At 34.9% G+C, this 64,897-nt stretch overlaps 10 protein-coding genes across 11 annotated transcripts; 4 read left to right on the top strand and 6 right to left on the bottom strand.

Moving 5' to 3' along the window:
• Positions 1-1,022: 1,022 nt before the first annotated feature.
• LOC125224104 (UDP-glycosyltransferase 73D1-like) lies at positions 1,023-2,718 on the top strand. Its single transcript, XM_048127449.1, has one exon. The coding sequence runs from the start codon at positions 1,155-1,157 to the stop codon at positions 2,595-2,597; it is 1,443 nt and encodes a 480-aa protein (XP_047983406.1). The 5' UTR covers positions 1,023-1,154; the 3' UTR covers positions 2,598-2,718.
• A 3,466-nt stretch (positions 2,719-6,184) lies between these two features.
• On the bottom strand, positions 6,185-7,092 carry LOC125185652 (thaumatin-like protein 1). Its single transcript, XM_048082213.1, has 2 exons — positions 7,050-7,092; positions 6,185-6,852 (listed from the first exon to the last, which is right to left on the bottom strand). The coding sequence occupies exons 1-2, from the start codon at positions 7,090-7,092 to the stop codon at positions 6,185-6,187; spliced, it is 711 nt and encodes a 236-aa protein (XP_047938170.1).
• A 13,068-nt stretch (positions 7,093-20,160) lies between these two features.
• Positions 20,161-27,573, top strand: LOC125221866 (phosphatidylinositol 4-phosphate 5-kinase 9). 2 transcript variants are annotated; one of them, XM_048124175.1, is made up of 10 exons: positions 20,161-20,322; positions 20,541-20,595; positions 20,991-22,306; positions 22,728-22,895; positions 23,606-23,771; positions 24,517-24,627; positions 25,309-25,496; positions 25,980-26,137; positions 26,395-26,557; positions 27,062-27,573. In XM_048124175.1, the coding sequence occupies exons 3-10, from the start codon at positions 21,036-21,038 to the stop codon at positions 27,336-27,338; spliced, it is 2,502 nt and encodes an 833-aa protein (XP_047980132.1). In that variant the 5' UTR covers positions 20,161-20,322; positions 20,541-20,595; positions 20,991-21,035; the 3' UTR covers positions 27,339-27,573. The 2 variants fall into 2 exon arrangements, with proteins under 2 accessions (XP_047980132.1, XP_047980133.1); XM_048124176.1 differs by lacking the exon at positions 20,541-20,595.
• A 235-nt stretch (positions 27,574-27,808) lies between these two features.
• LOC125221867 (splicing factor 3A subunit 2-like) lies at positions 27,809-30,875 on the bottom strand. Its single transcript, XM_048124177.1, has 8 exons — positions 30,760-30,875; positions 30,483-30,646; positions 30,239-30,408; positions 29,568-29,644; positions 29,161-29,226; positions 28,950-29,024; positions 28,784-28,858; positions 27,809-28,619 (listed from the first exon to the last, which is right to left on the bottom strand). Exons 2-8 carry the CDS (start codon positions 30,632-30,634, stop codon positions 28,251-28,253), a joined length of 984 nt encoding a protein of 327 aa, XP_047980134.1. The 5' UTR covers positions 30,635-30,646; positions 30,760-30,875; the 3' UTR covers positions 27,809-28,250.
• A 9-nt stretch (positions 30,876-30,884) lies between these two features.
• LOC125221868 (30S ribosomal protein S16-2, chloroplastic/mitochondrial-like) lies at positions 30,885-32,170 on the top strand. Its single transcript, XM_048124178.1, has 3 exons — positions 30,885-31,020; positions 31,229-31,274; positions 31,813-32,170. The coding sequence occupies exons 1-3, from the start codon at positions 30,888-30,890 to the stop codon at positions 32,021-32,023; spliced, it is 390 nt and encodes a 129-aa protein (XP_047980135.1). The 5' UTR covers positions 30,885-30,887; the 3' UTR covers positions 32,024-32,170.
• A 1,185-nt stretch (positions 32,171-33,355) lies between these two features.
• On the top strand, positions 33,356-36,306 carry LOC125222521 (ras-related protein RABC2a-like). Its single transcript, XM_048125182.1, has 6 exons — positions 33,356-33,738; positions 34,504-34,572; positions 34,733-34,798; positions 35,278-35,399; positions 35,757-35,885; positions 35,977-36,306. The coding sequence occupies exons 1-6, from the start codon at positions 33,600-33,602 to the stop codon at positions 36,082-36,084; spliced, it is 633 nt and encodes a 210-aa protein (XP_047981139.1). The 5' UTR covers positions 33,356-33,599; the 3' UTR covers positions 36,085-36,306.
• Positions 36,307-36,757: 451 nt separating this feature from the next.
• Positions 36,758-38,910, bottom strand: LOC125222522 (poly [ADP-ribose] polymerase tankyrase). Its single transcript, XM_048125183.1, has 6 exons — positions 38,723-38,910; positions 37,719-37,810; positions 37,522-37,600; positions 37,342-37,436; positions 37,104-37,199; positions 36,758-37,024 (listed from the first exon to the last, which is right to left on the bottom strand). The coding sequence occupies exons 1-6, from the start codon at positions 38,892-38,894 to the stop codon at positions 36,938-36,940; spliced, it is 621 nt and encodes a 206-aa protein (XP_047981140.1). The 5' UTR covers positions 38,895-38,910; the 3' UTR covers positions 36,758-36,937.
• Positions 38,911-41,181: 2,271 nt separating this feature from the next.
• Positions 41,182-42,150, bottom strand: LOC125224007 (zinc finger protein ZAT5-like). Its single transcript, XM_048127338.1, has one exon. The coding sequence runs from the start codon at positions 41,935-41,937 to the stop codon at positions 41,350-41,352; it is 588 nt and encodes a 195-aa protein (XP_047983295.1). The 5' UTR covers positions 41,938-42,150; the 3' UTR covers positions 41,182-41,349.
• A 5,353-nt stretch (positions 42,151-47,503) lies between these two features.
• On the bottom strand, positions 47,504-48,921 carry LOC125221003 (alpha carbonic anhydrase 7-like). Its single transcript, XM_048123127.1, has 7 exons — positions 48,837-48,921; positions 48,535-48,752; positions 48,362-48,468; positions 48,141-48,255; positions 47,905-48,072; positions 47,770-47,823; positions 47,504-47,698 (listed from the first exon to the last, which is right to left on the bottom strand). The coding sequence occupies exons 1-7, from the start codon at positions 48,919-48,921 to the stop codon at positions 47,618-47,620; spliced, it is 828 nt and encodes a 275-aa protein (XP_047979084.1). The 3' UTR covers positions 47,504-47,617.
• A 3,107-nt stretch (positions 48,922-52,028) lies between these two features.
• Positions 52,029-53,521, bottom strand: LOC125224089 (alpha carbonic anhydrase 7-like). The gene is made up of 7 exons (XM_048127438.1): positions 53,349-53,521; positions 53,055-53,266; positions 52,873-52,979; positions 52,658-52,772; positions 52,409-52,576; positions 52,266-52,319; positions 52,029-52,194 (listed from the first exon to the last, which is right to left on the bottom strand). The coding sequence occupies exons 1-7, from the start codon at positions 53,431-53,433 to the stop codon at positions 52,114-52,116; spliced, it is 822 nt and encodes a 273-aa protein (XP_047983395.1). The 5' UTR covers positions 53,434-53,521; the 3' UTR covers positions 52,029-52,113.
• Between the last annotated feature and the right edge of the window lie 11,376 nt (positions 53,522-64,897).

Genomic DNA, 64,897 nt, shown 5'->3' with positions numbered 1-64,897 from the left:
AAAACATTAACACAAAGATTGAAAATAGTTTTAACTAAAGAACAAATATAACAACCTAATATAGGAAAATTAGTAAAAGTTCAGATTTTATAAAGTATTTAAAGGTATTATTTTGATGATAAGAAAGAAATATGAATTGATAAACTAAAAGAATAAAAAATGAAAAAAGTATGCTCTTGTTGAGGATTGATCCTTAGACCTCTTAGAAAAAAGTCAACACACAAACCATTAGACCACTCCATTTTATATGCCATTTATTGAAAACAAAGTATATTTCTACACTCTACGGAGGGGGCGGATATACTATTTTCGGCTCGATTCAAGGGAAAGTTTAGGCTCTCCGAATGGCCGGGAAGGGGCGACCGCCCCCTCATGCCCCCCCCTAAATCCGCCACTGGGTAGATAGATGTAAGTAACCAACGTGTAGGCAAAGGCAAGCCAAAGAAATATCGAGGCATGATCAAGTTTGTATATATAATTGAACATCTCTATTTTTTCTAGTACGTTTAGAAAAAGAGGATGCCCGAAATAGAGAATATTTGAAGATTGTCTTATCATAGAAAATTATCGAGAATCGGCGAGAAAAAAAACCTTTGTCATATAGTAAGACTAAATCATGGAGTACCACCTTTTTAAAATTACACTCCGATCCTTATTAACTTTTTATATAAAAAACATAATGAATTTAATAAATCGATTTTGAGAGGTTCGCAATTTAAAATCTTATTTACTTAGGGTTTAGTGGTACTATTCAATTAAATCTTTGCATTCACATTTTATTATAAAAATGAAGTCCACACTCTACTAACTTATTTCTCCATTTATCTTCACAAAATTTAACAATTTCTTAAAATCGAGGCGAGTCAAAATAGAACATGCCATATTCAATAAATAATTTATTCTAGAATCAGACGACTTAAAATTATGTCGGTATATAAACGTAAACCCCGGTGCTGGCAAAGCTGGACTTGAGTGCAGCAATACTATGAACAATACTATGTAGTACCGAATTGAGTCAATCAACTCAGCCTAGTCAAGCTCACTTTGATAGACTGGAAGCAACTTCCTAGAAATCCAATACCAATCTTGTTAATCCATTATACCATTATAAATACCATATATACACATACAGTTGCAGTTGCAGTTGGAGATCAATGGCAATTGCTCAGCTTCACTTCGTGCTGGTCCCACTGCTCGCTCAAGGCCACATGATCCCCATGATCGACATGGCCAGGCTTCTCGCGGAGCACGGCGTCACCGCCAGCCTCGTCACCACGCCTCACAACACCCCACGCTTCGCCAAGAGCATCCAGCGCGCCCGCGCCGCCGGCCTCCTCATCAACCTCATCGAGCTCCCCTTCCCCTCCCTCGAGGTCGGCCTCCCCCCTGGCTGCGAGAATCTCGACAGCCTCCCCTCCCGCGACCTCATCCGCCATTTCTACGCCGCCCTCCACATGCTCCAGGCCCCCCTCGAGCACTTCCTGGCCCACCACGACCCCCCTCCCAGCTGCATCATCTCCGACAAGTGCCTCTCCTGGACCTCCGCCACCGCCCAAAAGTTCCGCATCCCGCGCCTCGTCTTCCACGGCATGTGCTGCTTCTCCCTCCTCACCTCCCACAATCTCAAACTCCACAGCCCCCACCTCGCCGTTCAATCCGAATGGGAGCCTTTCCTCATCCCGGGCCTGCCCGTCCGCGTCGAGATAGCCCGCGCCCACCTCCCCGGCTCCTTCGTGGCCCTCCCCGACCTCGACGACATCAGGGAGCAAATGCACCAGGCGGAGTCCGACGCCTACGGCGTCGTCGTCAACACTTTCCCCGAATTGGAGGCCGGCTGCTGCGAGGGGTACCGGAACGCGATGAACAAGAAGGTCTGGTGCATCGGGCCGGTATCCCCGTGCAACCGGGATTCCAAGGACAAATTCGAGAGAGGGAACGAGGCTTCGATCGAGGAGAAAAAGTGCTTGGAGTGGCTGGATTCGAAGAAGGAAAAATCAGTGGTGTACGCGTGCCTGGGGAGCCAGTGCAGGCTGGTGGGGGATCAGCTGAAGGAGATAGGGCTAGGGCTGGAAGCTTCCAAGCATCCGTTTGTTTGGGTGATAAGCAGATACGGGGAGATGGAGAAGTGGGTGGAGGGGTTCGAGGAGAGGACAAAGGGGAGGGGGCTGGTGATAAAGGGGTGGGCGCCGCAGCTCCTCATCTTATCCCACGCCGCGGTCGGGGGATTCCTGACGCACTGCGGGTGGAATTCGACGATCGAGGGGGTGTGCGCAGGGGTGCCGATGCTGACGTGGCCAATGTTCGCGGAGCAGTTCGTGAATGAGAAGCTGATCGTGGATGTGTTGAGGATAGGGGTGCGCGTGGGGGTGCAGATGCCCGTGAGATGGGGCGAGGAAGAGAGGGTGGGAGTTGTTGTGAGGAAGGGGCAGGTGAAGGAGGCGGTGGAAGTGTTGATGGAGGGTCAAGATCGCCGGAGGAGGGCTCGGGATTTAGGAGTTATCGCCATGAGTAAGATGGAAACGGGAGGATCTGCTCAACGTAATATCGCGCTTCTCATTCAGGATATTCTCCACCAATCACGTCTCATTTCAAATTGATGTCTCTTATTGTACAAAACCTTATTTTGGGAACATATATAACTACCCAAATTTGTCATAAAAGAGACTATAAATTTTGTAATTTGTTTGACCTACTGAAATAAGTAAAAGTTTCATCTTACACGATTGCATACAAATAAATACTTTATCCGCGTCCGCTATTAATTGTCACACTTTGATTGGACACGAGTTTTAATAAATGTAATAATAAAATGGTTGGAAAAGTTATATAATGTGAGTCTTACTTTTATATTGTTTTATAATAAAATGTGAGTAAAATGAATTAATGGAATGTGGAGTTCATTACTAAAAGTAATAAAAAGTAAATGTGACAGGTATTAATGTACGGATCAAAAAGGAAACCAATGACAAGTAATGACGAACGGAAGGAGGAACTAAATTGGTCACTATCTTTATGTTCTTTTTCCAAAATAATTTCGGGTACATCTTCCCCATCTTGAGGACATATGTCACACTCCCACAATATCTCAAAAGGAAATTTCAGTATATCAAAACTTCTATCATGTTCAGAGTCAATGAACTTCTAAACTGAGAACACAATCCTGTACTAAAATGCAACCTCTTAAGCTACCCTTGATATGAGGATGGTCGTGATATTCCTAGCCATCTTACATAGAAAGGACTAGTACAATTTTCAGCTTCGCCCCATGAAGAATATCGAAACTATTCTTTGCACCAGGACTTGTTCGAATTGTCGATTGCAATAGACGTTTGATATTGTCCGCTTTGGGCCCACCTCACACGGATTTATTTTTGGGTTAACCCCCAAAAGGCCTCAAACAGATTGGGGTTGGACATGATTTATGTACACCTTCCAACTTCCCTCAGACTCCCGATGTGGGATGTGTTTTGTACTCAACAAACCTCTCCCTCAAACCAGATCATATCGGGAACAGACAGACGCAGTTGACACATCGAGACATTACGGGCCTGACTCGAACTTGAGTCATCCTTGGGCCCACTTGACCTGGCTCTGATACCACTTTATGTCCAGAGAGAAAATCACGCTATGACAAAATTTGCATCCCTCGTTCTCCCATATGACCAAGCCTCATATGCCATAGCTTTGTCATATTCTCAGCTGGAATCTCAGATGATGCAATATCAGCAGAGCCTGTCACGATGGAACTTCTAAGAATATACAAAGTACCACGTTTCAAGGCCGTTAGAACCACCTTTGAAACTTTCATAATATGCATTACTCCATCTTCACCTCTAAAACTGAGTCCCTTACTATCAAAGGTACTCAGTGATATCAGATCATCTGTAGAATATGCCTGACATCGTTCAAGGTGCAGAACACCCCATCATGCGTCCTTATTCTAATAGAGCCAATGCCAACCACCTTGCAGACAGCACTGTTGGCTATGGAAATATTGCCCAATCTATCTGCTCATAAGTGGTGAAATACTCTCCGTGCGGACATAGATGACACGATGCTCCTGAGTCAAGAATCACCATTTCATGATAGTGTAGTTGTTCATCTGTGACTAGCGCCAACCTTTCTTCAGAATTCGTGTCATCAGTTTCTGCAACAGTTGCAGAACCGTTAGCATCCTCTTTCTTGCCTGTTTCTTCTTCTTCTTCTTTGGACAAGCATACATTCAGTGCTCTGGTTCTTTACAATACCTACAGATGTCGCCGGGCTGAGGACCTTTTGAGTTTGACTTCTTCTTTCCAGATTTCTTTTGTCTCGTAGCAGATATTCTCGATGCTTGACTTTCTGTGGCTGAACTAGTCGCATGCTGCCGATCTTCTTTCTCAGTCATAAAAGATTCAACGAAATTTTCATACGACTCAGGCAAAGAAACTAACAGAATTAAAACATCATAATCATCTTCTACTTTAACATCAACATTGCGCAAATCCAGCAAAATTTTGTTTAAATTTTTCCAGATGATCCCGAAGGGGCATACCTTCCTGCATGTAAAATCGAAATAGACGTTGCTTCAGGAGCAACCTATTGGTTAGATACTTCGTCATGTATAAACTCTCCAACTTCGTCGAGAAGGCAGCCGAAGTTTCCCGATCACAACTTTGATGATAACTCGTCAGATAGGCACATCATGATTATCGAGTGGGCCATTTCATCTAGGGTTATCCACCCATCATCATTCTCATCTGCCTTCTTCGTCTTTTCTTTTTCCGTTAGCGGCACCCACAATCCATGCTGCTTCAACAAAGATCACATCTTGATCTGCCATAAACCGAAACTATTTCTCAAGTGAATATGTCGATCTTCACGTTCAGAGCAGACATCTTGATCGATTAACACAAAAACCCTAACAAATGCGGAATTCAAAACCCTGGTCAAAATTAGGCTCTAGATATCAGTTGTTCGGATTGTCGACAACAACAAACATTTGATATTGTCCGCTTTGGTCAAGCACGCACGGATTTATTATTGGGTCACCTCAAAAGACCTTAACAAATTGAGGTTGGACAGGATTTATATACACCATCCAACTTCCCTCAGACTCCCAATGTGGGATGGATTTTGTACTCAACATGGCTCATATTGTGTAGCTTTTCCATGATGTAGAGAGTAATCTCTGACAAATCTAGCACATTCTTATCATCTTCATCAATAACCTCCAAACATACACATATGCCTTCCTTGAAATCTCCTAGTCTGTGTGAAACATTGGTCTGAACAGTTGATATTTATGTGTGATCCTTAACATTCATATCTTTATAGTACAACTCAAATAAGACAAACATTGACTTGCTCAACTCTTTCACTAGGGGCAATCTCAACGGGCCCCAAAACTAACCGATGACGATGACACTATTTTGGGGCGGTTCCGCCACGGATTTATGTTATTTTACTTTATTTGATAACACAAAAATTAACAACAAAAAAGAAGATGAGTATGGTGAAAATAATTGTGACGGAATTTAGGGCTGAAGTTGGGGCTACCGCTAAAGTGTAGGGAAAAAATGTGTTGTGCTGGATTTTGGGGGTGGGTTTTGGGGCACTGTCGTTGGTTTTTTTCAGTGTCTAGAGTTGATTAACATTTGTACATGACATGTTATAGTTAGCCTTGGTAGCTCCAGGAAAATAGAAAAATATTATTATAATAGATAGAAAAATATTACTTTATACAATAATACGTTTTATTACTCCATCCGTCCCACCACAAGAGAATCACTTTTTCCTTTTAGAATGTCCCACCTAAAATGAATCATTCTTCTTTTTAGCAAAATCTCATTTCTCTTACTTTATATTCTTACCTATTTTATTTGCTCATCACTGATCATCTACTTTTCTCTGTCTCATATTTTACACTCTCTTTTCACTTAACTCTTTAAATATCAAATTTTTTAAATTTCGTGCCTAAAATAAACGCATCGCTTATGGCGTGTGGGGGGAGTATAAATTGTTATAACCCATACTTTTAGTTTAATTTAAAATACCTTTTTTTTTCTTCTGATTACCTTTCTCTATTTTATACGTGTGTTATAAAAGAAAACCTTTAACAACTCAATTCAATTCCCTTAATTAGTGGATGATGGCCATAATATCCATCTTGCCATTAAACTTTATTCCAAATTAAACACAATTTTCATGGGCAGAATGTAACAAGATAATTGTTCCCAGTTGGGCATGTAAATGTGCTGGTTCTATCATCATAAGCATAGCTATAAGCCTGTGGGCATCGCGACTTGAATATCTGAGAGAAGCTCGAAGGCGTGCACGTAGCCGGAGTGCTATACGCGCCAGTGCAGCAATACTGCGGCTTATTGAATGCCAGGCATGCGCTCTTACAACCAACCACCGAGCCGTTCTGCCCCCTCACGACCAGCTCCTTGGGGCAGCCGTTGTTATTGATATCGACCGGGCAGCTCGTGGACGGACAGTTTCCACTGACTGGGGTCACCTTAACGGGTAGATTGAATCCGTCGACAAGGCTCACGTCGTAGAAGTCTTTGCCTTGGTCTCCTGCTAATGTGAATTCCACCAACGTAGCGGGAGGCGTGCCACCAGCGCCGTTGCATTCGATTTTGCCTGAGTTGCAATCACCGCTTTGGCATGTAAACCTTCCTGAGTTGGAGCATTGGAATCGGGCCCAGATTCGACCAGACCATGGAGCCGGAATGGTCAGAGCTTTTGAAGCCTGCGATGGTAGCTCGAACCCGGTTAGGACTGGTGAACCGGTTCCTGTTAAAGCTGCCGGCCATATTGTAAATGGACAATTGTTTCTCACAGTGAATACAGCCGAATCAACGACCCCTGCAACATGTTTTTATGATTTTAGCTTTACTGGGAAATTGTACAACAAAATTAAGCGGATTTATCCAAATTTATGCATTAGTAACGTTTATACATGAGAACTCCAATAAAATGTGTAATACTAGTAGATTTTCTTGCTATAAATAAATAAATACTCTATAATTAAGGATAAAGATATTATCCATTACATGAAAAACAACATATCGTCAGAAGAAGGGGAGTCAAGATCTTAATATCCATTATTAAAGATTACTTCAACGGTAGCTAGTTAATTTGTTATTGAATTTGAATTCAGTTGTTATGTAAATTGTGTAATGTGACATATATATATAGTGTCGATAAAGGCGTTCTAAGCACGCCCAATAAAAGCTGCATTCTCCAATCAAAATATGTAAAATCATGTTTAATTTCATATCTAGCATGAAATATGAATGAAATATGAATGTAACTGCTTCCTGCCTTATTTACATATTTGACAAAAATTGGGACAAAAATTATGATTTTTTGGCTAAATTTTGGTTTGTGTCGCAACTTTGGAAATTCATAGTAAAATCAATGCATTTTAAAATTTTCTCATTTTTTATCATGACGAAATATTTCAATTTCTTATTTGCAATATATTGTTGATCTGATGTACACATGTTTAAAATTGATAACATATATGGTTGAGTTATTTGGTACGTGATAAATAAAAATAATGGAGTATAATTCACTTGCAGTTTCTTCCTCGCATAATTTTTGAAATGCCACATTACATATAATTTCCTAAAAAATTTGACCTCGTGCGTATCGCACAAAAATGTTAGGTACATAATTATTATGACCAATTTCAAACACTGGATTTGATTTATCATTATAATTTTTATAGATGACATCTGACATTGATGAGGTATGACTTAACGTTAACGGAGATATTGTGTTACTTAACGTATTCATAGTATATTAGCATGTGTATGAATTGACCTAAGGATAGAGTGGTAATATCTTAACCCCAAGGTCTCAAGTTTGAGTCTACCGTGATACGGACATCAAGTTTGTGTTCATTTTTCTATATTAATAAAAAAGAACAATGTTGTTAAAAACTTAAGAGCAATAAAATGACTTTATAAACGAAATTTTAATGAAACTAAATTACGTAGAATTTGTAGACAAATATAAGTTTTTAAAATTGAAATTATAAGATTATAAGTGATAACCATAAAATAATAAAAAGACATTTAAAATTCTAACAAATATTACAGAAACATCACTATTTGTCGACCGGGATAGAAATATTCACAAGGCAAGAGAAATGTTGATAATGTGTACGGTTACCAATGGCAAAAGATAAAAGATTTTTTTACAAATTCCTAAATGATTGAACTGTCCATTTATTATTATATGCATATTTTTAATGAATGTTTGATTTCCAACATAACTTTTTGCTAGAACTTCAAATTGGATGGTTGTCATTATATGTGGCACAACAAAAACTAGGTTTTCATTACTGTTATAATGGATAAGAGATTTCATCAGTTTTCTTCAAAAATTAAATAGAACTAATCTTTAAATAATATATTTTTGCTTATCATCAATATTGAGATTTATACAATTATTACCTTGATATTAAGATTAATTTTGTTCCTGATCTCGAATTTTGATAATTGTTATCACCATTCAATACTGATTTCATTGACAAAATATTGAAAGTACCATTAATTGAGGTGGTTTAGCAATTAGTGGTGTCAACTTCAACTAGTTTATTGTAGTATCTGCTTAGCAAAAGTTTAGACTAGTTATTAATAATCAATTACTATATTTTTTTCTCGTAGTGTATCGTTACGTCAAATAGTAGTTTAATACTTAAAAATTTAACGTCTCATTAATTTCATATTGATAACCTAAATTTAGATGAATAATGAGTAATTAGACATCAAATGATTGGAGTCTGGAGATCAATGATTCAATGCTACTGAAGCGTAGAGAAGGTAGATACAAAAAGGTTGAAACCACAACCACATTCCTACACTGAGAAAATATAAGTAAGCAAACTCAAATTCATTCATAATTTTATTAACAGTTCCCTATCTTCATGAATTCATCTATAAAAACGTCATCAGCGGAAACCAAACGTTGTGTGGCGTCTAAGTAGTATATGTTGAAATTAAAAATAAAAATGTAATTAGTTGATATTGTTTTCCTTTATTAGTTAGTGTTTAGCATTTTATTTGTTTGTATTTGTGCCTATATATAAGGCCTTCTTTGTATTTTGCAATTAACACTTAGCAAAAATGTAGCCCATTAATAAAATTTCTCCTTTTTCTCTCCACCTCCACACTCGGACGGTTTCTCTCGCCTTTTGTAGTTTTCTCTTTTGCTCCAATGGAGGTTTCTCAATCCAAATCAATTCTACATTTTCAACAGTATACAAATTCAGCTCATACTTCTATATAGAACTTATGCGATCTTTGTCTTTGTCTGAGAATTTGGCTCCAACTGCAAAATGATGAATTAGGTTGAGGCTTGAGAGTGAGGGTTTAGGGTTTAAGATTGGGTTTTAACTTTTCTTCAAAAGTCGCTTCCCCAATTATGTTACAAAACTTCAATATCAATATAACAATAAATCAAAGTTGTGGGCTATTATGCTCAGTATAGGCCCGACATTAATCATTTGAATTCAGTAGCAATTTAGCCCAATCTTACTCTGCTAAGGCCCAATAACAGAAATTATGACGATTAGCTTGATTTTCATTATATTCTTCAAAGGCTGGACTCGAACTCTAAAGATTGGGCTATTATGATAAACTAACACACTCAATTGGCTGTTATTATATGTACAGGAGAGAATGCCAAAAAGATAAATAGAGAGAGACTATATTCAAATACCAGCCTAGTAAATTAATATTGCAAAAATGCGGGCAAAGATTATTTGATCAAAAAAATTGACTTGATGTTGTAGAAGCAGACAATGTAGATAAAAAAAAAAACAATTTTGCTATAGTAATAATATATCTGTGATTGAAACCCTAGCTAGGTTAATTAGTGTAAAAGTACAAGCACTAATTATTAATTCATTTACAACTTTGGAAAAGATAATATATAAAAATACATGTGGTTAAAACAATAGCGAATTAAAGGTATTTTATCGAGGCGGATGTTTACTTCTAATTGATGTCATTTCGCATTTTGCTTTATCATATTAATAATTTTAATTCAGTTTGTTTTATATGGTTGGAACAAGAAAATATCGTTACCCAATTTTAGCCTTTTTAAGGGCTAGTACTTATTATATTTTTCCTAGACTTGTTCAAAAAAAGCTAATAGCATACATCAGCATTTGAAATTTTGGTATCGCTGTAATAAATTTTTTGGGTGACATTGATATCAATTTTGGATCTTCTTACAACAATTCTTTTTCTGAAAATTGTGAAATTTGGTAATATACTATGAAATATTAATGCTAAAGGGAGTTTAACTCATGATTATCTTTTTTTGTAGTTATCATAGGTCATGCCATTACACTATTCATCACGTTATAGACTTATAGCTGTGGATAGTGATCCTAATTGGGGAAAAAATATACAGAAAGGTCGGTAATAAGTCAGCAAACTTATTTTAACCTTTACATATTTTCTCGAAATAATTTTGTTCGCAATTATTTATGCTATGAAAAAGCTGGTTTAATAATTATTGTAAGGAAAATGTATACGTGGAACCATAACTTTAGGCCTCTTGACTTCTGAGTATAAACTCATTGAATTTAGATCTATTATTCATTTATTATCATTTTTAAAAATTTAATCGGATGGTTGAACTCCTTTTTTTTAATTTAAAATTTCAGGTTGGCTGATATCTTAAATCTATAAGTAGGTAAATGAACTAATTCGTCACGTACTATTTCTTGAAACATTTTTCGTCTCGTAATGGAAATATAGAAAGACATATAACGTGAAACTATGATTGGTGATGGGACTTTTGAAATTTTAGTGTTTGGCACTTGCTCTTGTTCAACCATAATTGATATGGGGAAAATTGAAAAAGTCAAAACGCAAAATATTGATTAGCTGATTGGGTAAATATTAGGTGGGGGCAATCTCTGGTTTAACCAAATTAATTATTAATCACATTAAGTTATATACCAGACCCTAGCTAGTAAAGTAAACTGCGGCCTAAATTGACTAAAACACAAATGAGGTATACGTGTTTAATAAATTAAAATCCTACTCAATCATTATTTTTGAAAACTTACAAATAAAACTAGTACTAGGAGTATTTTTTTATCGAGGAAATAAAAAACAAAACATTATATTGTCCGCTAGTTGGATTTTAGATACTTCTTCTATCTGAACTGTGGTTTAAGTTCTATACTTATTTTTTATTTAAAAAAAAAAGATAATCAAATCGGTTACCAAACTAATTTTTTTACTATAATTTTGTTAGTATTTTGTGCAAATTGTCGTGCAAAAGGCGCTATCCAGATAATAAAATATAAGAAAATGATCATTTCATATAAATTTAGAATATATAGTCCTATTATAACAATTTGTTGCGTTCGCCTCTGTATATGAGAACTATTCTCGAAGACTTTAAATTCGGAGATTAAAATATTTGCGGGAAGAATAATTATTAGCTCAAGTCAGTTGCGAAGTTTGTCATATTATTTCCAAGTTTATCCGAATAAACTCATATTATGAGATAAAAATAAAGGAAAAATTGATACTCCTTCCGTCCCATAAAAATATGGACAATGGATATGGCACAAGAATTAAGATAAAATTGTTAAAGTAAGAGAAATGGGGAGAATGCTATGGTAAAGTAAAAGAGAAGATGATAATAGTAGTTAAAATAGTGTTAGTGGATAGTGGGACCTACATTGTTAAATTGATATAACTTTCTAAAAATGGAATGCATATATTTTTATGGAACGGAGGGAGTAGTATATCATAACTTTTGGTTGACTTCTGGTCAAACTAATAAAATCAGACAAACTTTTGTATTTCTCAATTGTCTCGTACAATTACACTTTTGATGAAATATGTTGTGATTTTTATCCTTCGTCGTCATATCTTCACCAATTACATAATACTAATCATCTAGAAATAGATTACGATACTATTGAACAATGTTAAATTATTCAGAAGTTAAACTAAAATTCATGATTTAAATGACAAATTTCATCAGTATTTTAATTATATCGGACAATTGAAGAAAATACAAAAGTTGTGATTTAATTGATTGATTTAATTATAAGTTATGAGATTGACAAAAGAAATCAACCAAAAAGTATGAAATAAATGATAATTTTCTCAGAAAAAAAAGAGGTAGGAGTATATTACTTATTAGTTTATGGTCAACTTGGCTGTGCAACTTTTGTCGGACACAAGTGGAAGGAATTAGACACTCGACTACCCCCATATTACTTTTTAGTTAACTTTGTCCAAATTATCCAAAATCATCTTTATATATATTTTTTCTCATAAGATAATGCATAACAAGATTACATTGTCAAAGGTTAGATTAAGAGTTGCTGAAACTAAAAAAAGAAATGTTAAAATGATGAATATAGAGTGAATGAAAAAAGGTTAAAAGAAGTTGTCAAACGGATACTTTGGTTTTTTATTATGGTAATCTGTTTTGTACTACAAATTTGCAAATGCGCTAGACCCCGAAAACAAGTAAAATAGGGAAATCAGAAGAAAAAATGGCATTGAGATTTGAGAACAACAAATAATTTTATACTGGAGTACTACTATTTTTCAATACTACATTTTAAAGAGTAGTTAACTTTAACAAAAGAAGTTTAGCAACATTTTTTAAGTATTCAGAAATCAAAATCATGATTCGACGTTCAAAACTTTAAAATCATGCAGCACTTAATTAAAATAGCAAAATTGATCAAATAATTCTGAACCAGCTCAAGACTTTATAGTATTGATCCCAACTCTCGGAAATGTTCGTCATTTTCCATAATTCTTACTATTATTTCATTTTGAATAAACAACATCTTGAGTCAAATAAAACTATGGTACACCAGATAGAGGTGCGCGCTGCGTTCAAATTTACTGTATGAATTTCGTCCTACCTACTGTTACCAATAATTTGTAACAACTTACAATAGTAGACGGTAGTAAAAAAGAAAATGAAGATAATAATCTTTAGTTTATTATAGATTAATACTCTTTATGTCTCATTAAAAATGAAATATTTTTTTTTTTTATTTCTTATAAAAAATGAAACGTTTTTTAAAATGAAAATAACATCATCTCTATTTTCTCATCCCTTGCTTTATTTTCTTATTAATAACTCGATCACAAAATAATATTATATAAAATTTAGTGTCAAAAAGTAAATATTTTATTTTTAATGGGACGAAGAGAGCTCGTAGTAACATCTTGGATTGCGTTTGTAGCATCTGGTTTTAGTAAACAACGTCCTTTTAGTTTTAGGTTGGTTTTAAACAAAATTGATCATGTCACAAAGCTAAAATATGCGGCAAATGAAATACTAATAGGTGGCAGGAAAGGGTCATCCCAACTAAATAAAGCATAAACATCAATTAAAAAAGCAGCAATTTTTGAAATAAAAATTAGGAGGCGGTGGTGGTCGGCGGCTGCCGGACAAAACCCCAGCTGGAATTGTGTGCTGCTATTATCTGATTATGACACCAAAGTCGGTATGAAGAGATGCTCTTTTTGTGGATTATTCAAAATTCTCTGAGCCTTTTTTAAAATTCTTTTTTATTTTATTTATTTAGAGAGTTAGAGCATCCACATTTGTGAGAGCACAGATGTGAGCTGGATTCACTTTTATTCATTTTTCTCTGTTCTTTCACAGAAGTACAACATCAATATTCATATTTTTTCGCAAGTCCGGCTCTTACACTATTCATGGATCCCACAATTTTATTATTCAATTTAAATCAATATTAAAATGCATTAAAAATATCCAAAAAACTATTACAATAATCAGATCCACTAGTATGGATCCATTTTTGAATTTAAAGAGAGCGTCTGAGTGAGAGAGGAAGATGAAGGTGAGTTTTAATAAAAAAAAAAATACTATGAAAGAAATATGAGGGAGAGATAATTTGATTGAAAAAATGGACAATATATGAATGTAAGTATTTATAAATGAATTGGGATAAAAAAAAACTAAAAGAAAATGTAAAAACGGCAAAAAAATGGCAAGATTTTTGGGAATCTGAAAAAAAATTTCGGATTATTTCTGACTTTTTTCAAATTTTGTTAAAAAATAAAGTTAACGCCCAATCAAAAAATGCCACGCGTCCCATCCACTGCCAAGGATGGAGCTCTTGGCGAAGAGCCCGACGGCACGAGTGAAGCGGCGAGCACGCTACTCGCCGTGCCGATGGCACGAGCTCCCGCATTCATCAATAGCACCGCTGCGGATGCTTTTAGTAATTTGTACGTGTGGATTCCTATTTTAATTATAATTACAATAGTATTACTTTCTTGCCTGACATGATCTGACATATGCTAAATTCTCGTGAATTGAAATTTTATTCCTTACCTAACTGCCTCTGAGAGTTATTCTCTGACTTTATTCCACATATCTAAAATTGTGTTTACGTCTGTAAACACATTAACTGTTTTTATGAAATAGCGTTGGTGCCAGAATAGTATATATACTACTGGCATATTTGATAGAGGTGATAATTTATCTAGGAATGAAATTTTATGAATAAAAATATCATTCTTAGATGAGTTATCACCCCTACCAAATATGTCATACGACTATACATAATCTAATTATACATAATCTAATGTTTATTCGCCTAAGCATGATTGTTATGAATTGATGCAAATGGAATAATATATTGGAAACTGATGGTGATGAAAAGGAGGAGTTAGTTAAAGATTATGATGAGAAAAAGCAGAAAGTATGAGGTGACAAATGTAAAGGCTGTCTTTGTCTGTGTTAGTACCATTGCCATAACCACGATCACGATAGCATCATCATCCTAAATTTGGACTATCTCCAAACCAAATAATCTACTACTACACACTTCCTGGACCTTTTACTTTGCTTTAATTCTATTAATTTTTATCAACTTTTCATCACATATTTTTACGTGCCATAAGGTCGAACCGGTTTTACTCATTTTTTTGGTTAAATTATATAGAAAGAACTTGAAATTAGGTCTTTTTAAAATGAGCTTTACATCGGTTCCACAACTAAAATATAATATCGTCACTTTTTAGATTATCATTAATCACATTTTAGATTTTTCTTCATTTTTTCATTTTACTTCTGAATCTCTTGAGGACAAAACTAACATAAATTCATTAATATTTTTATAAATTCAAATTCTACATTTAAAGTTTAGATATAGTAGTACTAACTATTTTTTAGAAAATATTACTAGTACATGAATTATATGCTACATATTTTGTGTGAGCTCCTTATGTAAGCATCACTTTCATTTGGCGCACGTTTAATATTATTCATTTTGATTTATATATTTAGTTTGATTCTATTACATTATAAAATATTATTGAAAATTTTAATTTCACAAAATTAATAAAAATCAAAGTTTAATTTTTTAATTTATTAATTTGTTTGAAATTATAGAGAAAATAAGCAAATCGAACTTTGATTTTTAAGAATGTTATGAAATTAAAAATTTTAATAACATTTTTTTTAACATAATAGAACCAAACTAAATATATAAATTAAAACGAATAATACTCCCTCCGTTCCATAGTAATAGAGTCATTTTGCCGTTTTGGTACGTTCCATAGTAATATAGTCATTTTCCTTTTTAGTAAAAGTCAACACATTTTTCCACACCTACTTTACTCTCTCTTACTTTTTTTCTCTCTTCATCATTCTACCTTTTTTATTTTCCACTTTATTCTCCCTTTACTTAACTCACCTAACACAACTTTTCTTAATCTCCATACCGAAAAGAAACGTCTCCATTTCTATGGAACGAAGGGAGTACTAAACATACATTAAACGAAAATAATACTTACATACGTAATGAGCTCACATAAAATAAGTAGCATATCATCCGTTTTTTATGTATTTTTATTTTTCAAAATCTAGCTAGGCCATTTGAAGGCAACTAGTTCTTATCTACTGGTACAGAAAGGTCTTATCTCTTGATCTAATTATTATTGCATTTTCTATTAGATTTATAATAGAAGTATATTGCTAGTATAAATATTCCACCGACTGTGACAATTACAGCACCGAGCCATACAAATACAAAATAATATTGTATTGAAAAGTACGGATATTAGTTAGGTAATGAATTGAACAAACCGATGAAAAACTTTATAAACTTTCTAAATCAACATCTGAAATGTGGGCCACAACGTACCTATTTGAAAATTTGAGAGGCCTTGGATTATCTACAACTTATTACGGTTTTAATTAATAAACTGTGCTTAAATAGTGTATAATAGAATATTATGTATGCATGACAGCATGGTAGAATATTATGTACTAATATACGTGGGATTACAATTTCATTTTAAATTAACATCAAAAGAAAAAATGGCCTTGGAAAAGTTAAATAATTTTAGTATTTTTTTAATAAATTTTAAAGCGTAAGTGGACCTTGACAGGTTCAAAATATTGAAGAAGTTTTAATTTTAGAATAGGGAGCCGACCGTGATCCATAAATCTTAGTTTATTTAATCAATAAACTCTACATTTGTCGTCTAACAGCACCATATTTAGCCTAGTTGAAATGTTGAATTGGCCCCTACCTACGAAAATATTCAAACTTAGTACGTGACCTTATCATTTGTAAAATAAAGTGCAAACTAATCACCAAATTATTGCGTGTTTGAATCAATTTTGAAGATGTAATTTAAATAAAAAAATGTTATTATCGGCAGTTTATTTTGAATATAATTTTATATTTCGGATTATTTCTCACAGCCTTATTAAGTGATGTTTATCTGGAGTATTAATGTTTTTTACCCACAACAAAAAACTAAACCGTTACAATTTTTTAGAAAATTTCTCAATTTCATAGTAGTAGTAATTTATAAAATACCTCCAACTTTCACCATTTCTATAAAATATTCCGTCTTAAGAAATTTGGTGATGAAAAAATTTACACTAATCTCGCTAGAGTGTGAGGTGAATTTTTTTCACAAAGGTAAAATTAAAATTAAAATTAATTTACCCAATTTCATAATATTTGTGAAAATGTCATCGTTGTTCAAAGTATTACAGTCTCCTATAATATTATTCATAAAATATCCTTCTATATAAAAAATGTCTACACTCTGTCCGTGCACACATTGTGGAATCTAGTGAGATAAAAAAGTTTTTCGTGACCAAATTTCAAATAACAGGTCATTTTATGAAAAATATTGAAAATTGGCAGTATTTCATGAACTTATAAAAGATAAGATGTTTTCTAAAACAAGCTAAAATTGAAAATATAATATACTCAAACCCCTTTTTAAACCCATATGCTTTATTGAATTTAATTGTAAATTTACTAGATCTTCGCCCTACCTCACAGGGCCAACAATAATGTTCTGACTTTCCATTTGCAATCGTAATGCCTAGCTTTTCACTTCATGGGCCTTCAATTATTTTATTTTATGCTCCCTTTTGGCAACGCTTCTTCTATAACTATATCATTTATTGACACAACTCACAAGCCTCCCGTCATAATTTTAAGTAGAGGTTCCCATTATGCATGTGAGTTGACCGAGTAGTAGTGTGATAATCTTGGAGAATAAAGATCTTGGATTCGAATCCATTGTAACGCTATCTTTAAATTTATATTCATTTGTTGATAAAATAAAATAAAAAAAAGTAGAGGAACAACATTTATTTATTATATTTAGATAATGCTCTACGCATAAAATAGGTATGCAGCTATTGTATTTATATGATAAGGAACTAAAAAACATACATTTTGTTAATATTTGAATCAACAAATTTATTTTAGTTTAAATCTATGCAAATCAATATTAATTATTGCAATTAACACCAGTTGATCAAATTGAGAATATTGTGAAGGATATTCCTGAATATTGCCTGTAAATATGATTATCTATTGAATTAGTAACACAGTGCATGGTGCATTTAAAAATCACATTACAGTTGTGAGTGATTGTTACTAAGTTACAACGGCACAATGTAAATACTGGTAATTTGAATTTTGAAATATTCGTTTCAAATTTGACATTATAGACTTAAATTTGGAAAAGTAGTAGAAACAATCAAGCCGAGTCCAGATCTCGTGCAGACAGGGGGCTGGGGGTCATTTTTTAGGATTAAATCTAATTTTTTAAAACATGATATTACACAACTAAACTTACTTGAAGGTCATATAATTAAAATATGATAGTACACTAATAAATCTGATATTTTAACCTACTTTACATTCATGATTTAAATCTGATTTGCACAAAATTAAAGAATTAAACTAAAGCATTGTTTTTTTAAAATAATAATATTATTATTTTTTTAGTAAGTTACTTTAACCAAATTTAATCCAACTTGAAATTATCGGGTTTCTAACAGGTTAATCTGATAAGGATAAAAATCCAATAAGACATGATCCAAATACATTAATTTCGTGCGTATTTGTATCGGAATTTCGTGGCGTGTTGAAAGTCACAGTGATAGACAGGGCTATGCATATATCTCGAAGACTTTCTAAATTTTTTTTCATCCAAACTCTAAGTTCCTAGGTATACAATTGAAATTGAAGTCTTTAATTCCAAATTCAATGTTGGTACAATTAAAATTATTTGGATCTAAAACTAAATTACAATTTCAAATTTCTTCGATCCATAATTTGATTTGCATACTATTTGGAATTTCAAATAGTTATAGTATTGAACACTTTCGCACGAGACATACACACAACACACATAACACGCCACGCAATGCAAAACATGTGAGCGCAAACTGCACACAATACACACAAAATAGCTCACGCACAACACATAAAATGTACACACTACACACACATACACATCACACACTATATATATACAAATTTAGGAATGCCACTGCAATCCGAAATCCATGGAATGGTCGGAGAATAGTTCACTAAATACGGAGGATTAGAGTTAAAAATTTATGAACCGATAAAATTTCAACCCGATTAGTCTACAATACGAGTAAGGCTGACTTGAAATCCGATGAACTGACCTGGTGAATTGGACCTGGGTGCACAATTATCTATTATGTTGTCTTGTTTACTAGTAATTTTTATAATATAGTTGAGTCGTATTTTTTTTTGGATTGTTCCAAGGTATTTGAATTATTTTTTTTTGACAAAAACTTTATCTTATCTCATACTTTACTCTATTTTCATTTTTCTTATTTTATTCATTCTCTTACTCATTTTCTCCACAATAACCTTTAACACATTAATCTTCTAAATACCGTCCCCAAGAGAAATACTTTTTGTTAGCATGTTTGAACAAAAATAATAGATCTCATATAATACTAGTAATAAATTAATTTAGCAACCTTTATCTACTTCATGGAGTTCAATTTAAGTACTATTTTTGTCAATGTGTCGGAAATTTCCATTCTAAATCCAACGGCAACTTTTGAAAAAATGAAATGGATTAACGCACGAAAACCATATGAATTTAAATTAAATGACCTAAACAAAATTTAGGTGGCACGTAAGAAATAGTTCTCCCTCCGTTTCATAATAGTTGAGGCTGAAATTTTTCAGTACGGAGTTTTAGAAAGTAATGTTAAGCGTATTAAATAAATAGATAAAAAAGTAAGAGAGAGAAAAAAGTATAAAGTGAATAAAATAGAGAGAATAAAGTAAGAGAAAATAAAGTAAGAAAGAGGAAAAAGTTACCATATAAGAAAATGACTCAACTATGAAGAAACTTCTCAAAATGGTAAAATGACTCAATTATAGTGAAACGGAGGGAAAACTAAACAGTACTCCCTCCGTTCCACAATAATAGAGGCATTTCATTTTCTGCATTTGTTTTGAAAAAATGATATTAAATAGTTAAAATGGAGAGAGAGAGTAAAGTAAGATATAGAATAATGTAGAGAAGAGTCTTATCTACAATATTCTCTCTCTTATTTTACTTTTTCTCCATTTTAATTATTTATAATTTATTTTTTAAAATGAGTGTGCAAAATAAAATGTTTCGGTTATTATGGAAGTAACAGAGGGAGTATATGAAACCAAAAATTGTACAAAATGGAATTTGATAGAGACCTATGGACCATAAAATTGACCATTCAATAAAAAATAAAAAAATTACTAGAAATAATACAATATACACAAGAGATGGTGGTTGATGTGATAAGATATTTAACGTTAGTTTAATATCCACAAAGCAATTTGCAGTTTTAAGTCATTTCAGTTTAACTGAGTTTATTGGGATTCGACTCCTTCGCAATTTTTCTTCTTTTAGCAGGATCGAATCCATCTGAAAAGAGTTCAGCTGCACACAATTGCTGCTCAATTCTCATCATTATTCTCTCTCTTCCGCTGCATTAAAGGTTTTTTTTTTTTTTCAATTCTCATTTTCCCTTCTGCGATTCTTCGTGTGTTGACTAGTTTGTTTTGTTTTGAAGTCAAGATTTTGGGGTTTTCTTTTTAATTTTCGCCTTTTTTTGTAAAACAAGTATTTTCGATCTTATTATCGTACAGTATTATGTTGAAGATTGGTTTAGGGAGGTCAACGTATGTATGAGTTAATTTGGCTCACACTCCGCAGGAAGAAGAGAGAGAAGTTCGAGCGCAGCAGCTGAGAAGCTAAAACCGCAGTACCAGTACGATTTTTTTGGGGTTTCTTTTTGACTGTTCTTACTTTGTTTTTTCCTAGTGTTTTTTTGTGGTTTAACTTTAATCATGAGTAATTTTTAAGTTTCCCCCCTCCTTTCAATCCAGTTATTGCATATTGATTCGAATTGAATTATTTGGTAGTGAGTCAATTGACATTTTGCTTTTGTTATCATTGATATTCTGATATGTTTAGAATGGAGAAATTGGACTAAGAAAATTAAATGTGGGTGGGATCTGTTTTTGTTTCTCTGTGTAGTCTTCCAACCTGCTTTGTTTTCAATTACATTGGCCGAGTGTTTGGGAAGTTGGTGTGCTAAACTCATTTTATTTTATGAAAAAGTGACTCTTTTCGGAAGATATTTTGAAGTGCATTCCTTTTCAGGATCTCACGAGAGCATTTGACGGCTGAAACTCTTGAGCATTATGCATGTCTGGCCCTGGGGCCACTGCGAGTAATGTTGAAAGAGGACTCTCTATATCTAACCGGACAAAGTCACTTGATTCCTCCATATCTAATGAGAAAAGCTGTATAAATGAATCTAATGGAGAGGTTTCTCGTTCTTCGTTAGAAACTTTCAGCTTTAGAACTGGAAAGATCTTATTGGGCAATGGAGAGTCTTATTCTGGATTCCTGCATGGCAATGTGCCGGAGGGGGCAGGGGATTATGTCTGGTCAGATGGTTGTAAATATGAGGGTGAGTGGAGAAGTGGGATGAGGCATGGGCATGGAAAACTTCAATGGCCATCTGGTGCCATCTATGAAGGTGAGTTTTCAGGTGGCTATATGCATGGTAATGGAACGTATACTAGACCTGACAAACTGACCTATAAGGGTCGGTGGCGGTTGAATTTAAAGCATGGTTTGGGGTATCAAGATTTCCCAAACCGAGATGTGTTTGAAGGATCATGGATCCAGGGTTCCCCAGAAGGACCTGGGAAGTACACTTGGTCCAACAGAAATGTGTATTCGGGAAATATGAAAGGGGGCAAAATGTCCGGTAAGGGAACTCTCACTTGGATTAATGGTGATTCATATGAAGGCAACTGGTTGAATGGTATGATGCATGGGTTTGGAGTATACACATGGGTTGATGGTGGTTGCTATGTTGGAACTTGGACACGGGGGCTGAAGGATGGGAAAGGTACATTTTATCCAAATGGCAGGAAGCTTCCAGCTAGTCAGCAGTTGTATCTCAATGCTTTGAGAAAAAAAGGACTGCTACCCGACCATAGAAAGCAGAATCAGGTTTCCCATATTCAACATGAAACGGCAACAGATTTGGGAGATGCTAAGGTTGGTTCGAACCGAGCTTCTGTTGAGAATGCATCTGATAAACTCTCCAAGGGAGGCCTACTACATCTGGAACAATCTCACACCTCAAATGTGTCCCTTGAAAGGCGTTGGAGCCTTGAGGTATCCATTGAGAAAGTTTTAGGGCATGTGAGATCATCGAGTGTCTCTGATAGCATTCTGGGAGGTGAAGAAGATGAAGACTTGACTTCTCCAATACTGGAAAGAGAATACATGCAAGGGGTACTGATCACTGAAATCGTATTAAACAACCGCTTTTCACCAACCTCAAGAAGAGCAAATAGGCGGCAAAAGAAACTTGCAAGAGAAATAAAGAGGCCAGGCGAACAAATTATCAAAGGCCATAGGAGTTATGATTTGATGTTAAGTTTGCAGCTCGGAATTAGGTAAGAATATATATTAACAGGAACAAAATATACAGTATGTCATACCAGATGGCTTTTATAGCAATTTTTATTTCTTAAAGATCATCCAAAGTTGCATCTGCATCTATGCATGGAATCAACAAAGCCATCAAAATAAGATGAAGTGCTCATCTCATTCTTTTGCATTATCATAAAGCCAGTTATTGTTCTATCATATGGAGTTCTGTAACTAATAATTCTTAGAGGTAGTTTTTCAGGCCTATGAAGTTTGGTTGATAGGAGAACTGATTGTTTTTCAGATTTCATTTGTTGAGCACAACTGATTTCTGATAGTGTACCTCAGATACAACTATCATTTATTTCTCCATACTATGTCTGATATTCACTATCTTCTTGACCTGTTTCATAAATCAATACTTAAGAGCTGTCATAATATGGTCAGATATACTGTGGGTAAAATTACCCCCATACAAAGGCGAGAAGTCAGGACTACTGATTTCGGTCCTCGTGCCAGCTTTTGGATGAATTTTCCTAAAGAAGGCTCACAGTTGACACCTTCGCATCAGTCTGAGGATTTCAAGTGGAAAGATTATTGCCCTATGGTTTTCAGGTTTGTCCTGGAGCATCACATCCTTTTCATCTTATCAGCTGTTGGATGCCAATTTTCTTGTTATGGATACTTGTGAGATTAGTGAAGTCTTTTAATTTTTTGTTTCATCGTTTCATGCCTCTGTTTCACATCTTTGTGCCCTCATATGGTTTCTTATCATTTATAGTACTCCCTCCGTCCCTCAAAAGCAGGGATGGAGCCAGGAATTTGTAAAAAAGGAGGATAATTTACCTATGAAGAAAATTTAAGAATTTGAGGAGGGGCATTTAGTAAAAAATTAAAAGAAATAAATTTTATTATAGACAATATATATATGGAGAAAAAAAATTGAGGTGGGGCAAATGCCCCTCTTAACACCTTACTAGATCCGCCCCTGCTCAAAAGTATGAACTGTTTCCTTATTAGTCCGTCCCTGAAAAGTATGAACTTTCTAATTTTTGGAATAGTTAACAACACATTTCCCCTACTCATCATTTTATTTACAACTTATACCATTACACTACACTACTAATGATGTGGAGCCCACTCTCCACTAACACTACTTACACTACTTACACGAACCAAATGTTCATGCTTTTCAGGGATGGAGAAAGCATAAAAATGGATTTATGTGTCGCTTTAACTGAAACAATTACACAGTCTCCTACTGGCTTAATTTCCTCCTTTTACTTTGCTTTTGTTCCCATCAATGTTCTTCTTTTCCTTTACAGAAACCTGAGAGAGTTGTTTGGAATTGATGCTGCTGACTACATGATGTCAATCTGTGGAAATGATGCCCTAAGAGAACTTTCATCTCCGGGGAAGAGTGGCAGTGTCTTTTTCCTGTCTCAAGATGATCGTTTTATGATCAAAACACTGCGGAAGTCTGAAGTTAAGGTTCAATATCTGATCTGAAAACCTCTTACTGTCTTGCTCTGAATTTCTTTATACCTTACTTATATTGCATTGTCTGAATGTTACAAACTGCATTTCCCATTTTCGTTATTACTATTTTGTTTGGTTCCAAAGAGGCTGATTGGTGGGCTGAAAACTAAGCTTCATTAAATTATTTGTTTCTATATTCACATAAGTTGTGCCTGCAAGACTTCAATATATAAAATTAAGAACAAAAATATTTAGGTATTCGGTCTGATTTATTTGCTCGAGGCACACACGTACATAATGGGTTTGTTGAAGTATTCTAATCATTAAATCAGGCTTAATATAATATATGAGTATCATGAAAGATTTGGGGGTTGCACTTGACTGAAGACCACTGCATCTCCAAAGTAGATCCGCCCGTGGGTAGAGAAATGTGTAAGAACTGATTTCACAGGATAGGATGACTTCATTCAACTGAAAGTCTGCTTTTAGACTATAATATTACCCTGATAGATAATTGAAGCAATTAAAATAAGGATGGAAGATATAAATTAAGTTATTCAATAAAGAAAAGTAGAAATGAGAATGCTAGTAATATCTACAAGGAAATTGTGGAGCTAAAAAAATGGAGAAGAATGAAGAAATTTCGAGATTTATAAACCTTCAAATTAGCTTGTACCTTGTGTATGATCATTTTAAAGCATATTGTATTCTTCTGCCAGAGCTATTATGAATTTATGACCAATGATCTCACTTGTAGGTTCTGCTGCGGATGCTTCCAAACTATCATAATCATGTGCGCAGATATGATAATACCCTCATAACAAAGTTTTTTGGTCTTCACAGGATTAAACCTTCTAGTGGTCAAAAGGTAAGGGAGATTATGACAAATTTCTTTGTGCTACTAATATCCCATCATGACATCTTTTTCTTTTCTAATATCAAACTCCTGTATGATTATAATCAGAATAACTCAGATTTTTCCAAGCTTAACAGATGTTTAAATAACCTCACTCAATAATGAAACCTCTAATATTTATATAAAAACAGCAGAAAGACACCTACAATGGAAATGACCTCCCCTACTTATTGATAGTACCGTTGAAATAACTATTTCTGCTTCACTTGAGTTACAGTTAAATATTGTGCTCAGTTATTCCCATAGAAACTACCTATGCTATGATGGATCCAAAATGTTTGTATAGATCACCAATAGATTTTGTCCTTTAATTCTCCAATTCAGGGATAACATGTGTTTATGATATCAATGACATTCTGTTTAAAACAGGAAAAGGTGAGATAATTTGGGCCCCTCTTCTGTTTACGTCTTCAAGGTCTTATCCACAATTCATATGTATTATGTATAACTGTTGGTGGATTGATGGCCCAGTAACTACTGGCCTCTTACACATTGTGGTTGCACTATAAGCACCAGTGATAAAACCTATTCTTCTGCAACACTTTCTTCAGGCAATTATGTCTGTGTTGGTTTTGCTTAATGAACTTGCTTTACTCTCTCATTGTTATGCCAAACCTCCTTACCAATTTGCAGTTTCGCTTTGTTGTGATGGGGAATATGTTCTGCACGGAGTTACGAATCCATCGAAGATTTGATCTTAAAGGTTCTTCATTGGGGCGATCTGCTGACAAAGTTGAAATTGAAGAGAATACTATACTTAAAGATCTGGATTTGAACTACTCCTTCTATTTGGAACCAACTTGGCGAGATGCACTTCTAGAGTAAGTGGGGTTTTATCCTTTTTCTTGGTTTTTCTCTATTTCCATGCTATGGCCATCCCTCACTAATAAAATTCATAGTTTCTAGTCTTCTTTTGTTATCATAGAACTCCATCTTTGATATCTGTAGATATGGATATTCAACTTTTCTTAAAAATGCCATCACCAAGATTTTACCATTTAGGTCCTAGTGATTTGGCTTATCATTGCTTTCCAATAAAATAATTTTCCCAGAAAATTAATACGCACCATCCAATCAAATTTTGATCCCAAATCCAACTTTTATTTTATTGTATTCAGTGTAACAGAGACTAATCCTCAACTGTTTAGAGATTAAAAGACCTAAGTTTTGTTTTGACTTGGCATGCTTGTATTTGGTGTTTTTTTCATGGTCAGTTTTGTTCTTTTTCTATGTGATAATAGAGTGAACTTACCTGGCTTACTTGATAACACAGTAGCTCTGCTATTTGATTCATCTACATGCAGGCAGATCAAAATAGACAGCAAATTCTTGGAATCAGAGGACATAATGGATTACAGCTTGTTACTCGGAGTTCATTATCGAGCACCACAACATCTACGCTCTCTAATGTCTTATAGCCAGCGCATCTCTGTGGATGCATTGGGGATCGTCGCTGAAGATGGTAAGTTCGGCATGTTCAACCACTCATTAGATCTGGAGTGTATTGAACTTGTGTACATCTTCAAATGGACAGTCGCATTAGTATTTGATTTTCCGCTTCTTGCTTTAAGTAAAATTCATGTAGGAAACTACCTTGCATAGGACACAGCATGCCAATATTCTAATATCCATGCCAAAAGCATAATGCGTACTATTCAACTTCGAACTTTCCAAGTTTCTGATGATCTTCTCCCTTTTGATGCTGATTAAAACCTCAAGAGTCCATGGAGGATGAAATATCACCACAAGGCCTTGTTTTGGTCCCACGCAGTTCTGACGACAGTAGTGTGGTTACGGGACCACATATTAGAGGCAGCCGACTGCGTGCATCATCCTCAACTGGGGATGAGGAAGTAGATCTTCTCCTCCCGGGAACAGCAAGGTAATACAATGTAACTGAACGTTTTAGTATTTTAGTCTTCACTAATTGTTTTAAATTTGAAAGCTTATTACTAGATTAGATCTCTTTAGTAGAGGCAATTCATTAAGGTCCATGAGTATAGAGAGGTTAGTTTCACTATCTCAATGAGGTGGGAAGGCTCTATACATGTGAGGTTCCTCTAGGATGAAATGATGAACCATATCACAATTTTCCAGATTTTACTGAACATCATCTTAAACAATAATTGAATTAGAGGGATTGTGTGAGATATCTTCTCTGTTCAAAGCTGTTTGAAAAGGTAGAATGTTATATGGAGTTTTAACCATAGGTAAGTAGGTATTCTAATACCACGGAAGTCTGTCTCTGACTTTGGATGTTAGAACTATAGTCTTAACATTGAAACCACAATAACAACAAGATATGCAAGCCTTATACTTGTACAAACGACTGGACCAACATTTTTCCATGCAGCATATCTCTGTCATACTAAGATTTTTTTAACAGGCTCCAGATCCAACTTGGGGTGAATATGCCAGCAAGAGCCGAGAAACTTCATGGGGATGATGCTAGGGAAGCTTTTCAGGAGGTTTATGACGTGGTCTTATATTTGGGCATTATCGATATCCTGCAAGAGTACAATATAACTAAAAAGATAGAACATGCCTACAAATCCGTGCAATTTGATTCGGTGAAGATCTCTGCTGTTGACCCGAAATTCTACTCAGAACGCTTTCTGGAATTCATCCAAAAGGTGTTTCCATCAAATGGTGTCCCAGGATAGAACACCCAAGCGATCTTCTCATTGTCATTTTGGGCAATGAAGACAGCCAGTTTTTCCAACCATAAAAAAGCTGCCGGTGGAAATCTTTTTTGCTGGCTGAATATTTGTGGATCTTGCTAATAGGTTGAGCAGAGCTGATCGACTCTATTCTGAGTCCATGCATAAACTCTGTAATTTTGTTATTGTATTCTACGAACTACCCTAGTAAATAAACACTTATATTTAATTTGTCAAATTTCAACAATCCCAGCTACTTGACAGTAGATGTATCATATTATTTGATAATATATAGCTGCACTGAGAAACTATGGCTGTTAGTTTAAATTTTCCCGCTTAAAAAAACAAATCACTTGAGAGTTCTATATTTTGCTTAACAAGGCAAGGCCTCTCGTTTGATTGAAGATACTACTAAATATACATATCAAATGTAGACATGCTTTTGAGTTGTTGCAGTATTAAAAGCGAACGAGTAGTAAAAGCAATCTCAATGACGACATGCCAGCCAAATGTGGACAATAAGGTTGCAGCAAAATGAGGAATTCGTCAACAGTGAAGGCCTGAAGAAAACTACTTGAGATGGTAGTAGAATACAATTTCCTTTTTCAACAAGGCCAATCAGCATATAATGAGGCTATAAGGTCTTCTATTGATACAACATGGACCATATCTATCCTCACAGCGCGGTTTTACAAAAATGCTTCAAAGACGCAGAAATCAAACTGCAATCACACTCGCACCAGAAAACGATTCCTTCAATTCAATCTTTATTGCCCCCACTCCACACTAGTATTGCATCCAAGATGACCACTGTCCACCATCGTAGGTTTCTGTTGTATAAATGAAACAGCCTTACACCAGAAGATTTCTGTCATATAACATCTATCACACAGAATGTGTAGCAGATTTGAGGGTTCAACCCATGTTAGGTGGAGGGGGTTGGTACATTCCAGGACCCTGCATTTGCTGCCCAGGGAAACCTTGAGGAGGTGGCATAGGAGGCCTTCCCATTTGTGCACCAGGGGTAAAATTTGCCATATGACCACTGCCAACAGGGGGAGGAGGTGGGGCGGGCAGATTTCCACCAGGAGGCATAGGCCTTGGCCCATTGGTTAGAGGAGGAGGAGGTAAGGATCCAGGCATTGGAGGCCTAGGAGGATTACCACTTGGTGGTGCTGGAGGGGGTCCTTGTGGAGGAGGTGGTGGCAGCAAAGTCCCATTAGCTGCAGGAGGAGGTTGAGGTTTATTTGCCTCTGGTGGTTTCGTCTTAAAGTACAACTGCAACTGCACATTCCACAAAGAAAACATGATTAAGGTATAAGATTCTCAAGTGTAAGATACCAGTGATGTGCAGCCTTCATCAGTTAACCTAGGACCAAGCTAGGTAACTAGGTGTGTAGTATCATTTATACCATGATATGTACACTTTTAAAAGAAGTGGTTCATACCGTGAACATCTTTGAGTCTGGATCCCAGTGGGAGAAGAATTTGGGAGTTGACTTGTCAATCTCTATACTCGGAACCTAAAAGATAAACATCAAGGGATGAGCTTACCAGAATTAGTAATTGACTATATGCATACATACTGCATTTATAGTGGGAATGAATTATTACCTTGAAAGCTATAATTTCATATGGTTCAGCAGCAAACAATAGGTATTGATACCTTTTATCGAACGGCTGAACTTTCTGCAATTTCATCCAGAGTTGCGTGAATATAAATGGAAACGCATTGATAAAAAGAATTTGAGCAACAAGAGAATCAGTACAAGTAACCGGTACTCAATATCAGATGTATAAGGCTAGCTGCAGCGAAAGAAGGTACCTGCTCAAAGGATGACATAAACCGATGTCTTGGCTTTGTATTGTCCTCAATCTCAGGATATTCTATCTGGAATGACCAAATCATAGAAATACTTCAGAAAGTACATTATTAATTTCTGGCTGTCAATGTCACAATGTGACATACTAAGAAGCAGAAATTGATGTCAATTCTAAACTCATGTCTGTTTTTTGGCATCCTATGCCCCATGCTGAGGCTATACAAGAATGATATCGTAGTAATAAGCTGCAATAAGGAGGTGCCTTACAACAAATTTTCAAAATAAACCAGAAGCGCACAAATAAGAAAGAAAACACTTGCTACATATGTGAACACTGATTCTAATAGAATATCAAGCATGGCTATTTTGATTTGCATGATAAAACATACAAAAAGCACATAATGCAAACCTGGAAAAGCAGTGACCTCTGTTTGGTCTCTGGGTCAAATTGCTTGGTCACACGATATCCAGGCCGACCAATTTTAACTGCCACAGCAAGAACAAGTCTTAACTACACAGTAGGATGGTATGAAGGGAAAACTGAATAATTGCTTAACCATATAAATTAATCATAAGTACAGAACTAAATCAGTAAAAGAATGACCCTGGACAGATACAACAACCAAACACAAACAATATCAAACACCTATGCACTATTAAGCTTCAGTGACTTAGCAACAAATTGTCAACGGTTCCAATTATTATGAGAATTCTACAAAATGTAATTTGGACTCCAAAAATATTACAGAGTAGTTAATTTCTCAAATGTTACTTTTATACTGTTAAGAAGTTATATCAGGCACATTGCTTGATGAAAACAATAAATGCATGATCAATTTCAATAAAACAGATACTTCTTTTCATATATTCACAAATTCACGGCGCAAATAAGTAGTACTCCATAAACTAACGCGTTAGAAAATAACTTTCTACAATCGAAGCATTTGAATGATGGGGACAAAAATAATACTCCTACCAAAAAACAATTAGAAAAGCCTAGGCGAAATAAAGCAATACTGGAAACAGCAATTCATCGACAAATTAAAACGTTGATTAAAAGCAAATGGATTGATCATTTACCAACTTTCTTCAGATTGACTTTGCGCTTATGAGGTTGCGGCTGAGCCGGAGCTTCTTTGGCTTCACGAGCTGCTCGCTTAGCCAAGTTGGTCTGGTGACGCTTTCCCTGTGTGTGCGCCAAGTAATTCCCCTCATTGTTGTGCAAGGTCAAGCAGAGCTTACACTCGTAGCTGCAACAAGATCACGTCAAAGAACGCGAATCAAAAGAAGAAAGCACTTAGGCGCTAAATTCTAGGGTTTTTACCTTCCAAGGTGATTGCGCATGAAATAGGGATCTTTGGCCAAATCAATGGTTTCGAGGGCAAGTCGGCGGAGCCGCTCCCTTCGGTCGATGGCCTCATTCTGAGCGGTAGCGGCGCCTCCGCTTCCCGGCTTCGAACCCCACTCCCTGTCCATTTCTGTGTAAATCTGCGCGGAATGGAGGAGATGAGAGAGATAAACGGCATAATAAAAGTCAAATTATTGTTTAAGAATGGGCCCGAGTTTATGGGCCTAACAAAGAAGCCCAAATATCCGCTTACACAACAACAAAAGTTAGATCGGTAGAGATTGCTCCTCTCTGGTTTCGATTAGCTAAATTTGTGTTCCGGAAACCAAACCCTCTTTTGAGCTTTCCCCCTTTGGAATTCACTCTCGCACGCAGTTAAAGATGGCAGTACGATTGAGGCTGTCGAGATTTGGATGTAGGAACAAGCCATTCTACAGATTGATGGCTGCAGATAGCCGATCTCCTAGAGACGGCAAACATTTGGAAGTGTTGGGCTACTACAACCCCCTTCCTGGTAACCCTAGAATTTATTTTAATTACGCAACTGCTTCAATTTTTTGTTGAGTCCCGATATACATTGTTTTTATTCGAAAAATATTATTTGCGATTCTCATCCTCAGATTCTATGCGCTTTACGCTGCGTAATTCCTTGTACAGAGCTGATTGCAGCTTCAGTTCTATCTACAAAAGGCTAATCAGCTTTGATTTGCAATATTATGCAGGTCAGGATGGCGGCAAACGAATGGGAGTTAACTTTGACAGGGTGAAGTAAGTGGCTTTATAGCACTAGTTCATTTCAAACTTGTTCATTTTTTAAGAATCATCTCACGACTTCTCTTTGCTGACATTTTGATTGTTGGATAAAATATAGGAGAGTCTCACACTCAAATTACCCAAAATTGTACTACTAGTATTTTCAATTTTTTGTGTTAACAATCGAATTTTGGCTAGCTAGTGTCCGAAGATGCGATACTCTCCAGTTATGGTTAGCAGCTGTGTGAATTAACTCAACTTCCATTTTTCTTTCTGGATATCCCTCTTGTTCATGTTGGGTGCCTTGTACTATCAACTTCTCGTCAGCGGGCCAATTTACATAAACATGGATTAAGTACACATTTTAGGTTAATTTTGGTCACATAACTTCAAGATAGAAGAGTTATCTACCCTACCAAACTGCCCCTTAGTATTGGTGTTAACATCATAGATTTTCAGATTTATTCAAGCTTCCACGGACAGTAAAAGAGAGTATATGTTTGCTAAAGTGCACGAATGTTCCGATATCCTGATGTCTCCAATCACCATACAGGTACTGGCTTTCCGTTGGCGCACAGCCCTCTGATCCTGTTCAGCGCCTTCTATTTCGAGCAGGCTTATTACCCCCACCTCCCATGCTAGCAATGGGACGGAAAGGAGGCGCACGAGACATGCGCCCAGTTGATCCACTGAGTGGGCGTTTTATGACAGAGGCGATGCAAGTAAAGCAGAAAGTTGATGATGGTGAGAGTGAGAGTTGTTGACATTTCAGGCTTAAGATATAAGTTGGTGCATTGTTGACCTTTTTTGTCATGTATGCCTTCCCTGAACATGGACTAGAGGGATATCCAGAAAAAATGGTTTGTATCAACCTTTCTTATGCTTAGTAGATCATTATCAGCTTTTTCCTAGCTGGTTTGTTGGTTGTGATTATCATGTGTGCTGTTTATTTAATTATTAAGCAGGATAGAGCAATCTTTTCCCTCTGTAGGTGGGTGAGTCTAGTACTAAAGCTCATTCTTTGTATGATGGAATGAAAGGGTGGACTGAATGAGGATGGAAATGGAACGAAGATGTGTATGAATGACATCTTTTTGCATTTTCATTCCATTCTCTCCTTCATTTTATCTTACCGAACAAATGAAATGGAAGTAAGAATCACATCCCATCCCATCATTCCATGCGATCAAACCTAGAAGGGTCTAAGTTTTTGAAAAGGAGGCTTCTTCAAAGGCTATTTTTGGTACATCATATTGGTCGGTGATAATTTCCTCATTTTCCTCCAACATGCTGATTTTCGGTGATTATCGAATGCTTCCAAAATGGTTCTAGTTGAAGATCTAACATGAATTTTATTTGGGTCTATTGACACAGAAAAATGGGGTTGCATATAGTGGCATTGCCTATGGTGATGGTATGTCAGGTGCTCCCTTTGTCTTTGTATTGCAAAGAAAGAGAGAGATGCATGCACCATAATTAATTCCACGTTTCACAGAACACCAATTCCTTGTAGAAGGTCCTTTTGTGTCTTCTTTTGTTACATAATATCACTTGTTTTATATGGGCCCAGTGTGTCTACATGAGGGCCGTCACAAATGCCCAATTGCAATCATAACCATCATTAATATGCGTAAACACTAGTATGAGGTTTATTATCTTACCTTTTCAGTTCTCTTTTCAGAAAGAATGAAGCTGCCTTCATCTGGGGCAGCATTAAATTAAAATACGATATCAATGATTCGAGAGAAAAAAGTGAAAACGATGGTCTACTATCAACCATACTTTTGTTTTGAATATTTCACTTATTTAATCATGATTTACAGCCTTAAACCGGCATAAAGTAGCACTTGGTAGTAGGATCGATCTATGTTAATTGTTTTAAAAAATAATCGAAGCAGGCCCATTAAAACCCTAATTACAATCACAAAAGGCCTACCAAAATATATGCAGATGGAGCCCATCCATCAAAACTTCCATCACCCCCGACTTTATCGTTTAATTACAAGATTGCCATTTTGGTCAGTCACAGCAACCACGTTGCGTTTCGTCTCGCAAAAACGGAATCGAATCTAATTCTAATCTATCAAAAAAAAGAAAGGAATAAACGTTACCTTTCAAATTTGGTAGAGAGATAAAAAAGCTCCTCCTCCTCAGCCTAGCCTTTTGAGTTCTCCATCCCTCTCCAATTGATTGCGCATTGTCACTGTTGAGGTTGTTGAGCACCTACACGATAGGTACAAGGACAGAGAGTTCCTCTTATATTTAACCTGCTCTATCGTCTACATATTTAGAGAGAGAAGGTAACTGTACATTTCTAGAGAGAGAAAGTGACGTGCTCCGATGGGGAGTTCAGGTCAGGGGCAGAGCAACTATGATCTATCGTTTAAGATCCTGCTCATCGGAGATTCCGCCGTCGGCAAGAGCAGCCTGCTCGTCAGTTTCATTTCCAACGTAGTCGACGATCTTTCCCCTACCGTAGGTATTTATCCGCTCTCATTCATCGCGTGAAGTCTAGTCAAGTTGTGAGCTAAGCTGTCAGATTCATGATTTATGCAAATTCATTTCAATTTCGTTGATTTTTTTTGTTGAATTTGATCCTGGATTTGTTTGTTTTTGTGATTACTGCTGGACTGATTCGTCGACGTTGATGCAAGCGGGGATTTCGGTTATTGTTTCTTTACTTGTTGTAGATAGTTAGATATTGGAGCTATTTTGGTAGCGTAGAAACCGGCTCAAGTGCTGTTAGCATTCTAGTTTTAGATTAAATTAGGCATGAATTGTCGATCAGTTGGCTTGTTGTTTGTATCTTGTTTCAGGTGTAGAGTACATTTGGCATGAGTAACCAGCAATTTAGATTTGGTCAAATTATTTCAACTTTACTTCATTGGGTGTTGTCATTTTCATGCAACCTCCGGTGAGATTTATATATATTAACAATGATATTAGGCACTACACATGGTGTAAATGCTGCATTAAAAAATATGCAAACCTTGGTGTTGTCGAGGTAGATGTTTGAAATTCTAAACCACTAACATGAGTGGAGGGATAGCCGAAATCTTATGGCTAGAACACTAGGAATATTAAGCTGTTCAACTATGAGCCCTCCTTATTCATTAATAGTTTTTTAATATACAAGTTAGAATTCACCGACCTTATGGTTTATTTGAATCTTTAAAAATTAAGGGTCTCCAAATTACTCATATGATTATAACTGTTGTGTACTTCTGTTTTATTGAAAATCTAGGTGTGGATTTTAAGATCAAGTTTCTCACTGTTAGTGGGAAGAAACTGAAGCTTACCATTTGGGACACAGGTAATATCTTTGTAGCAATCTTGGCTTTACTCAATCAATTTTTAAAGGAATTATAAGTAATTTTCATGCTTCTGTTATGTTGAGTCCATGATTAAGATGTATGATGACAATGCTTCTGTCATTTTGCTTCTCAACAATGAATTTACTATGTCTTTTGCAGCTGGACAAGAAAGATTTAGGACGCTAACAAGCTCATATTATAGAGGTGCTCATGGAATCATTCTCGGTAAGCGATGAATGAACCAAGAAAGTTTAATGAGTTTTACCTGGTTGAGAATATTGAGATGTTCTGTTATTGAAATGGGAAATGGCCTGATTTTTTTTCACCAAAGTGGTATGCACCTGATTCGGCCAAATTATAAATGTATCTCTTCGGGGTTTTTTTTACATACCACTCTTCATGTCTCTCCTAGTTTAATCCCAACCTATGACACCCGGTACTATATTACAGTCAATCACTCCTATGACCCCTTCTGGAAATTGGCACTTTTAAGTTGGAGCAAATGCAAATTCTGATTGAGAAAATTTCCATTTTCTTCTCATTTGAAAGAGAAAGATAGTTTCCTACAGTATACACCTTCCATACTTTTAATCTGCTACATTAGCTTTGTGTTCTTACAGATCCTCTTGTTCTCAATATTCTTATGTAGAAAATCTTTAGCTTTTGATGTCTCACCAATTCAATCGGTTAACTTCTCATTGTAGTTTATGACGTTACAAGGAGAGATACATTTACAAACTTATCTGATGTATGGGCTAAGGAGCTGGAGCTATACTCCACCAATGAGGATTGCTTGAAGATGCTTGTTGGGAATAAAGTCGATAGGGTTAATCCTCGTCTCGCTTCTTTTTATCCTTTTGCTTTACTTTTATGCTCGTGAAACATTATTCAAGGCACAAATGTTATTTTACCACTCTGATGTAAATAGCTCTCACATTCCATTCACTATTGTACGCTAGTGTAGTTCAATGTTCTTAACGAGCACATACCTAGATGGTGTTGCACAATTGGGCACAGATACAGATCACGCTTCTAGAGGGCTATATATTAGCCTACATAGGATGTCTATGATTTAATTCCAATTGTATTCGTCTGTTGCAAGAAACTCAGCTGGTCTGTGCTGTCTGTTAAAACAACTTTGTCACATTTTCTGTCTAACCAAGTGCTTATTTTTTACGTTAAGGAATCTGAACGAGTTGTAAGCAGGGAAGAAGGGATGAGTCTTGCGAAAGACCTTGGATGTCTGTTCTTGGAATGCAGCGCCAGAACTCGAGAAAATGTTGAGCAATGTTTCTCAGAACTAGCATTGAAGGTTTACATGCATTACCATCCAAAGATAACATGACCTATTTCATTTTATTTAGAGATATAGTTAACTGTCTCGTTTTTCCCATTTTCCTCAGATAATGGAGGTGCCAAGGCTGCTCGAAGAAGGATCAACAGTGAAGAGAAATATCTTGAAACAGAAACAAGAACATCAGACACCCCCCAGTGGTGGTTGCTGCACGTAGAATCACAATGAGATGATGCCAGACAACATTTCACATGCTTTCTAAGCGGCGGGTTCATATGTTCACAATGTGTAAATGATAGTTTGCTTCTTTTCCCTCTACTGCTTCTGGGTATCACTCTGTGTATGTGCTGCTGTTTATTGTAAAACTGTTAACACTTGTAAAGCTGTTGATCACTTTGGTGTTCTGATCTATATTAGTCCGGTTGAGGATACACCTAAATCAACGGTTCCGTCCTGATATTTGGTTTTAATGCATATTACATGATGAGCTGATGTAGCATGGTGAAGATAACATAAGCAGCATAAGGGCTGAAATATACAACTAATATGTTTTAATAGGACGAGCATTCATTTGCAAGCGAAGATTAGTATTTCTAGTTTCCAAAAGCATAGATAGATTAAATATGGGGTTTGCCTCAGACAAGAAGCAAAACAAAAACACAGATTCTGACAGCTTTGTTCTTTTATGTTGACAGTTAGCAAAACAAATTTTATACTTAAAAATGAGCAATGCAGCATCAAACCTACAGTATAATTCTCTCCTACATCTTGGTTACAGTTAAAACACAACACGGATTGACAGGAAAATTCTTCAGACAGGGCAACGCAGGGGAAGAGGGAAGGTGGCTAGCAACAACTGTAATATAATGATGAAAACACTTGAAAGGCTATGAGAGGGGAGAAGAATCGCATCAAACCAAAATCAGATCGTGTCATAGGGGGTAGCAACATTTCATAGGGGGTATACATTTTCATCTATTGAACTCAATGGTGACCCTAGTAATTCAAGTTAGTAAGTTGCACTAGAAAATCCTTTATATGCAATGCAGTAGAGGGTGCCATCATAATTTCTAGGCCTGCTGGCGAAGTAGAGCACCTTGAGCCTCTTCCAGAATGCTCCTAGTTTCAGTTCCAGCATCAGCAAGTTCAGCAGGAGTCTGTCAAAATTACTCATTAATTACTTTGATATCAAAAAAACTAAGATTGCAGAAAATAGATTTTCAACTATATATTGACCTTCCCATATAGATTTGTTGTACTTGGAGAAGCTCCATATGAAAGCAACAACCTTACAACATTGGTGTACTCTCCTCTAGCAGCATGGTGGAGAGGCTAATATTGAGAAGGAAAAAAAGAGGTTAAAAGATCATAAAACAACTTGATCCACATATCATTCTTTTCGAGCTAGAACAAGACTAAAAGATCGTACACTATTACACTGCAAATAAGCATGATAACACTAAGATATACTCACCGTGTCCCCTTCCATATCAATAGTCTCCAACATTCTGTTCACACGGACAGGATCATTAGCAGAGCTTAGAAGTAGTTGGGCAATTTCCAGATAGCCTGCAAAGTGGTTTAAGAAAGCAGAAATAAAGAGACACCCTAAGGAGCATGATGGCAATATGAATACAGTAAGCAATAAACTCACCTCCAGCACAAGCATCATGCAAGGGAATTGCTCCATCCTCGTCCTTTGCTTCCATGTTAGCTCCTCTTTCCAACAAAAACTGTATAGTGCCCCATATTATAATTTGGTAATTGCAAGTTATAGCTTCCAAAAACATCCTTCTCTGTGGGAATAAGGGATTTTCACTCTAACCATATAGTCATAAGTTATTGTTTAACCTGGACACAATTCAAATGGCCAAAGAGGCACGTGAGATGAAGAACAGTATCACCATCTTCCACTGGTTCATCAATGTTACCATCAAAAGCATCTGAAAATGTCAATAAGGTTCGAGAGTCAGAACACAAAATAACCTCAACCAAATTTATCATAGAAAGTATAAAATGTTCTCAGTCAGAGGGCTCGCTAACTCAAGTGATACACACTCAGACTAGCAGCTAGCCATTGGTTTTGATCTTGCTGCTTAGAAACTTGCCACATATTTTAAAAACATAACAAAGAAAATATATCTGTTGACAAGCACATTCTTTCCAGAATTCAGTTAGTAAAACTATGAGATTTGCATACAAACAAATTTAACAGTTGCGAATACACAAGCAGCACCGCACAATATGTGGTTATGTTCCTAATGTGCTTTATGAATTAACAAATGAGCAATCAACACATCTAAAAAGCATTGATAACAGAGCTGATCGATCGAACCCACCACAAAAAGTCTATCCATGGTTACAAACTCAAGTTATGGTATCCTAGAGGGTGATTATTAGATTTCAACATCACAATTCCATATAAAGTTCTTGGTCATATAACATGCAGCAACTGAATTTATAGATGTAGTATCGTAATCATTAAGCACAAAGTAGAACAACATAGAACAGATATTAGACAGCGACAGCTAAAGTGTTTCAGAGATCAAGTGAACTCAAGTGAAACTAATAAGTATAATGAAAATAACATCAGCAACAGTGTTCAGTATGCAGGAAGAATCATTTGTAGCACAACCTTAGGATTAGGTTTAATTAGTCAAAAACCAAAAGGCAGGACCATAAGCATTAAATCTCATCCTCCATATATAATACAAACCACATACATTCCTCTATCTCTAAAATCGGGCATCCTCTTCTGAAAATCTAGATGGAACCTAATGTTTCCAGGCTCTACGCCGGTAGGAGAAATGAACAAAAAACCAAAAAAGGTGCGATTGTAAGAGAGTAGAAGTTACCTAGGGCTTGGCGTAGGGCGTCGAGGTTGCCAGACTCGGCGGAGGAGGCGAGGGGACGGAGGTGAATAGGTATATCGGAAAGATCGATGTCTTCGGCGTAGTCGACACCTTCTTCCTCGAAGAGAGCGGCGCCGTCTTCGTCGTCATCGCGTCGTCCATCAGCTACCGCCATCTTTGAAATGATTCCTCTGCAACAACACAGCGGTTACAAAATAAGTAGGGATTTTTAGGCCCAATACCCAAGGCCCATGATACCTCCATTACCAATTTTCATAAAGTAAGCTTTTTTATGGAAATAAGTTTAACATTTAATAACAGTAGACCTTTAATTGAGTCCAAAACATCAAATTAATTGTTTCCAGCATTCTACTTTGATTTAGATTTCCCTTTTCGTTGGTGAAAGTAAATATTCGAAAAACTAAATAAAAAATGGCGATATATATGCATTGACATTGGAACCTGTTAAATAGTCTGTCTCACAAAATTTGATTTGTACGTAACACTAGCATATCTCATAAATCGTTGGCTATATTAATAAACAGCTGGTTGTTACGCAATAAAAGGTGAGTTGAGGAGGCAGGAGCACCTCTATTAAACAAGTGGAGTACTGTATGACACTTAATTTGGCTCATCATTCTGTGGGTGGCAAGGATCCGAATTAAGCTCAACCCCAACAATTATTTTAAGGGCACTTTATGTATCAAAATGCACAGGAAATTAGTATAGTATATTAATCCAACCTCTCATTGGTGCACTCATTATTCTTTATTAAATTATCGGGATTTGAGTACTATCTACTAACCATAACATTAATTACCTGCGCTGATATATCCATATATTTTTAATCTCGCCACTAATTAAGATTATTCCAGAGTACTTGGGTGTAATTGGATGTAAGTCTTTTGACCACACGGATTTTACTTCATTAATGAAGAAATACTCTCTAGCGCTTTTTTTAGTGATTTTTGCTTATTAAAATACTCCACACATAGTACTTACAAAAGAATACTATCATTTTCTCAAATCCAATTAATCATAGCATAATAATAATTACTAAAGATAAGATTAATCAAATTAAATTTAAAAAAAATTCTAACAATCTATGAAAATAAATACTAAACAATACTTTGTAGATCCATGTATAAGATTAGATGAAGTGGAATTAGAATAGAAGCTCAAATCAATAGGCTAGGGTTCATAAATTTATTAGCCGATACAATTCAATCATGTTACCGTTTGTTTAGGGGCCTTAACTTCATGCAAAACGTCAATAATTTAATTTGAACTTGTGTGTGTGTGTGTCTGTTTGAGAGAGAGAGAGAGAGAGAGAGCAGGAAGCATGTGCATGTTAGCTTTTAGTTGTGGCGAGTGACGAGTGCCTAATAACAGCAGTGTAGTGGGCAAATGATAAAGAAAAGATTAAATTTACAAGGTGGAGTAACATTCAATGTGATCCCCAGAAAACATGGATTTCTTTGTTTGGAAAAATATTGTGGGAATATAACTACCCATCACGTGGATACATTTCAATCCAGTCGCATAGCATATTTCTTAATGCCTTTCATATAACAATGTATGACAGTATGAGACTATGAGTAGTTAACCGAATTTTATGTGACTAATATGTAATTCCTTCTACGAAAATATGTCCCGACGTTCTCCCTCCTTAAACATATTAATTTATGTTACGTTCATTTAATCTTTTCTCCATGAAAAAAAAAACTGAATTTTCATTTAATTGGATATATACATTGCTCTCTCACGAGTCACGGATCAAGGATATATGGGAACACTTCATTACATATATTTACGTAGTATCTGAGGAAATATATCACCAGTCCCACAACAATATACTACAAAATTACTAAAATTTAGATTTTTCTGAAACTTTAATTAAGGCTTACAACGGCTGGGAAAATTTGTAGACATCGTTTAGTCACAACCCTGAAACGTTATTGATATGAGTCATATGACTTATTCGGCGACACTAAGTTTGGATTGTGGTTATCTCTAAAATATACTTTCAATATTTACTCGTACAGAATGTTAGTCAAAATAAAATCATACTAGTAGTATTTAATAAAGAAAACATAAAAAAAAATTATGTAAATATGCAATGAAGGAAAAGGATTAGCTAGATATATATACTGCAGAGTTTATATCACATGGCTGACATCTATATATATAAAATAGTTGTGTAGATTAACAGAATTGACCTAATTCCCTAGTGGTTGTGTGTGGACCTGAGATAGTGCAGCTTATCATAATCACTAAAACCTTGTAATTTAGGTAATGCTGACAACTATTAATTTATGACTTGTAACTTTCACGTTGTGTGAACAAAATGCATACCATACGATTAATTAATAGTAGTAGTATTTGCGAATTTTACTAATACTAAGGTAGGCTAGGTGATTGTAAATGAAGATAATAGTGTTTGAAGAATGCAAAAGAACATGTATACTTAAAAGTGGTAAATATATATAAAAGAATCAACTACATTTATGAGCATATGAATATTGAATAATGGCAACGAATTTCACTACTTTTCATGTGAAATTTGTAGAATGAAAAGTAAAAAATAAAAAAAGAATGGATACAACAAATTAAATAAATCTATATTCTAGTTAATAATGGCAGTGAATCAATGGCGAAGCAGCGAAGACTATGACTTGTTCCTTTGCCGGAAAAGGAAACTTAGATTCCGGTTGATCATCTTCCGGTGCCGGAAGATTGAGATCTAAGGATAAGAGACTCCTCGCCTTCTTGACTCCATGATTGGCCGGAATGGGCCTATGGCGGCGCATGTGGCCGCCCAAGGCCTGGCCGGAGCCAAACTCGGCGCCGCATATGGAGCACTCGTGAACCCTAGTCTTGCTCGGGGACGATGCCGATCTGCAGCTTGAGATTTGAAGTGAGAGATCCGTGGTGTCATCCATCAAGGGCTTCTTGTGGCTGGCGCGGTGGCCGCCAAGAGCTTGGAAGGATGAGAAACACTTGCTACACGTTTTGCATTGGTAGGCCTCCTCGGCCGGTGGTGGTGATGATCTCCCTTTGGCTAATAGGATTAGACAATTAGCCATATCTTCCTCCTCCTCATCATGTGCGGAGTGGGAAGGGGAGACGTCGCTTATAACGCTGAGTGGGGAGGCCGAGCGCGGCCGCTTGCTCCTCTTCCCCTTGATCATAGTACTAACTTCTTGCAGCATCATCATGGCTTTTGGTTGAATGGAAATGATGAAAAAGAGTTGCTATATATAGAATATGAGAAGAAGGAAAGGTGAAAATGTTCACTTATGATGAGGTTCTTCCTTTCTTGCAGTGGCAACTTAAGATGGAATAAATAAGTGTAGTAACGTGAACAAGTGAGATACAGAAACATGAATATTATAGTATATGGGTGTGGTTGTTTGTGATGGTAATGGAGTGAGGGAAGGAGTGAGAATCGGTTGGCTTTGAAGCAAACCCATTACTTTTTGGGAACGATTCCTTTCCTTGTGAAGAATTGGAGTGCAATCCTGGCACCACAGAATTTGCGCTACCTTCACCACTTCTTCTCTTCTTTCCTTTATTTTATTTTATTTTATTTGTTATACACTTTCTAATGTGAATGCAGACATATTCATAGCTCCATTTTTATACTACTATTAAATTTGTCCTTCCAACCAATTTATTAGTGTTTACAATTCCTAGCTGTAAGTGTTGCAGGTTCACATCTTCAACTAATGATTGCATTTAAAGTCAGATAATTAGGATGCGTTTAAATAAGACAAATGAAGATTATAACTTATAAGAAAGGCAGGATTAATTTTAGTGGTTTACAGTTACACTCTAAATACGTTGAATTTTGAATGTAAAATTTGATCCTTTTCCAGTAAGGCAATAAGGCAACAACTATACCTCATGATTCCTCAATTTTAATATCAATGTCAATATGTTATTATGCATTTAAACTGACACTTGTATATGGTAATATGAGAGACATATAATTTAACTATATAGTTACGTTTAATTAAAAATAATATCAGAAGAAAATAGGCATATAATTAATTAGTCTACTTTATTAATTATAGGAACAAAAATTATTTGCGCAGTTGCCATGCACTTACAATATTGGTATAACATTACTTATAGTGCCGATGAAAAATAGTACTACAACAATATAGTTACTTAAATCCCTAATGACGACTTTACCCAATGATTAGAGTTGGTAAAGCATGGAATAATTGCACGTTCACTTTGTGTTTGTGGCACCCAGGAATATCAATTATTTCCCTGCTCTAGAAGACTTAATTTCGTAACAAATATGCGTGTCACACACAACACCCAGACTTAGTTGCTAGATTGCTAGATGCTAGAAATATGTAGCATCCCAAGGCGTAAGTTTGTGTAACCCATTATATACCTAACATTAGAGCATCCGCAACGCTGCCTCGTTGCGGTCTCGGTCTCGACGAGACGAGATGTCTCGACGCCCGACGCGTTCGGAAGAGGCCGGCCTCGAGCTGGCGAGACGACGCGCGCGGCCGCGTGGCGCGCGCTAAGCGATGGCGTGACGCCCACTCGCCGGCCCACTCGCCGGCCCGCGAGTGGGCGTCGGAATCATGACGTCATAAATTTATTTATTTTTAAAAAAAAATTGAAAATTCGAAAAAAAAATTGTAAATTTTAATATTTAATTATGTATTTTTAATTATGTATTTTTTAATCATGCATTTTTAAATTTTTTAGGCCTTTAAATTGTAATTTTTATTTTATTTAATTATATTATTTTATAATTATGTATTTTATAATTTTTTAGGCCTTTAAATTGTGATTTTATTTTATTTAATTAAGTGTGTTTTTATTAATTGAATTTGTTGGAAATAAAAATTAAAAAATGAAATTGAATGAATAGTTAAAAGATGGATAAGAGATGGTTAAGAGATGGAGGGATGCAGGTGTTGTCTCTTAGTTAAGAGATGAGCTGAAAAGTACAGTGGGACCCATGAATAGTTAAGAGATGAGACGGTTAAGAGATGGATAAGAGACAGCGTTGCGGATGGCCTTAGCATCGAGAATGCACTTCTAAACTTAATTTCTTTTAGCCCAATTAGTTTGCTAAATCTACTGTAAAGTGTTACACACGTTACACAATTTTAGGCCTTTAGCCCATTCAACTAAAAAATGTACTCCCTCCGTCCCGGAGTATTAGACTCACTTCTTTTGGGCACATGATTTAAGGAATTGATATTTAAATAGTTAAAGTGGAGAGAGTAAAGTATGAGAGAGGGAAAAAGTAGGGGAGAGAAGAGAGAAAAAAGTAGGTGGAGAATAAAATAAGATAAATGTTTTTTGCTAAAAATGAGTCTAGTATGTTGGGACATCCCAAAAGGGAAAGTTGGTCTAATACCTTGGGACGGAGGGAGTACTAGGTTTTAGTCGTTCACAAAAAATTTTTATCATTTCAATTATTTTTTTACTTATTTTTTATTAATCACATAACTTTTAAACTATGCGAATTAAATCATGCTACAATTCATAATTGTCCAAAGAAACTAATTTCCCAGCAATTACGTGACGCTTATTTGATTCGTGATGGTGTGGATTAAAGCGGAGCTCCAACCCCATTTCCGCGCCACAGTGATCAGTTGTGAACTGCAATCGTAAATCGAATAATTAGTTTGGCTTCCGCGTGCCATCACCAATTTCACCAAAAATTAGTATTGTGGGATAACTGTGACTATAATATGTTAGGGTTTGATTAACATGGTTTAAAAATCTAAAGGTGGCACTAAAGTCAAATAAGTACTCCTAACAGTTATGATTTAAAAATAATTTTATATTTAACAAAATTACTACTCCATAATTTTAAAATTGACTAATATTTGTATATTGAAATGCGAAAGGGTCAACTGTTCCATTTTGATGTGGCCGAAAGTATTTTTAAAATATTTAATGACCATTACTTAAAAACATTATCTATATATATTGAGAACATGTATTATAACTTATTTTACGCGCAGCAAATTTCTCAAATTGGATTCCCTCCATTGTCACTGACCACAATTTTACACCAAAAAGAAAGTATGTGGTGTATTAGTGTGATCATTAGTACAAAAACAATCAATTATAAAGCTATTGATACTATAACATACTCTAATAATCAAAAGCGCATCCCTCCATTATTATTTAAGTTTCGGATATAAAATAGCAAAAATAGGAAGCCGCAAAAACTAATGATTCACCACTCAGAAACATGTTGATATTTTGGGCGGTGGGCTCTAATAATTTGAAGTTATTTATTTGAGAGAGATATTATTCTTGGCGTATATTGCGATTAATTATAACTATACTCTACGAGTGTGCTGAGGGCACGTAACTGTCTTCTCTGCCAGCATATATATTTCCATCTAGTAAGTAAAGCATTTATTTTTATTCTTTCCTTTTCCTAAAATTAAAAATAAATTATAAAGAAATGAAGAATATATAGCGTAAAGCCCCAATTTTTGAAGAATATAAACATATACTAACGGAAGGAAGAACAAACACACATGTTGGTGAAGTATACTAAACTTTCCATCTTACGTTAGTTTGTACACTAGTTATTTTTTTATTTTTTTTCAATTGCCAGTGGCGTAAGAGGCGGCGATTGACATTTGCAGTGTCTTAAATTATCATAATTAAGGAGCTTCCTTCTGAAATAGTTTACAGAAATTCTTTAATTTAATTTATTTTTCAAGTAAAATACACAGTTTGGTGGCGATGGATCTCTTTTCTGTTTGTTATAATTAATGAAGTTAAAGGAAAGTCTATTACTTTCGCATGATTATGATACTTATGTAATGAATTGAGATAAATTGGATAAACTGTCGATATATATTTTAACTCTAAGCACAAAAGAGGTCAAAAACCTGTGGAGGAACATTTTAAAAATAGTGATACTGACGCCTAATATTACAAAAAAATTTATAAAAATATTTCTTCCAACGTTGAACTTGACATATAATTTCACGAATTAAATAGTTGTTGAATTTTTTCCAAAAAAAACATAATATGGTAACATTTCATTTGTTATTAGATTACATAAGATATGATTACCACTAAAAAATGTTAATGATATGATTACAAAATCTCTAAAAGCCAGATATGATTATTATATGGTTATTCATTTCATTTTAATATAATTATTTTTTTATTGCCAGTGGAAACTATTAAAGTTTGTGATAGTCATTTTGGTCAAAGTTTGGTCCTATGGGGTTAATAGTCATTTTAATAATCAAGTTTGGTCAAATTTTAATTTGTCTCACAAAATTTAAATTGAAATATTAAATTATGAAGTTTCAACTTTTCTCAATTGTCTCATCTATATACAAAGTTTCATCTTATAATGATATTCAAAATGACGTGTTTCATAAAATTAAGTAGTTATTTGTTTATTTTCCTTTCTTTTATTTTTTATATTCTTATTTTAATGTAAAATGTCAAACATCATCAAAATATGACATTTTGTGAAACTAAAAGAAAAACGATACATTGTATATAGATGAGATAATTGAGAAAAATTGAAACTTGAAACTTCATGATTTAGTATTCCAATTTTAAACTTCATGGAATGGACCATAGTTTGACCAAATTTCGTGATTTAAATAACCATTAACGCGATTTAGAAATATAATAGCATGCGTATATCTGTAAATAGTTACGTATTAAAATAATACTACAAAATCTTTTGAGTCATTTCAAGCTATTCAAGTAAATTACCAATATTAAAGTAGTTTGGAGATGCAATTTATCTCGGTCTGTTGGATGCATCCCCTAATTTTATAGATTCAGTCGCTATGATTAATCTTGACATGCGGAAGTAATTTGTTTGGAAGATGAGGAATGTTTGATTGAAACTGCTCAACTTAAAAAAATATATAGTCCACTCCGTATTATTATTATTATGCATACCCGGCTAATTATGAATTGGTTGACTAATATATTCAACTCAGAGGTACGGTTCGGAACCGCCGGTTCCAGTTTCGGAAATTGCCGAACCGGAACCGAACTGTGAGGGTGTTTCGCGGGTTCCGGTTTTGAACCGGTGTTTTTCGGAGGTTTTTTTTTTTACAGTTTTTCACGGTTCCGAGCCGTCGGTTTTCGGCAGTTTTTTACAGTTTCGGCTTGGTTTCATGGTTATTCGGCAGTTTTTTACAGTTTCGGCTTGGTTTCATGGTTATTCGGCAGTTTTTTACCGTTCCGATTTAGAACCACCCAAAACCGACAGTTCCGGCACGGTTTCAGTTCGGAAATTTTTGAATCTGAACCGAACCACGGTTCTAAAATCGACGGTTTTGATTCGGAAAAATTCTCATGGTTCCGGTTCGAAACCGTAACCACTGGTACGGTTTCACGATTAACCGCCGGAACCGTTAACCTTGGGCACCTCTAATTCAACTAATGCATACACGGGTACCAGGTGACATGTCACATATGTGCACACTCATCATAACTGTTGTTCGAATTGAGAGATGAAATAAGAGTGGGATTTAGTATGAGATAAGTTAAGATATGTTTTGTGATTTAGTATGAGATAAGTTAAGATATGTTTTGTGAAAGATTAATATGGTGTTGAATTTTATGTTGTTGCTTGGTTGCCTAAAATTGCATGGAAGATAATTTTAATAAGAGGTGTGGTTGATTCGAGTAATAATAACTAAGACTAATATCAATTTAAGTTTAGTTATCATAATAAATAGGACTAGATGATAAGAAAATGTATTCTTTAATTCTTATTAATATAATAATCATTACTTCTATTAGCAGGGAGATTAATAAATAGTTGTATTTGAAATGGAGTATAGATGAAATAAACTCATCAAAATCCCAGCCCATCATCATTACTAGTTACAAATATAAAAAAAGAGAGAATCAATCGGAATCTCCTGGCCCATAAAGGTACAAATCCCGGTTGTTACGAGTCTGCAAGGGTCTAGCATTTTCCTCTGCGTACTGTCAAATTAAACAAAACCCATAAATATATACTCTATAAAATCAAATTAGGAATAATTCAAAAATCTTACATCATGAACAGCTTCTCTCAGCAACCTAACTTGTTTTCTGGAAACGGTCTTCACCTAAGGTCGTTAAAATGATCGATAATGATATTCAATTTCCACATTTTAAATTATGAATTAGGAAAAACAAGAGTAGTAGACCTTTTTATTAAGGGTCCAAATAACTCCTTCTGTACATGGAGGGGTTGTGAGTGACCCCAAATATCTGTAAAATCTTTCGCTACCAATTTGTATATCGTTGGGGTCCATCATTCCCAGAGCACTTTCGTCGTCTTTGTTATCAACAATCGAGGATATATTTGACATTATCTGTGAATTTTGATACGAATAGATATTGAGATTAGAAAAATTAAATTATTAGTAGTAGTTAGTAGTACCTTGGAAAGAATTGGATCAGGCGTTCCGATCTTGTACAAGATTCCAACGACGGCTATCCTATTTTTCAGATTAGGATTTGTGCTTAGGTGCACCAAATGCAGCTCCATGTCGTACCTGTTGTTAACAACCATCAATACTAGATGAGGCACGTACTAATGTGGAATTCTGGTGTACATCGATAAACCCTCACACAGACATTTATATATTTACAAGAAAGTACCTTCGGCCGTTGATAGTGTGCTCTGAGGGAGAGTGCCAATGGGCGTACCGGAGAGGGTAATTGATGCCGTTGATGAATAGTGATCCAGCGCCACCACTCCACTCAATCTGCATCAACATAAATATGCTTATCCTTTCATCTTAAACATATCAATATCTAGTGATTAATCTTACTTGTATATCATGCCCTCTATTCTTCAAAATTGCATTACCAACTTTGTAGTAAACCTTAGTATTTTCCGTCTTTGAAATTATCTTTACTCTTTTATCTGAAATATCTATTGGAGATTGCAAATTGCCATTGTTGCATGCACCCCATTCTTTCTTTAGTTTTCCCCAATTTCTTGGACCCTTTTCACTTTTTGCCCAATAATCAAACTCCCTTTCATCCTCTGAAACCAGAAAAAATAAATTGTCACAATCAAAATAAAAACAATGGTTGAGAATTCTAAGAGGAAGGTGATTTGCATACATACCTACTTCTTGAGCATTGCAAAACAGAACAATGCAAGAAATAACAAGGGGGGCTAGAATGTAGAGAGATGTAATTCTACTCTCCATTTTCTCTCTCTTTTCTTGTATCTTTGTGATAGAAAAAATATTTGCAGATGGGATGATGATTAGGTGAGGTTATGTGGGTATATAACAAGAAAAATAATTGAATTTGGTTGTACGTCGTGCTGAAATGGAAATTATCTGCATGTTTCTTCAAAGTCGGTGTGTATCATAATGTGAAACTCGATTAGGTATATACTCTCTCCGTCCATTATCCACTATTAAATGTCTTTTTTTTCCTTTTTTATCAATCCACCAATAAATATCTCATTTTTTTTCTATAATATTTAGCAAATGAACCTCACATTAGCTAATTCATTCACCCATAAAATCAAAATATAAAATTAGGAGCACATTCTATTAATTTTTTTCCACCCCTTTTTTTTACAAAAATGATTGAGAGACATTTATTCATAGATTGAGAGAGTATTAATAAATCCGCAGTACCAACAAATTACCAATATCTTTTTTAGGTAAAGAATAATAGAATTTGATACTACGTACTCCCTCCGTCCGCGAATAGGAGTCCCGTTTTTCCATTTTAGTCCGTCCACAAATAAGAGTCCCGGTTCACTTTTACCATAAATGGTAATAAGGTCCCACATTCCATTAACTCATTCCACTCATATTTCATTTATAACTAATATATACAAGTGGGACCCCTATTCCACTAACTATTTTCCATCTACTTTTCTTAACATTTCTTAAAACTCGTGCCATTGAGAAATGAGACTCCTAATGGTGGACGGAGGGAGTACCTCGTATGTGTCGTTTCCTTCACTAAAAAAAAAGAAATGGAGTACTATGTTCTGTTTTCAAGAAAGTTATGGGTGGCCGGGCTAGCAATTTTTTTATTCGTACCTACTAGCTACATTGCAGTAATTGGAGAGAAATGTGAATAACGACTCAAATTTTCTATGGAAAAATATGGTGAAGAGTGATTACAAAATTATTTACTATGGAAAAATATGGTGAAGATCGATCACCAATTACTCATTAGGCAAATATTTTGATAGAAACGGAAAATTGGTGCATTAATGGTCAACAGAATATAAGGATCTCAACATATTTATATTGAATTTGTGGCAAAAGTCAAAATCAAAGTACTCCATCATCTCTTAGCTTGCATCATTTCATTTTGCAACATCTCATTGTACTATCACACGTTTTCAAAATTTGCTAGATTCAGTCGAAATGTAATTTGGCTATGTCAATGGTGGTATTAGAGTAATATAAATCGTGCATCATCATTCCCTTACGTTTGTTCCATTCGTCTCTATAGTGATTATTTATTAGCTCATTTGTTTCGATTATATAGTGATTTAATGAAATGGCATGCAATATTTGTCTTTAAATGAGATCATGGAGGGTCACACGCAATGGTAATTAGATGTTATAATTAATGTATGGAACATTAACTGTATATTGAGAGACCAATTTTGGACTGTGGACTGTGGTCTGTGGATATTGGTAATAAATTGATCAATATATAAAGAATGAGTTTTGAGAAAGTAATCTAGGCATTTTACTAGCGGCAATTACATTATACGATGAGAATAACTTAATTATAACTAATAACGAAATAAATTATAATACCATTGAAAGCAACTTAGCCAACATTTTTATAAGCGGCAATTACATTATATAATTTCATCCATTTATATGGCAGATGGTCATAGGGAAGTTTTCCAAATAAAGAACAAAGAATTAATGTACTTCCATGATCAAATTAGCCGACATTTTATAAGCGGCGGTTACATATAGAGAATTATGCATCTAATTCAAATCCATGGGCAGTAGTGATAGGAATTAACCGAATATTAGGGCTTTTGATCAAGAAAAAATGTTTAGTGGACCTTCACACCAAAGTTGCTTTATCCCCGATCAATTAATTTTTGACAAATTAAAATATAAATAGCTCACATCCAATTAAATATATCAACTTAATTTTAGAAGATATTCATTAAACCACTTTTATGAAATATTGCATAATTTTAAAATATGGAATTTTCCAAAAAAAATTTCCTTCTATATAAAAATATATTTATACACTTATATAGTTATAATTTAATTTTTATTTTCATATTAAGTTACTAGTAAACATATAACCGTTTAAATGCACTAAAAAAAGTAGAAAACGAAATTATGGTCATTCTTTTTATAAGTGTACTTTTCAGTTATATATACATTTTTATACATAAATATATAAGAAAAGGAAGATTATAACTTCAAATTTTAATAAAAGTAACAAAGTGTTGTATGATTAATATCTGCATAAGTCTCCAAGCAAATTCAAATGAAAGCAACATTCAGTCTTGATTGGACAAAATTATTTTATACTTTCTTGGTTTCCTAAAAGTTGGAATTTTTAAAAATGGCACATATTTTAATTCAAAATTGATAAAGTAAGAGAATGGAAGAGAAAAACGAATAAAATAAGAGAGATGAAAAGGAAAAGAAGTGAAGAAAATGGAAAGTTTCTATTTATTGAAAACAGCCTAAAAAGTGAAGACTGAAGAGTTTCTATTTTTGGGAAACAGATGAAAGTATTTTTTTTAATCCAATATGTGGAAATGATGTTTGTTAAATTTAGCTTAGTCCCGCCAATCAATTTATAAATAAAATCTTTATCATGCACTAGTACAGTAGTACTTATCTTTTTATCTTATTTCTGATATTAGAAGTTGTCGACTCAAAAATGAAAAATTTGGCTATATATAGGCTAACATATCTAAATTTGGCAACGTTGCCATACCGCACATCTCGACTGCCTCAGGTGTGTGGGAACAAAATGGTGAGAAAATAGATCAAGCTTTGGCTTGTTTAATTACGTAGAATTATTGGAAAAGACCTATTTGTGTTGCTCTGTTTTTGGTTTGGATCCACGGTGCGATAACATCTGAGGTAAACTACCACACATCATGCACGAGTGTTGTTCCTTTATTCCTTCACTACTTAGGAACATTGTTCAAAATTCAAATCCATCTTCAGCTTAGGCTGCTTTGCCTTAGCCTTTGTACAAATTAATCCACTCATCACCGTGTAATCTTTAACGTGATTATGAATTCTATACTTTCTTCATCAAGATATTCATTAATTCTATTAGCGGGGGATTAAGTAAAAGATGAATTTGAACTATATTAAAGAAACTCATCAAAATCATTACCACTATTATGTTTACATGTGTCAAACTCATAATCAGTTGGAATCCCCTGGGCCATAAAGGTACAAATCCCGGTTGTTGTGAGGCTGCAACGGCCTAGCATTTTCCTCCGCGTACTGTCGAATTAAACAACAAAACCATAAATATATACTCTATAAAATCAAATTGGGAATAATTCAAATCTTACATCATGAACAGCTTCTCTCATCAACCTAACTTGATCTCTGGAAACAGTCTTCACCTAAAAGTCGTTAAAATGATCGATCAGATATTCAACTTCCATATAAATTATGAAAAATAATGTGGTTTAATAGAAGTTATATGGAGTACCTTTTTATTAAGGGTCCAAATAACTCCTTCTGTACATGGAGGGACTGTGAGTGACCCCAAATATCTGTAAAATCTTTTGCTACCAAACTGTATCTCGTTGGGGTCCACCATTCCCAAAGCACTCTCTTCATCCTTGTTATCAACGATCGAAGATATATTTGCCATTAACTGTGAATATTAATACAATTAATTAGGCACTGAAATTAAATAATTTCTTACTAACAATTTACTATAGTATCTTGTTAGTACCTTGGAAAGAAATTGATCAGGCGTTCCGATCTTGTACAAGATTCCAACGACAGCTATCCTATTTTTCAGATTAGGATTTGTGCTTAGGTGCACCAAATGCAGCTCCATGTCGTACCTGTTGGTAACAACCATCAATACTAGACAAGACACATACTAATGTGGAATTCTGGTGTGCATCAACGAACCCTCACACAAACATATTCACAAGAAAGTACCTCCGGCCGTTGATAGTGTGCTCTGAGGGAGAGTGCCAATGGGCATACTCGAGAGGGTAATCGGTGCCGTTGATGAATAGTGATCCAGCACCACCACTCCACTCAATCTGCATCAACATAAATATGCTTATCTCTTGATCTTTAACACATCAATATATAGTATAGTAATTGAATAAACTTACTTGTATATCATGCCCTCTATTCTTGACAGTTGCATTACCAACTTTGTAAATCCTATTTTCCGGCTTTGAAATTATTTTTACTCTTTCATTTGACATATCTATTGGAGATTGCAAAGTGCCATTGTTGCATGCACCCCATTCTTTTTTCATCGTTCCCCAATTTTTTGGACCCTTTTCACTTTTTGCCCCATAATCAAACTCCCTTTCATTCTCTGTAACCAGAAAAAAAAGGTCACAATCAAAATAAAAACAATGGTTGAGAATTCTAAGAGGAAGGTGATTTTGCATACATACCTACTTCTTGAGCATTGCAAAACAGAACAATACAAGAAATAACAAGGAGGGCCAGAATGTAGAGAGATGTAATTCTACTCTCCATTTCTTCTCTCTTTTCTTGATCTTTGTTATAGAAAAACTATTTCTAGATGGGATTATATATGAGAATTCCTGTTAATTAAGAAGTTGAATAATGAGTAGGCGATGTTATGTTAGTATTTATAACACGGAAAATAATTGAATTTGGTTGCGCGTCGTGCTGGACTAGAAATTTCCTCAAAGTTGTCGTGTGTCATAGTGTGAAACTCGATTTAGCTATATAACTATTAATAAACCGGCAGTGACAGCAAATTACCAATATCTTTTTTAGGTAAAGAATAATAGATTATGATACCTCATACGCGTCGTCCTTCACCAAAAAAAAAAGAAAAAGAAGTAACGTATAATCAAGAAAGCTGAGGGTTGCGTTTTTTGTTCTTACCTAACTATGCAATTTTGAGAGAAATGTGAATAATGAATATATTATCCAACATGGGTGGGCCGAGCGAGATACGGGGGCAACTGGAGCGACGAAGGGGGCGAGTCGGGCGACTGATCTGGGGCGTGACTCGTTTTTTTCTAGGCTGAATTCTCTGCTTTTTCTTATTTTAGTATGCAGTCCACCTTTTTTGATCAATCATTTTTACTTTAAATCATTTCAAAAAATATAATATATATACTTTTCATCTTCCCTATATTCCCTGTACCCAAAATAACTCAATTAATAGAATTCATTAAATAATTATCAGCAACTAAATACCGTCAATAATTCTTTTCTACCCTGTGTAAGATTAATTTTTTTTAAAAAAAAATCATATTAAGTGACATAAGTATTTATATTAGGTTTTAAAATACTATAAATAATAGTACTAGTACTACATAACAGAAAAAACTATACTTTCGTATCAAAAACTATACTTTCGTATCAAAAAGCATGCTCTAGATAACATATTTAGTCAGTTAATGCTGGGGTACACGCCCTGTCGCCTCATCGACCCACACCTCGGATTTTAACCTCATCGACCCGGGGCCCTGCGCCACTAACAATATTAATATTATTATCTTTGTTCTTCCATTCGTCTTTTTCTGTGATTATATTTATATAAGCTCGGTTGTTATAATATAACTGTGGATCCGAATATACGATACAGGCAATTCCAAATGGTAAAAGCCAAAGAACCATGAATTGAGTTCGTCATTCATGAAGTTTATTGTTATTAAATTTAATAAAATCGGGTTCAGAAATCATCTAAGTTCTAAGAGCTGACACATGTATGGCATTTTCAAATGAGATAATAAAACTATTTTTGGGCCCAAGAATTTGCAGGCCATTGACCCAACTTTAGGCCCCGAGAATCCGTTCTTAACAATGCCTAGGCCTAGCTGGATTCAATTTCGTCTTGGGCCAAGTCGACAGACCTTTGATGTTCAATTACTAGTCAAGTAGAGTGTGTGATGCAATATCTATAATAATAAAATATTGTAAGTTTGTGGGACACTTTTTATAAGGCTTGTTGGGGGTAATACTTACACCTTGCTTGCAAATTGACTAATTCTCCGTTGTGATATGATTTTGTACCAACAAATTGTCGATTCACATCTGAACTTATTTTAATATTCTATTTGTTCCATTACAAATAAACGTTTTCCTTTTTGAATTGTCCTAATAAAAATAAAACGTTTCATAAAATAGAAACAACTCTATTTCTATTTTTTCTTTTTACTTACTTTACCTTCTCTTCATTAAATCACACTGCATAAAATCACATGCTGAAAATCAAATGTTGCATTTTTATTAGGACGGAGAGAGTATAGTATTGTCAGTTTTTAATTAAACCATTGCGATTTTATTTTTCAGACACTTTTTAAAAGACTTTATAATAGTAGAGTTGGAATACACCTTATATATATCTTGTAACTTTATATTAACGCACCGTAGTTATTCTAATGTGGAATGTGGTGTTTACCCCAAACACTATTCAATCAAATCTAACACTTTATCCTATCAAACTTGGCCAAGATATTTATTCCATTTATTAACATTAGTAACACATCAAAACACCATTTTCATATTTTCTTAACCTCTCTCCACCTTCCTACTTTAATCATGATCACACTCATTTTAACTCGATCGTGACTAATTTCTCTTTCACTCACAAGTCACAGACCACAATGTTGTTTATTTTCATCATTTTCTTATGGTGAATGCTTATGTTGCAGAGATACTGAAAAAAAATCCCTTGATTTGGGTTTGTTAGTTTGATCAAGTGCTTTAGAGCATCCACTATAGGCGCGGCGCGCCGGCCGCCCCCATCGCGGCGGGACGCGTCCGCCCCGGAGGCGGACGATTTTGTTGGGGCGGACGGGCATTCGCCCCGAAGGCGGCGTGGACGAGCCGGAGGAGAGAGAAGTGCGGCGGCCGCGCGCCTATCTATTGCGCGGCGAAACCGCCGCGGCGGTCGCCGCTTTTTATTTTAATTTCTTTTTATTTCGAATTTGTAATTAATTTTTTGGCTTATTTAAATACCCCACCAATTTGTTTTTCACTCCACACCCATTTTCACTCCACCTCCAATTTCACTCTTCAGAATTTTATACCAAATGCACGGGAGAGACGAAGATTCACCCGACACGGAAGAATCGGGATACGGATACTATCCTTCTTCCCAGCCATCTCAGCTGTGGGTATCGAGTCCCAGTCCCCCTCCATTCCAGTCGTGGTCACCGACATCCCCGCCGTGGCAACAAACCCAATATCGGGGTCAGTCATCTCATCAGAGGAATTTGGGTCGTTCGGCATTCGGAGATTATCGACCCACTATGGACTCGCCCAACCATCCGCGTCCGGATACCCCCTCTCACTCTTTCCAGCGCACCCAGACTCCTTTGTCTGATTTCGATAGGTTCACACTGGAGCAGATGATGGGGCTGATGAGTCCGGGCCTACCGGAGACCCCGCCAACGAGATGTTCCGGCGACGGCGGTGGTGGGAGAGGCGGCACGGTGGTGGTGGGAGGGGCGGCGGCGACGGCGACGCGGTGGGAGGAGGGCTGGCGGCGACGGCGACGGGGATGGCAGCGGCAGCGGCGGTAGCGAGTCGGGGTGGGCACTACACCAAAGACGAGTCGATTGCTGTGGCGAGGGCATGGGATGCCGTCACATCAGACCCCTGTGTTGGCACCGATCAGACCGAGATGGGCTTTTGGAAGCGCGTTTTGTTGACCTACAATGAGTTCAAGCCGAGAGGCGCCAAACCGCGTGACGCGGAACAGATCCGGAAAAAGTTTGGGAGGATTCTGACACCCACCAGGAAGTTCGCGGGCATCTACGGCAACAACCTTCTCAACGCTGAGAGTGGCCGCAACGAAGCCGACGTGAAGGCTCTGTCTGTGTCCCAATACAACGCGCTATGGAAGCCTAAGTTCACCCACTGGGAGGAGTTTCTCGTTCTCGAGAACTGCCCGAAATTCAAGTCCATCTGTGCAGAGGAGACTGAAGGTCACGGGGCGAAGCGCAATAGACGCAACAGAGCCGGGAACTACAGCAGCAGCAGCGGCGGACAATCAATCGACCTCAACGACGCCCAAACGGAGGAGCCCTCTGATACACACACTAGGCGTTCACGCCCTCCGGGGCAGAAGGCCAGTATCCGCAGCGCCCGAATGTCTGCAGGTTCCTCCCGCTACTCGGCGCCCGCGTCTGGATCGCGCAGCGCGCAGGCGCCTTCTGGAGCTCAGTCCGTGGACCATGGGGCCCATGTGGTCTTGAACAAGAACCTGAATGTGCAGTTGATGAAACAACTGCAAGAGAACTGCCGTTTCTACGAGTCGGCCACCGACCCGATCACCAAGGCGATATACTATGAGCTCATGTGTAGGATCAGAGAGGATCTGGGGCTGACTGGTCCAGCGGCGCGGGTGCGCCGGGGGCGGCGGGGGCAGGGGCGGCGGCGCCGGGGGGAGTGGGCGACGAAGAAGAGGCAGAGGATTCCGACTCCGCCACCGAGTAGATGGTGGCGGTGTTTTTATTTGTTTTTATATGTTTTTTTTATAAAATGTTCGTTGTATAATTTTCCGGTATCCATTAATACAACGAATATTTGGTCTCATCGCACTTTTTAATTTTATTATTATCTCGTTTTCTAATTATTTTTAGTCCGATAATTTTAAGTCTAATTGAATTAAAATATACAAAGAATAAAAATAAAGTGAAATGTGGCTAACAAAAGTGTCCACTATTGCTGCGGAAACTTTTTTTTATGGCCATGGACAAATAAAAAGTGGCTATGGATAAAAAAAAAAGAGTAGTGATTTAGAGACATAATGTCTCCAAGCCATAATAACATTGTGACTAATTTACCCTAACATTAAAGTATTAAATAGATATATACCTAATTAAGGAAAATTTAACCAAATTAATTATTCTTATCTAAATGCATATATGTTAATTGGAGATAAACTTAATCATGCAACTAGAGTAATGAATTTAAAAATTTTTCAATCAAAACCATTCTTGTCGTGTAAATTTTTAAAATAATTAATTAAAAAATTAGTAATTTAGATTACCAGTATTAATTAACACACTACATAACTAAATTATTATATTTAATTGTAAAATAATTTGATTACTTAAATAGCATCATATGCTTTTTCAAATAGATTTTACGTTGTGCTATTCTTTCATAACTTATTTTTTTCCTTAAATTTTCTGAAACATTTTGTCAATATAGTAACAATGAAATCATTCATTTAATAGTATATGAAAAAATATGTAAAAAATTAAACATTTATCTTATTCAAATTGGTTTATATAATAAAATAATATACTATTTTTTCATTATCTTTTCAATTTTTTTGTTATTTTTCTTTGCTTTAACTAAATTTAATATTTTTTATTTAATTAAGCTAGGGCGTCTAATATTTTAATATAACTATTTAGTTTTAAAATATTAAATAGATGAGTTAAGAAAATACAATTAATTTTTATTCAGATTCAAATCTATCGTTTTAAATGTTAAAAATCAAAGAAATTATTAATTTAATACAAAAATAATTGGATGAATCTACTTTTCTCATTTTAGATTATTTTAATATACCACATGTCAACTACTACTAATTGATTAATAATTAAAAGTAATAAGAATCATAAACTCTGCTAATATTATAAGATAGTGCGGAGTATTATTTGTTTAGAGTTAGGAATTCTAATATTTGCAAAAAAAAAGAGTGAGGGAATATTAAATATGTAGCTTTAAAATGTTAAATATATAAGTTAAGAACATGCGATTATTTATTGATCACTGTTAAACATAATCTTTCAAAAATTATAAATTAAAGAAATTATAATTTTGTAAAATAAAGAATTAAACTTAAAATCATAAACACTAGACTCAATTAGCATTCGTACACCATGTATCAAATTTAATTTATTGCATGTTATAGTTAAATATTTTAATATATTTAAAATATGAAATAAATGATATAAGAACATATGATTTTATCGAGGTTCAACTATAATGGTCCAAGATTTAAGAATTTAAAAAAATCAAAATAAAAAAATAAAAAATTAGAACTAGAGAATTCTTAAAATCAAAACCATATACTCACTTAATTAGTAGTATTAATATATAATATAGTATTATCAAATTTTAATGTGTTGGGTGTTATATTAAAGTGAGCTAAAAAATTTATTATTTTTTAAAGATTATTGTGAATAAAAAGTGATTAAAAGAATAAGTTTATCAATATTGAAGATTATAGTATTATAATTACAAAGTAATTATTTTTTGTCACATGTTATAGTAACTCTAAGTATTTACAGTTCAAAAATATTAGATAACTAATTATTTATATTTTATAGCGCTAATTATTTGTTAAAAATTATTTAAATTCACATTTATAAAGACTAATTCATTAAGAAGTCTGAAATTATTTGTTTGCTGATAAATTTTATTTTATTTGTAGACAAAATGTACACTAAATATATAAAGCTAATAAAATTAATATTTAAAATTTTAAAGAAATATCTTTAAGTAAATGCATTAAAATGGGCATATATAAAAAAAGTTATCAAATCATGTTTTAAACAATTAGATGATTGCAACATGTTATTAAATGCATGCATCATCTTTGCATAATCAAAATTTATATCCTTAAATAGGTGTATTTAGTAAACAAATTAATGTAGGGGTAATAAAGTACATATACAAAATATAAATTTAATTAAAAATATGATATAATATATACTTACTATTTTAAGCATTATGGCGGTGGTGGCGGTGTTTTTATTTGTTTTTATATGTTTTTTTTATAAAATGTTCGTTGTATAATTTTCCGGTATCCATTAATACAACGAATATTTGGTCCCATCGCACTTTTTAATTTTATTATTATCTCGTTTTCTAATTATTTTTAGTCCGATAATTTTAAGTTTAATTGAATTAAAATATACAAAGAATAAAAATAAAGTGAAATGTGGCTAACAAAAGTATTCACTATTACTACGTAAACCTTTTTTTATGGCCATGGACAAATAAAAAGTGGCTATGGATAAAAAAAAAATATCCAAAAAAAAGTGTCCAAATCTATAGTGGATGGTCTTATAAAGGGCAGGTTGGGTAATCTGAGCACAAATAATTTGTTTGGCTTACATCATCAATGTATATATATTATAGATACCAGCATTTAATATTTTTGTACTCGATATTTCCTCTCAGTAGATTTGCCGGAAGATTCCATTTAAAGTTTAAAGTCAGGAAAAAAGTTTGTGGTCCATTAGTGAAACCCACCTCTTTAAATCCCATTTCTCGTATTCCTGTGCCAAAACATGAATTCAATTAAATTGCACTACCTAAATTAGTAATTTATGTTTCCACTTACCTTGTATGCTATGGCCTGTGAATGCACACTAACGCATCTCCGCCGGCTCATCGTAATGAACTTTGTTTTAGACTATACTATTAAGCAATTTTTACTTTTTATATAGAGCATAATATATGTATATCCACGTTATAGTATATGAGGTTATCATATTAGCATCTCATGTGTTCAAAACATGTAAGTAAGTTAAAACTCGTAAGTTAGGTTTTTTTCACCAACTGCTTTCAGATTTACACAACTTTTGCAGAATACCCTTCTCTCTTTTATTTCACCAGCCAAATTGCCTTTATTTATTTACAATTTTTGCAAAATGACTCTCTTTTTTCCCACAACTTTCATTTTTTGTTTCACGCTGCAAAATTTTAGAAGTTTGTTTATTGTTACAATGTTTAGTCCTCAATGAAAAGTGTAATAAATAGTACAGTTATGGCGGAGACATTGCTACTTTTTCAACTTTGTTTGGTCTTTCGACGTTTGCTTTTAACAATAACCACCTTATATATCTTTAATTTCTATCTCTCATTGTTTAGTTATTTCTCTTTCACAATCTCTACTGTTCACATTGCAAGTGTGTTTGGCGACAGTCAATACCAAAAAGCCATAACTATTAGTAGTGGTTTGAACCCAATATTAAAATCCTAACTATTAAAATGCTAAACTATGAAATTTAAATTTTGCATCTAAGTATATGCACTATGTACTCGACACGAAAAATGATGGTAATATATAAATATATGTAGTTGGCCTTAAATAAGGCAAATTCCAGACTTGAAATACTTCTTCAATTGAGCTGAATGGGCTGAATGGAAGATACGTCATTGACAACGGCATTTAAAGTGAGTTATTCTTCCTAACTAACCTTCCACAGCTCATCTTATATGGCAAGCACTAGGAGTTACTACTTTGAACTTTTCAATGGAAGTAATTATTGATAAAAACCTAATAATAGGTTAAGTAGTGTATATATAAACTAAATCATTTCTCTAGCAACTCGAATTGATAATTAATTGTACTAAACTAAAATAAATGCCAAAAATTACTAATTGGACCCAATGTATTGAAGTAGGCGTTACTATATAGGAGTGTCATATATGGACTATTACTATTGTTCGCGGATGAGAAGAATTGAAGAAAGATCGAAGGAGCGCGTAAAATTTTGTATAGTTATAAAAGTAAAAGGTATAATCTCGAATCATCCTTTATAAATGTTTCCCTGAGAAACTATTTATGCAGATCTCGAGGATCCAACAGAAACTGACAAATTGGAAGTAAAGAAATAATGGTAGTTCACTTTCAGATGGACCTACACACGAAGCATAGTCAAAAATTCCAAAATGAGGCTCACACACCAATGTTTTTTAAATTTTAACATATTGAAAAAGGTAACAGGAGTGGAAAATATGGGAGCTTTGATCGAGGGAGTTGAAAAACACAGCAGTTAAAGAGATGGATGGAATTGTAGATTCAAAGTTGGGGTGGTCCACTAGTTTTCAAGTTACTACAACAATGCTCAATAGTCAAATGCTATCAAGAAAAAAAATTGTGTCCATACGCAAAAAGCGCCACTTTGAGGTAGTTGCTTTTATACACACATCGATTTACAAAAGGATTAGCATCAGCTCTCGCAAATCGCCCGTGAATTCGTAGCTGCTGGCTCGAGCTGCACCCACGGCTCTTTGCTGTAAAACGCCGTGACTCGCTAGTGCAACACGCGGTGCACGGTTGGACACATCGAGGCAATTTTAAATTTCCTTTATTAAAATTAAATATGATGATATAAATAATAAAATTTGAAATAAGCTCATATTACAAAAAATAATCAAATAATTCAGATTTAATTTTCTTTCACTTTATAGAAATCATAAATCATTTAGACGGGTGAAAGAGGAATATTTATAACTTCTCTCAGTTTTCTTGTTTCTCATCCAATTTTTTATGCGGTGCGAAAACGTGAGATAATTTAAAAGTATCTTCACGCAATGATATCAACAAAGTACTACTAATATTTATTTCCTCCCGTCTCACTAAATGTGAAACGCTTACTTCACATCATAATATTTTATATATTGTTATTTCATGAGTAGAAAAAACTAAATGTGAAACACTTATTTTACAACATAATATTTTATATAATGTTATTTCATGAATAAAAAAAAAGAATAAAGCAGAATTGATGGTGTTTCGTTTTAGAAAATATGTCTGTGAAACATCTCAAAAAGAAAAACGTATCATTTTAAGTGGGACGGAAGGAATATATTCAATTAATATAATCCCTCTATCCCCTAAAAATGGAGTAATGGTTTTGGGACGGTGCGACTATGATGAAGTTGATAAAAATATGAAACATAGGGAGTACATTATCAAAGATTTTGTACTCCCTCTGTCTACCGTCAGGAGTCCCGGTTCACTTACTATGAAATATGAATGGTAGGTAGATCCTATATTCTACTAACTCATTTCACTTACATTTCTTAAAACTTGTGTCAAATTCAAATAAGACTTCTAATAGCGGACGAAAGGAGTATACACTTTTGACTTAGAGTTTGAAATGCAATCGCCAAACATTATTATTTTGCTCCTTTATCAAAAAATATTAGTACTATTTATTTTTCAATATTTTAACTAAGTATAAGACTAATTAGAATTAATTTTTCATGTAGTTTATTACATTTAAAATATTTATGAAATTTCAAATTTAATAAAGTTTAATTATGTTTAATTTTTAAATGAATTTCGTATTTTAATCAAGTAATTACAGTTTATCTGAATTAACAATGTGACATAAAAGTTTAATGGTCAAGCTCAAGGATCGAGCTCTATTGTGGTTGGGAAAATTTTAAATAAATATAAATATAGTATCCATAATAGTAACGTGAAAATATTAAGGGTAAGCTCAATGTTCACCCTGTATTAAAAAATTTATATAGGATACATAAAAATTTATAGAACAATACCTTCAAGCATTTTGCTTTCGAAAAGACATTCAAGCATTTATGTAACGCCCCACTTTTTCAAACCCTAATTTTCGGGTTATAAAATTTTTGCATTAAATGCCTTAAATGCTATGATATGTGAATTATTTGATGAGTAATTAATTGCATAGTGTCTTTATGACCTAATTGCGTATGAGAATTGAGATTGAGTTGAATAGTCAACGTGTTGAAATGTTGACGTGGCTATTGAATAGTCAAAGATGGGAAAATTATGACGTGGCCGTTGAAAGGTCAATGCGTTGAGAAAAAGAAGAGGAAGTAACGAAATGATTGATTGGGTGTGAATATTTGATGCGGAGAAATAAGTTAAATCATGTGGAATTTTCGGCCATTATTGATTATTGGAGAAGGAATCCTATTTTTCTTGGATTTAATTATTTGTTTGGGATAATTATCCAAATTAAATCCAAAGCCCAAATACTCTATAAATCCTACGTGGAATTTTCGAACCACCACTTTGATTTTTCCCATGAGATTTTCGAAAATCTCATATATTGGAGAAGAGGGAATTATTTATTTATTTGATCTCTTATTTATTCTACTCCATGAATAAATATAAATAAGTTAGAATATCCTACCATATCTTGTCATATCTAAGAAGATATTGCCATATCCTAATTAAATTAGGATTTGAATTTATTCCTTGTTGGAAGAGGAAAAATACACGCCACTTTTGATATATATATTGGGGAGATTTAATTATTTTCTTGCTCCGTGATATATTATTCTACTCCGTGAAATATTTGAATTTAAATCATAGGCTAAGTTAATAGCCTAGAATTCGAAATTCTCTCCTAACCATCCTCCAAATTTTCGGCCTCTACAACCAACAAATCTGTCCATATCTTCCAAATCTTGATTTATTTAATTAGTGGATATTATTATTTGGCACTCTATAAATATAAGAGAGAGATCAAACCCTAGCACACAAAACCGGCGTCTCCCACTCTCCCAAGAATTTCGAAACTTCTCCCCCACTCTCTCCATATTTTCTTCAACTTTTCTACAAGATTTCTTCATCAATTGAGAAGAATTCAAGTGAAATTCAAGAGATTATTGAAGAATCAAGACTAATTCCTTGTTTCTACCGTTCGTTCTTTTGGAAAAGGTACTTTAATTATTGATCTCCTCTTCTTCTACCGATCAATCGGTGTTCTTGAGTCCACATGCATTTAGATTGAGTGAAGGAGAATTAAATTGATGAATTTTGGAATGCATGGATGCGTGTGTGTATGTGACCGTGTGTGTGTGTGTGCGCACACGCCTCGGCGTGCGTGCACATGTGTAGTGTTCGTGTACGTGTGTTGTGTGTGTGGAACACTCATGCGTGACACGATATAACGGTGAATTTGGAGTTGCTCATTGAATAAGAATGATATGCTAATCATACCTTGATTTTGATTGATGATTTTGAAAATAATCGATGGGAAAAAGGGAAATATGGGAGACATGCATGATTTGAAATCAATGATTGAAACTGATTTGTGATACGCCTAATTTAAAGGTGATACTTCGCGCTCTCAGCGTGATAAACGAGGAGAAGAGAATACTTTCGAGATAAGCCGACGAGGTGGGCTTTCTTTTAAAATAAGGACATTGTCCTAAACTGATATTGATGAGAATGAGATATGTGTTATCATGCCTTGATTTGTTTTGT

The sequence above is a fragment of the Salvia hispanica genome, chromosome 4, assembly GCF_023119035.1.
Source record: "Salvia hispanica cultivar TCC Black 2014 chromosome 4, UniMelb_Shisp_WGS_1.0, whole genome shotgun sequence".
NCBI lineage: Eukaryota > Viridiplantae > Streptophyta > Magnoliopsida > Lamiales > Lamiaceae > Salvia > Salvia hispanica.
This window is presented reverse-complemented; position numbering and strand designations above follow the sequence as displayed.

Bases quoted from the DNA above. Each gene is read 5' to 3' on its own strand.
- LOC125185652 (XM_048082213.1), bottom strand. From the start codon at position 7,092: ATGGATATTAAGATCTTGACTCCCCTTCTTCTGACGATATGTT. The intron at 6,853-7,049 runs GTTTTTCATGTA...AACATGTTGCAG, and splicing joins CCTTCTTCTGACGATATGTT to GGGTCGTTGATTCGGCTGTA.
- LOC125224007 (XM_048127338.1), bottom strand. From the start codon at position 41,937: ATGATGATGCTGCAAGAAGTTAGTACTATGATCAAGGGGAAGAGGAGC.
- LOC125224089 (XM_048127438.1), bottom strand. From the start codon at position 53,433: ATGGAGAGTAGAATTACATCTCTCTACATTCTGGCCCTCCTTGTTATT. The intron at 53,267-53,348 runs GTATGTATGCAA...TTCTGGTTACAG, and splicing joins TTGCAATGCTCAAGAAGTAG to AGAATGAAAGGGAGTTTGAT. The intron at 52,773-52,872 runs GTACTTTCTTGT...TGTTACCAACAG, and splicing joins CACACTATCAACGGCCGGAG to GTACGACATGGAGCTGCATT.
- LOC125221866 (XM_048124176.1), top strand. From the start codon at position 21,036: ATGTCTGGCCCTGGGGCCACTGCGAGTAATGTTGAAAGAGGACTCTCT. The intron at 24,628-25,308 runs GTAAGGGAGATT...ACCAATTTGCAG, and splicing joins AACCTTCTAGTGGTCAAAAG to TTTCGCTTTGTTGTGATGGG. The intron at 26,138-26,394 runs GTAAGTTCGGCA...TAAAACCTCAAG, and splicing joins GGGGATCGTCGCTGAAGATG to AGTCCATGGAGGATGAAATA.
- LOC125222522 (XM_048125183.1), bottom strand. From the start codon at position 38,894: ATGGCGGTAGCTGATGGACGACGCGATGACGACGAAGACGGCGCCGCT. The intron at 37,437-37,521 runs GTGAGTTTATTG...ACCACTTTGCAG, and splicing joins GCATGATGCTTGTGCTGGAG to GCTATCTGGAAATTGCCCAA. The intron at 37,200-37,341 runs GTGAGTATATCT...TCTCAATATTAG, and splicing joins TTGATATGGAAGGGGACACG to CCTCTCCACCATGCTGCTAG.
- LOC125222521 (XM_048125182.1), top strand. From the start codon at position 33,600: ATGGGGAGTTCAGGTCAGGGGCAGAGCAACTATGATCTATCGTTTAAG. The intron at 34,573-34,732 runs GTAATATCTTTG...TGTCTTTTGCAG, and splicing joins GCTTACCATTTGGGACACAG to CTGGACAAGAAAGATTTAGG. The intron at 35,400-35,756 runs GTTAATCCTCGT...TTTTACGTTAAG, and splicing joins TTGGGAATAAAGTCGATAGG to GAATCTGAACGAGTTGTAAG.
- LOC125221868 (XM_048124178.1), top strand. From the start codon at position 30,888: ATGGCAGTACGATTGAGGCTGTCGAGATTTGGATGTAGGAACAAGCCA. The intron at 31,021-31,228 runs GTAACCCTAGAA...AATATTATGCAG, and splicing joins CTACTACAACCCCCTTCCTG to GTCAGGATGGCGGCAAACGA. The intron at 31,275-31,812 runs GTAAGTGGCTTT...ATCACCATACAG, and splicing joins GTTAACTTTGACAGGGTGAA to GTACTGGCTTTCCGTTGGCG.
- LOC125221867 (XM_048124177.1), bottom strand. From the start codon at position 30,634: ATGGACAGGGAGTGGGGTTCGAAGCCGGGAAGCGGAGGCGCCGCTACC. The intron at 30,409-30,482 runs GTAAAAACCCTA...ATCTTGTTGCAG, and splicing joins ATGCGCAATCACCTTGGAAG to CTACGAGTGTAAGCTCTGCT. The intron at 28,620-28,783 runs GTATGAACCACT...TGGAATGTGCAG, and splicing joins CAGACTCAAAGATGTTCACG to TTGCAGTTGTACTTTAAGAC.
- LOC125221003 (XM_048123127.1), bottom strand. From the start codon at position 48,921: ATGGAGAGTAGAATTACATCTCTCTACATTCTAGCCCCCCTTGTTATT. The intron at 48,256-48,361 runs GTACTTTCTTGT...TGTTAACAACAG, and splicing joins CACACTATCAACGGCCGAAG to GTACGACATGGAGCTGCATT. The intron at 47,824-47,904 runs GTCTACTACTCT...TAACGACCTTAG, and splicing joins TTTGGACCCTTAATAAAAAG to GTGAAGACCGTTTCCAGAAA.
- LOC125224104 (XM_048127449.1), top strand. From the start codon at position 1,155: ATGGCAATTGCTCAGCTTCACTTCGTGCTGGTCCCACTGCTCGCTCAA.